The sequence below is a fragment of the Athene noctua genome, chromosome 5 (genome assembly GCF_965140245.1).
Source record: "Athene noctua chromosome 5, bAthNoc1.hap1.1, whole genome shotgun sequence".
In the NCBI taxonomy this organism is placed as follows: domain Eukaryota; kingdom Metazoa; phylum Chordata; class Aves; order Strigiformes; family Strigidae; genus Athene; species Athene noctua.
The window spans coordinates 59,984,876-60,056,034 of record NC_134041.1 but is presented as its reverse complement, the minus strand read 5'-3'; the positions used below and the strand labels follow the sequence as shown (position 1 = coordinate 60,056,034).

The window sequence follows — 71,159 nt, the reverse complement described above, 5'->3', positions numbered from 1 at the left end:
GAGAAACTTTTCATTGACCTCTAAAGCAGAAAGGCTGCAGTGGAGCCGTTATCAGGTTTAACTTTTGTGACCCACAGCTGAAATCATTGTAGACTAGTGGCTAGAGGGAGATTAAATTCAGCATGTCCTGTAAGATGAAAGAAATATGAATTTAAGCAATGCTCTTTAAGAAGCATTAAAGAGCGTGTATAGAAACTTAAAATTCCTCTGTGTTAAGTAACTTGGTATTTCTTTGCCATTCCTCATAGATTTATAAAGGACTACACCATTATTTTCGGCCTTTTACTGCTAAGGGCCAGGAGGTTACAAGTTTTGCTCTAGTAATTACCTATCAGTCTAACAAAGTAACCTTAATTAGTGGGATTTTTTCATACCGTATATAGGAATGGGGCATGGTGTGAACACATGTTATTATGATTTAACACCTTGCTCAGATCTCATGTATATCCTTTGTCTTCCACCGTCACCACTGTAATTAGGCAGCAGAGGTGCAATATATTCAGATTTTTGTCAATACCTGTCCAAAGCTCTAAATGCACATGTGACGGAAATGAAGGCTAATATTGAAAGAAAAGTTATAATGACCATTGGAGACAACTGAGCTCATTGTAGTGAGCTCACTCTAGTGCACATGCTTCATTCATGTGATCACTTTAGCTTCACCAAAATGGTTTATTGCTTAGAAAGAGTGAAGGTTTTCTCTTTCATTTTAGTGCAAATCTGTTTTTATCTTAGCTAGACCTGACTTTTGAATAGGATAGGTCCTGAAGTGCTTCAGACAACACTAGTATCTCATAGTCTGTGGACTTCCAATTCAATTTGCACTGATTAATCAACTTCACTATGCATAAATCCCAAGCATGCAATTCCATGCATCTCTGTACCATGTTCCCTCCCTCTCTCTGTACCTCCAGTGCACCAGGACTTGAGAAAACACCTTCTTACTGAACACTAGGGAGAATGTTTTCTGTCTTTCCCTGCCCTTGCACACCCGGATCACATACACCCAGTTATTTTGTGTAAAGGTCACAGGAAAAAAACAAATTAATCTGTGCAACTAAGTATTGCTAGAAATACTCGCTAGATAAAAGATTGGTTGGCTCACACTTTCCTAAACTGTTCTAGTTCCTTGTCATTTGTTTCCTGTCTAGCAATGAGATCTCAGTCCCCAAAGGGTTTCTCCTCCTGATCCCAAGAGCAAAATTTATTCAGAGGGATTAAAAACCATGCTGTATGATATAGGTAACTAATCACAACTAATCACATAACTCAGACATTGACTATAAAATGATTTCAGCAAAATCTTTTCACCAAAAAATAAAACCAACACAAAAGCTCTTAGGAAGGAAATGGGATTTTTTGTTTGTTTGTTTGCCAAGAAAGAGTCAGAAAACAGAAAAAGGCAAATTTCACTGAATTAGTTATTTATTGTAAGTAACATGATGTGACCTGCTTTCTTCATCAAACATATATTATTCAGCAGATATCACAAGCAGTACCCTTATTATATGAGTGACCTGCTTTTATTATCATTTGCACTTTACCTTCAATGTATTATTTGGAACTATCAACAACACTTCACAATTGCTGCAACAGTAAATCACTTATTTCTAAGGGTCTCTATTGCAATTTTTGTTGTGATAAAACAAAACTTGTGCCCGGTGAAATTTGTGAGCTACCAGTTTGTAAAAGAACTTTTCTTATGTCTTACTTTTTTTCACAACCTCATGGGAAAGCTTCCTCCAAGCCACCTTAGGATATAGTTCATTAAAGCTGTGTACACGATGAAGAGCCATCTGGGAGGGAAGGAATGCTAGTATAATACATAGTAGGAGAATGGATGCAGAATACTCAGGATGTGTATGGTGGGGGAGGGCTGAAGAGGATGAAAGTGGCATATGGGAATGCAATCTCAGTACTGGAAAAATATAAATTATTACAAAAGCATACATTAGGCTTTAAATTAAGTTGAACAATTCCTCCCATTAAAGTCCATGGGACTTCTTGAAAGTAAAGTAGTAATTAATATGAACTAGAGTACATCCTTTGCAAATAAGCCAAGAAATCACATAAAGTAGGTAGTTAAATTAGACATCTAGATTCAAGTGAATTGTTTAACTTTTCTTCATAATTAGGGGAAAAAATAAGCACTGCAAGAGCAATTCATCCTACAGAAAGATCTAAAACAATCAGATGAATTGCACTTTATTCTTGATTGTGATAGCTATGTAGGAGTCCAGACAAATAGCTCAGATGAAGATGTCTGTATTTCAGGCAGCTAAAACTAGGTTAGAGTTTTACCCCATGTCTGTGCATGTTCCATCAAACTTGGGGGACAAATAAGTAACAGAGGAAATAAACAAATATTTTTATTAATAAAAGACACAACCTCATACAGCACTCCGTAGTTTTCATTTTTGTAATATGTTATGCTGCTCAGTAGCTGACTGAAAAGTGAAAACTCTTGACGCTGTGAACTATCCTTTAATGTAATTCAAAATTATAATTGTTAACAAAGTTTCAGGATCTATTAAGTGCTTCTTTAATTATGTCTTTCAGTTATAATACATAACATCAAAGTATTAAAAGCCATCTATCCCAGAGGTACATGTCATCCTTTACTAAATGCATGAGTCAATGTTCTGTAAATATCTACTTTACACATTTTTGTCTAATGAAAACACAGTGAGAATCTCACATTAGGTTAATGTGTCAATATATCCAAGTTACATCATCAGGATAGTTTAACAAAATAAATTTATCAACATATATAGCTCATGTTTAAAACAGAGATAAGAAAAGAAATACTGGAATTTACAAATCTAAGGCAATAAACCATCTCTGAAGATAGATATGCAAGATAACTTCATTTTTTCTACAGGTTCCTGTGAAAGTGGCAATGTATTTATTTTCCCCAGTAGGTTTTCTTGCCAGAAAGGAAGATATATGTCTAAAAAACTGCACAGGAGGAAAGGCTTTCACAACTTCACTCCTTTACAAGTCATCTGTATGTAACAGGGCTTCAAAAATATTTTCATTTTTATATACATTTCCATAGTATGCACCAATACAATATCTCAATACTGTGCACAAACTAATGTATGCCTAGGCATGGCTCAATTCTTACTCTGATTTCTACCAGTGCAACATTGACTTTAATGTGCTCATTTCAGATTTTCACTAAAGGAATTGAAATTGGAGGCAGACTTCTCTTTGAGCAGCACTCAGCATTATGTAGTTCAGCAGAATTTACTCAGTTTCTATTAGCACTTATTCAAAGTTGGCCACAAGTGTCAAATGAAGCTCCCATTTATAGAAATCAAGGTACTTAATTAAAATCTTACCAATAAAAAAGGGATTTTCCATTGTGTAATTGGAAGTCCAGATACTTAATCCTACTTAAAAATAACAAGTACTCACACTTTTAAATAAAGAAGTGCTCTTTTTATTTCACTTTCAATAGTGTGTGAACAGTAAGCTCCCTATGGTTTCAGCCACTGAATTCTTATAATTTAAATGGTTTTGAACTTCTGGTAAATGTTCATATTTGTTTCTTACTTGGAAATTTATTATGTCGTTCTATACCGTGAAGTCCCCCGGAGCCTTGTCAGGATAGAGAAGTTTCCTTTAGACTTCAAGTTTTCATCAGGATGTGTTTTTTTACCTAGCGTTGAGGAATATCTAATATGCAAAGCCCCTTGAGCCAGCAGTTCAGGGTCACATCCAAAGGGTCTGATACTGCTTTTCTACAGGACCATCCAAGGCAAGCGAAGAGTTAGAGGATGTGTAACGATGATTTAGAGTCTGTGTAACAGCAGCTGTCTAGCATTATGGAGATCTGATCCTCTCCTCTGCAGATTTCAGGGTTTTACACCAGGAGTCTACATCTCATGACCTAATTTGACAGATGGGGAAACCAAGGTGTGGAGGATGGGCTAAGATGGATATCAGGTGATCCAGCAGGACAGTAGCAGGTCTCTGTGAAGCACCCAGTGCTACTTCCAGTAGGTCAGGTTACCTGAAAAATAAATTATCAGGGCCTCAGACTCCACAGCTCCCTTTCAGGAAGCAGACAAAACACTGAAAAATCAATCCTGAATGTGGAGGACACATATTTTGAATCAACACATCTTTCTGACCAGCAGGAGCTCCAAATGCAGAAAGACCAGCACAATGCTGCGCTATAACAATTACACCATTCATTTCCAAACTTACATCCATGAACGTGCTCACTGAGTTTCTTGAGGCACTATAACAACTTATGAAATGATCGGGAAAGTATTTATTTAGACATTGTTTAAACAGGACCATCTGGGAATTCTTTTTAATATAAGTAGAAACAAATAGAGAAGTTATCCATTTGCACAGATACTGTGCAGGGTCTGGTGTGTGCTTACATCTTCAAATTAAATTGTCTTTTTGCTTGTTCTGCATACTAGGCAAGCTGTGAATCATCATCTTCGAATAATTTCATCTACCATTTGAGATCATTGTGCTGTGCTGGATTACTGTGGACAAAGTATTTTTAATCATTGCTGAAGTGCGGGTAGAGCAGCAAAAGGCATCTCAGAAGTCTTGTAACAGTTGCCTTCTTGCATCTGAAGGCAAAACAAAACTGTGAGTTTCCTCTTTGTAGAGAACCTCCTCCTCTCCAGAAATCACCATAGGTTTTGGCAGAATTACATGCCATTTGGCAGACTTTGTGAGGGCTCAAGAATTGCCAGGCCTTCATTTGCCGGGGGAGAAAAACGATCCAGAGCTTAAAGGAGTCAATTGAGAGTGTTCCCATGGATTCAATGAGCTTTAGAGCAAGCCTAGGTCAGAGATGATACACCTTAACAAAACTTTTCTAAGCAACAAGCATGACTTCATACCTGCTACACCAAATAGAAGACAGTTTGTTTACATTTAGTAGATTCAAAAGACTGTCAGGGACCACTGAGGTGTCCTGACCTTTCTCTCTCTAGGCTGTTTTTCAGGATCATCAGGACATTTCATTTCACCTGACATGGGAACAAGAACACACAGCTGAGTGCAGTTGTAGGGACTTCACATACTTGTGCAGCCCTCGATTTCACCTGCTGTCTTTCTGGACGAAAGCTGCAGCTGCTGGGGTCCACTGAAGAATGCTGGGAACCAGGCTGTGCTGCACAGGGACTCAGGCAGTGGATGCTCTCTGGATCTTTCTGGGTTGGGCACATATGACTATGTATGGCGTGTGGTCTCAATGACTCACATAAGCTCTTCCAGACCCATTTATTTTTCTACAGATACACAGACCCAGTCAAAACGGACACTGGGATACCTCTGCCCTAGTGAAGCCTGTTACCTATGTGAGCAGCAATGATGTGCTATACACCATCCTCCAAAGCCTGGTCAACATCACAGGTTAACCAACAGTATGATGTGTCTCTCAGAGAAACAAGCTTTTAGAAATACAACTTAAGGACTTTGGAGATGTCCAGTCCTTTTTAACACCGAGATATTTGTTCAGTTTTTCATTTTTCTCATGACTAAAGCAGTTAATATATTGCAGCTCAAAACACTGTTCATCCTCTATAATTCTTTTGCTGAGTTCAGCATACTGCAATAAGCTAGAGATTTAACTAAAACAAAAACTCTGAGAGTCTTTGTCAACTATCCAGAATATAGGCACCTAAATACAGCGCCTGTTCTCAGGTTTCTTTGAAATGGATGGGGAGTCATCCACAGAGATCACTGAACTTCTGTAAGGTTTCAAGTCTTGTAAAGATGCTTAACTTTCCTGAAATTAGGCGTCATTCAACCCAGGAATCACAGTTAAAATCACTCTCACTTCCTATCCATAAGCCAAACTGTGTGCAGTATTCTTAGTCTGGAAACTTAATCCAAGAAGAGTCTGTTTACAACAGACATAACACAAACCATAACCACCACTTAGTCGATAGGATCAAAACTGCAAATATAAGAATATCTGTTGTGTTATTATTCTAATTATTATCCATTTTCTTTAGTTTTCTCTTGAGATTTGAGACTTGTTTGTTGCCACAGACATATCTATTATTAATCTTTAGGTAGTTAGTAGAATAATTTGCAACATTCATTAACGAGTATCACCTTATGGATTACTAAAAAGCATCTATGCTTTTGCTAATGAGCCCCAGTAGTGCAATACTTTACATATTTTATAGCCAGACAATTATGTGATGCCTTGCTTTTATAGTCAATCTGAAAATAAATTGTTTCGGACATACAGATAGATAGCTAACACGAGAGTAGTTAGCACTGGGAAATCTTGCCTCCTGAGCTGTTGAGTTATAACTGTGAAGAGACGACACATTTCCAAAGCATTCTTTTATTATTTCTAAAATCCTTCAGCCCACAAAAAATGTCTGTTATTCACACTTAGGATAAATCATAATAAATGCAAAGGAAAAGGAGCCAGGGAATTTCAGAACTAAACTGTTTCTCTGTGAAATGTTTTTTTTTACTTTGATTTTAAGCAGTTCCCATCTAAAAACAATAGAGATATTTAAAACTTGCCCATTTCAGGTGATAATAAAATCTGTGTTACATCAGTAAGTAGCTGGTGAAATCATTCATCTCAGAAAATGGCAGCATTTATTATTAAGTGAACTGGTTACAAGAACTGGTTACCTCCATGAAGTCAAGACATTCACCAATTTACTTAAGTGAAGAATTCACCCATTTTGCTTCACATTCACACAGGAATTTTTTTTTTTTTTTTCAATTCTAAGTTGTTCTTGAGAAACAGCATGTTGTTCTTTTACTTCCTCTGTTATTCCAGGTTTCTCATTTCTCCCTTTTGTCTTTAAAAATATCAGTAAAGCAAATCCATCACAAGTGGTGGCAGTTCAGGCGTCTGGCACTGGCCTGCCTGTATGTCTCAGTACAGCTCTGGAGGGACCACCTTGAGGCATATGGGAATAATTCACTCTCAGTGCCCATTAAATCTTTAGCCTCCCCTTTGAGACTGCAACAAGGGTGCCAATTAACGTCAATTGTGGTGGTTTATGTGACTGGGACACCTGCCCACGAAGAGCTGAGCAGGGATCACCAGCTGAGACAGTGCAACACTTGTCTGTGATGCTCCAGTATGCAAATAATTTCACAGGTGATAAAGCAGCATTGAGTCATCACAAATTTCATTCATTACCAACCTGAGTGGGACAGGAGCTGGAGTTGACCAGAGGGGAAGGCTCTGTAGCACAGCTCGGTTCTGCTCTTGTGTTTTCCTCTTTCCATGACCTCTCTCTTGCAGCAGGGCTGACATTCTCTTATTTTCTTGTTTGTAAACTGACAAGAATCAGTGCTTCATTGATAACTGTTGTGTACACACCTTTGCAGTCCGGCAGGTATAGATCAAGCCTGTGAAAAAGAAGGAAAAAACTTCTATTCTGTGTAAAACCAGATAAAAAACAAGTTCTGCCACAAGTGAAACATCTGGCTTTTTGCCTCAAGCTTGTTAGGCTTTCATGATGACAAGGTCAAATTATTTAGACTGAAACATCCTTAAAAAATACTTACTGCCCACCACCACTCCATACAGCAAGGAGTAGGTGATGCCCTTCCCATCACCATAGATTAGCCTTTCTATACACTGCAGAATTACATGTTTAACAAAAAAACACAAAAAAACAGCTCAGCAAGGCCAGCCGAGTTCCACAACAAGTCCCCAAAACCCTGCAGTAATTCCACAGCAGGCTGGTAGTTTACATCATCCGCAGTGCCTAGAGGAACAACATGCTGAGCCTTTGCTGCTCGGCCTGCTGGAAGATCCTGCTGATGGAGAGGTACTTGAGTGGGGCAGAAGCACACTTATAGTTGCAGTGTAAGAGAGGAAGGTAGAAATAATTTTAATTTTTTAATTAAGATAGTATAATGTTTAAAAGATGCACAAGGCATTTACAGAGTTCTGATAGTTCTTGGTCCAGAAACTAGTTTGTCCACCCAGGCTTCATCTATTCTGGGAGGAAAACTAAAAGGAAAAATTAATAGGATTTCCTAGGACCTGACCATAGGGGGCTATATTGGTAGACTGAGTCCAAGCACTAAAACTATAGATCATATTAACAAATTAATCACGGTGTATTTTAAGGGCAGTAGTATATTTAAACTGGATTTTGACAAGTATGTAATGGTGTGGGGTTGTTTCCCTCAGGACACATTTGTGATAGTTGTGAAAGGGGTGACTGTGTCTGTAAGACAAAGCCTCAATATTTGTAATGTCATCTATGTGTCTCTCAGTGCACCAGGTTCCCCAGCTGCGGACACCAAATCCAACAGCAGAATTCTACCAGACAGGGCTGAAATCTGTCTTCAGAGCACGGGCTCCTCTCCTCAACTTGGTCTCCACTTGCTTGCATACTAGCCATGAGAAAGGCAGGGTAGGATCACAGTGGTTAGATGAAAAACTCTGAGACCAAATCTTACCTTTCATTACACGAATGAAACTGGGACTACCCAAGAGAAGGAGAGAAAATCTGAGTTAATGTGTGCATCCCACAGTATCCTCAGACTGTGGGTCAAACCCAGAGATGGTATTATCAGCAAGATCAGCATTTCCATGGAGTGTGAGGGATGGAGTTTTCCCACTGGTACCATTGTGTTACTCTCCATCATGTACAAATGCCAAGAGGAAACAGAAGTCAGTTTGCAGGCACAAAAGCCAGTTCTAAACAGTTCTAAAACACTGCTTAGAATATTGCACAACCCCCTTTCCTGCCCAGTATTTATTTTTACCTGTTAGCAAAGCCTATAAAAAATCCTTTGGTATTTCTTATAGAAGATAGGTACCAGTTCCAATGTCATAGTCTCATTCTGACCTCAGAAAATGAATCTATCTTAGAAAAATTTCTCCTACCTTTATAACTACCCTCAACTTTCTGTCCTTAGACATAGCATAGCAGTGCCATAGCCCAAAACTATGTGGATTTCAGCAGTGGAAAAAATGGTCTTATAACTGCACAAATTAAGAAGGTGCCTTGAGATCAATTTGACCAGAAGCCGTAAGTCAGTACGCAAATCTAGTATTGTGTAAAGAAGGCATGTATTCACTAGTCTGCACAGTGTTTCCAAATACGTCCACTTTTGAATTACCTATGTCTGAAGTATTTTTTACAAAGTTCTCACCATTTAATTTTTTTTCTATGAAAATATTCCCTTTTTCCATGAAAAAGATATCTTTTTTGATTGGTAGTAGGATATTTTTTTCTTCACCTTTCCTAGCTTTTTCTTTTTTCAGTGTTCCCATAGCCTTTTTTTTTTTTTCCACTTATTTGAAAAAGAAATCGGCAAAGAAAAACAAAAAGAGTAAGGAATTAACTATTTAATTAAAAACATAAAATGTCTGTGGGAAATCTCACTTAAGCTTTCAGAAAAGCAGAACATTTTAACCAACTCTGGTATCAATAGATAATACATGTTTATGTATACATGCATGTGTTTACATAACATTTGAGGTGACAACTTCTTTGGAAAGCAAATTCACAAATGAAATGCAACTCATAGATATTTCTCTTTAAATCTCAATTCTTTATGGAACAAATGGCATTTCTGATGCAAGTTATTTAAGTAGTGTTACTTCTGTACCTCCCTAAAAGTGGGTTAGAAATATTCCAGGAGTTATCAATTATTGTAATTCACCATTCTTCAAAGGTTTCTTAGATTATCAAAAAGAGAGTGGAGCATTAATCAGAAAACATCTCCTGTAAACTCTCATCCTCCACAGCTCCCGGTTGTCTCACTAACCATACCCTGTGGTGACTGGGAATAACTGCCCACATCTTACCCTTGTGTTTCAAAAATCCATTTTTTGGGAGTGGGCAGCTAATTTCAAGAGTAAATATGGCAAAACAAACTAGTTGTTTTATGAGTGGAGGGACTAATGAACCTTGGGCTTCCCTCAGCCAGGCTTGAGCACCCTGTACTGCCTACAGACAATGCTTAGGCTTCCCCTTTCTGCCTCATACGTTTATATATTTCCCCTCTCTTTTTCCCAGATGTAATCTCTTACTGATTTTCACTGGAATAATATTTGGCCTCGTTTCTTGATTTTCAGTGGAGCCTCTGTTAAAATTAATTGGTCCCCCAGGACTAACAACATTTGTAGATATCGCCAATAACCTGTTACATACAGAAGCGGATTCTGCCTACCCGGGGGAATAATTAGGGAGAAAATTCAGCACAGAAAACTTCATAGAGGGTTTTTTTTACCTTTTTCCTTGCTGACGTGGGCTTTATTAGGAGATGGGCTTATAGTCCCAACGTACTGATGAACTGATTCGTATGACTGAACGGGTCTCACCACATATTTGAACTCACTGCCAACAAGTTCAGTGAGATCTTATATTGTGCCACAGTATGAGATGGACAATTTTCTCCTTTTCTTCAAGTATGTCCAGCTATTCCTCAGTTATATTCTGTTTTTAAACTGGCCCTGTCACCTTGGAATCTGAATCACCCATCTGCCAGTAAGCTATGGAAACTGCAGAGTGGTAATGCCACCCTGCAATTAGTTGTACAATATAATTATTGTATTTTCCAGGATTTTTGAGTCATGTCTTTCCAACATTCTGCAGTGAGGATTATAGAGGTGTTTCAGGCTTAGGTGTCCATGGGAATGAGATTCCTTTTGTGAGAAGCTCCTGAAAACATTAAAGACTGTTCAGAACAAAATAAAATTACAGTGAGATATTATTATGATGGATTTGAGAACTGATGCTGGATTGCACACATATAGGCACATAATTGTACACACTGGAATAAAAAAGAATAAAAATAAACTTCTGGATAGTAAACTTTAATTGTAAGTATGTCAAGGCAACGTCTTTTTCTTCTTACAAATCTAGATGTCATTTAGCCCCTGAAAAAGCATGGAATAAATATTGAAAATCAGACACTTTAATTACATCTTCTAGCCCTTCAGATTTTTCCCATGCATACTGCAAAGTTAAGGTTTGAGCCCATCCACTGTGCAGGTGCAGCCCTTCTTTGACAAGCAGCAGAATTTCCCTGGGATCAGAAAACGCAGGCAACATGGAGAAGTTTTCATCTGAGCTTCCATTTTCTTGCCCCTTTGATGTCAGACTCACAGTGAATGAAAATGGCCATCCAAACATTCATGTCTACTTGATAGGGATGTTCCATTCCCACCCCAGCAGCCAAACGTTATATGGATTCCAACAGGGCTGTGCGAGGGGTAGCGGAGTGGTATGCTCATGTTTATTCCATACCCGAGCGAGGTGTGATCGTCTGAGTGCTGAACGCTGCACATTTACTGATGCATAACCAGAGTTTTTCTCATTTAGCCAATTGCCCTGCACTCTGGCTGTGGGTGTGTAATTTGCATAATCATTGCCCAGGTACAGAGCAGTGTGTGCATCCCCCTGCTCTGGCAATCGGCCACCACTCACCCAATCAGGGATTTGCATAATCCCTCTGCAGCTCTTTCCCAGCATCTTCACTTTGGATATGCAAATCCCTCCATTCTTGTTGGCTGTCGCAATCCCTCTGTGCCAATTGGTTTCTAGGCTGCTTCATTTTTCAGATGTTTTCTAGCAATAAAGACATTTCTTTTGCTCCTGATGTCCTTTTCTATGAAAAGAAGAGAGAAACCACACAGAAGTCTCCACACAGATTGGTCTCTTCCATTCCATTTTGATATTCCCTGTCCCATCGTCCCCCCCAGGCCAAGGTTCCCAGTCAATCCATCCTGGTTGTGGTTCCACCAGGAGATACGTGTCCTGATTTCCACTTGAGCTTTGCAAGATGGCAGGCACAGCAAGGCCAGGTCCTTTGGGAAGGAGAAAGGGAAAAGAGAGCTATCGGAGGGAACACAGAAGAAAGCTAAGAATGGATAGATCACCTCCAGAGATACAAGTCCCAATTACTTTACTTAATCTACACAATTTCCACTGCTGTTTCTGCCCTTTTTGATATTGGACCATTGAGACTGATGTGTTTTCAGGTCAATGCAATATATAAATGCAGCTACCATGAGCTGCACAATACCATGTCCCTCATGTGTCCCTATGAAATTTAGCTGTAAAATCCTGACTTCAGCATGGTCTGTGACCAGTAAGAAACACATTGCATGAAAACAGTAAATGAGTGTGGTTGATTTTCCCTTCAAAACATTTTAAATGAGTATATTTAATGAGTGCATTTAATGTGTTATACCAATGCGCAAGAAAATCACATAATGAGTGCACGATGAATTATCAATCTAAGAAATCAGGTTGATAACCAATACCAACATTATCGTAATGTTGAGGTCATGGTTTCAATCTGGAAAACATATTTCAAACCTCAGGATAATTACTTTGTTTTGAAAAAAACAAATGGTATTAACTTCAACTGCTAATGGAATAAAAGGTGTTCCCAGTCTGACTTCTGAGGTCATAGGCTATTTGTGATATACAACACCTTTTCCAAGACCTTTCAAGGAAATAACCTTAGGAATGATGTATGCCACAGCCTAGCAGTCTAAGAAGAGTCTTTTGCTGACCAGTCAAACAATCATGCGCTCAGATTCTCCACATTTCATGATGTCACAGAATACCATAATCCATAAATCTTTGGTAAATACCTACTTATCTCTAAAGCACCTATACATATTGTTGACAACGTTTTTGTAGAACTGTAAATTCTTACTAGTTACAGGTATTTTAATGTTTCTGCAGCTCAGATATTTACTGATCTGCCTGAGGAAGAAATATGCTTAAGGCAAAATTTTTACTTTATTGCTGTCTGTAATAGGCAGATATTTTTCTTGCAAGGGATTTCCTGCAATAAATACCATTGTCATTCTTACGACTGAAGTTGTTGCCTTGAAACACCTTGTTCTGAAATACTGCCTTTCCAAGCCATTATTATATAATTACTACAGTTTTTGACCTAGTTACACAAAACATACAGGATCCTGGTCTTGTCTTTTCAATATTCCTAAGGAAAGGACAAAGAACAAATATTTATTTTTCAGGTGAAAAATGGTTAACTTAGAACTACCAGGAGACAGCTAGATAATCCCTTTGAGTCGTGACTAAGGCTGTGTGTATTTTGTTGCCCCAGTGAACACCCGTGTTAGCAACGGATTGCAAAAAACATGGTAGAAAAGATCCAATTGCCAGTACCAGTACCAGTTTATTGGTAATTACCAATTACTAGTAAACCCACCAGATCACAAAGGAATTGCTTGAAGTGATATCGGGGTGTCACAGACTGATGAGACAGTGACTGTTGTGTGTTACCATTCTCTCAACACACCTGTTGTGTGTTACACCAGCATGCTGCCCGTGAGCTCCTGTGTAGCACACAGTGCTGAAGGGGCAGAACTGCCCACCAGAATAGATCTTTCCTGTTGGATTTGTGGAAACACAAATGAACCAAGAGGAAAAGGCAGGTTCAGTGGGGATAGTCTAACCCGAAACAGTAGCCACATTCAGCCACTTTCATGTATGCCCAGAGCAGTACATACAGTCCATGTATGGATGCCAAGGATAAACCATTCTGGTCCCCATCTTGTCTTCACAGAGTTATCCAAACTCCAGTACTTAAAATACCTTCTTCATAGAGGACTATGGTCGACATCAACACCAAGAGGCCTGAAATAATCTCCCTCAGTCAAACACAAGCATACAGCTGAAAAGTTACTTTAATTTGTCCTTGCAAAATACCAAGAACTTGTTGTGAAGACAAGCAAGTGTGGCAGATGAAGCCCGATCTTTGACTGTTATTTTCTTTCCCCATTTCTTATTTGCCACAATACCAGTCACAATTTTAATACAATATTTGAGAATATTATATTTTTATTTTGCAAAATGCAAAAAATGCTTTATTAGTGTTCCAGATCTCATTGCAGCCATCTAGTTTAATTTGTTTTCAGAAAAATTTGTCTTTTTTTTTTTTTTACCCTTTAAAATATAATCTTACTTTACATGCAATGAAATGTTTGCTTTCTTATTGGAGTACTGTAGCTTCTTGTTTGCAAGTACTAGAACCCATGCTCTTTATACTGCAGTTGTTATTAATAAATGTCTCGATAACTGACAAGTCCCTACTTCGTGCCTCTTCATTTTACCCTTGGGAGATAGTTAAGCTTTATTGTTTGATTTGTATATGTTGATGTTCTGATAGTACTGGCCGCTTCTATTTCAGCTGAAGTGGAAATACATTCCTTGTTGGCTCCTTATTAAGTATTTTAGGCAATTTTTATGTCCACTCAATCTCTTATTTTCTAACTACTTAAATACTGATTTAATTTTTTGTCATTCTCTAATCTCTTCCTAGTGTAGGAAGAAAAATAACTCCCTTATTTATGCCTGTTCTCCCTTAACTTGCCCAATACTTCCAAAAATGTCTGTATAATTACCGTGCTGTTAAACCACCTATCCAGAATTCCTTAGAAATTTACTTCTTATCTCCCTTGGAAGTAAATCACAGTTTAATCACCTGCCAAAGCTGGTATTAAGTGTCCAATTAAAAAACAAACCTTTGCAGTTTATCACTTTATGCGGTAAGAAACAGGTGTGTTTTTAGGTGAGTTCTGGGCCAATTTCTATTAAATTATCTGGTAGGACTCCCACTGGCATCAGAAAGTGTGGAATGAGGCAGATGGTGGAGGATTTGTTTGGGGTAAGGACCTGAGGGATGTCTTCTGAGTCTAGGTAACTCCCCCAAGGCTCATTGAAGGCTGCAGGTCCAAAATTCCTACGGATCTGGCCCTATTATGTTCCACAGCCATACAGCTGTGATTTTGCACGTTAAGCAGAACTGAACAGAAACGTCATTAGGAAAAGCTGCTGGAATACCTGGGGAATCACTGAGGGGCACAACCTATCCAAATGCCTTATTCATTGGCCCAGGCTTCCTCGCCCTGTTTTGAGATGATGCTGTTACTGCAGCACCCAGAGATGATGTTACCGCCATTGTCTGACTGATGAATTTGGCATGAAGTTTGTCCTGGTTGCACAATTATGGTTGTCCCGTTATTCATGAGTACAAAGGTAGCACAATTCTGTGCAAATTACACCAAGAATTTGTTCCAAGAAAGCGTTCAGCCCATGTTGTTGGGGTTTATGCTGGAAAGCTGCTGATGTCTCCCATTGCTCTACAGGAAATTTCAGTGACTGTACAAGAGAGCAAAGGGAGATCAATGCAATAGCAAAGTTTCAGCTCAAGCCATAGTATACCTGGAGTGCTGTGCCAGGCAAAAAGGGATAGCAGTTACATTTGCCTTACCCTTTCCTACCCATGCTTTAAATCTGATCCCTACCTGGCACAGCAGAGCTGAACCAGTTCTTTTCCTGGGAATCTCTGTATCTGGGGAGGTAACTAGCTGGATTTGCTCTTTATTGAACTGTAATTCACCATGTTGCATCACCATGCAGAGAGATTTTTTACCTTATGCTTGTGCTGTTTTATTTGTATGTCAGTGGTGAATTCACATACAAAGCTATGTGCAGTACCTAGTAAGTGCAGCATCTCCTGTAAGTCCTTCCCGACCACAGACACCAGTCCAGCCAGCTTCAACATCACGTCTCAAATGTTCTAAGTGAGACTAACAGTTAAACCAATCTCCAGATACTCTCTTCCTGCACACTGTACTTCTATGGTGCTGAATAATGCACTGCACACTGTCTTGTGTTCAGATATCTTCATTCTTTAATCTTCTATGCAATCTTTACACATGATGTATGATAAAAGGTAGGTTTTCCACAACCATAAATGGTGTCATCCCATAAACAGGCAATTTTGCCATAAGATAGTGCAAAAGATATTCGTACTCACTTAGTAAATGTCCTAAAGTTATGTCAAAGCACAGAAGACTGTGACTGAATGGAAACTGAAATTCCTCTGATTCTCTCTACTATTACAATGCACAAAGCCCTTTACAGTGGATGTTGTTGCAAATGGATATGTCTGGGTCAGATCTTGAAGACCCTGCCTAAGGAAAACTCCTGATGAACTCAAGCCCTGGGTGAGAAGGGAAGTCAGACCCTCAAAGACTGTTCAAATAAATCAGGGTTGATTATCAGTGAGTGATGAAATAGCCGGTTTTGCACAATGATATGTACACATTTGGCTGTTTGAGATTTTTGTAGTTACATTCATTTCAGTCATCTTGTTAAATGAAAAACAGATGCCACCATCAAGTGTTAAAGCTCACAAAGATGGATTTTCACATTTCTTTTAGTGAGTGTTTTTATCAATAATACACATGAAAAGTTCCTGGGAAGTTTTATTACATTAATTTATCCACCATAAATCAGCACAGAATACAAAACTCATTTAAATTACCACCTTAGGGCCAACATAGGAATGATGAAGTGTTATGTTCCAACCCTTACCATGGATTTGGTGACAATCCTCTTTTTAAACATTGGTGAAGTGATCACGAGGGAGTTAGGAGTGATGGACTTTGTGACGGTTTTGTTCTGCTCCGCCAGAGAAGACAGGAAAGAAAAATCAGACCTGGTGCAAAAGCAGCTCACTGGTGAGGGTGTGTTATCAGTCCCTGCCAGAGCCAGGGCCGAGGAGGGGAGCTGTGACCGCTACACGGTGTTTGCTCAGCCTTAGTGCAGCTCACGCTTTTGCCTGGGAAAGATATCAGTCTCCTATCTGGCGTGTCACCCTCTGGAGGAGCCATCATGCAAAAGGGATTTGAACTGCAGGGGGCAAAGCAGAAGGACAGATGCAACCCAAGGGTGAGCGTGTGTCACCGCGCGTGTCGCTGGTCCTCCCCACCACAGTGCACCTCCAGGCAGGCTGGGACCTGCCGCAGCCCCTGGCTACAAAGGTAGGACTCTTCTGGTTCATGCAGTAGTAGCCGGTGCTTTTAGCTCTAAAGCACTGACAACCCTGGTTCAGTCCCTGCTCTGCTAGCCAAGTTAGCAGCAGCCACAGATGCTTTCCTAATCCAACCACAGCTTGCGTCCCGCATCTCAGCTCTGCTTTACAGGAATCCCATTTGGCTGTATAATTGCTGCCATCCTCAGACAATTGTATAATTTCCTCTTGTGAATTAATAATAATAATACTAAATAACATTAACTATAGTTGGGGTTTTTACCATTATTAGTTGCATGCTCAATCAGTCTTTTGGCCTTTGTATGGAGATGGCCAAGCAGAAAATTATTGTTTATTTGAATACTGTCATACGTCTCCTAAAGCAGATATTGAGACCACCAGTTTGTTCCAGAGAGGACGTGTTCAATAACTATCAGATGGTCATGACTAACTGGTTTATGGAGTCAAGTTAGTTGTCTAGAAGTGAAAGGATTTATTTTTTTGTTTGCTTTTTTTAATCTCAACACCAATCCTCAGAGCCAGAGTTACACTATTTTTGTCTCTCCATCAAGCTGTGGTTATACTGATTCATCAAGATGGTTTGAAATTCTTTTCCTGGGTCCTCTGAGACCAGAGGCTTCTTTGTTCTTTAATATTTTCCTCTCCTCAGTATATTTTAGGACAGTTCTCTAACCCTGTCTTGTTAAACCTAATTGGACAGGACCTTAATCGAGGTGACTACATCAAATGTCATGTTTTCCTCTTCTCTGACCAGTAATGTATCCACTTCCAGGAGCTATTCTTTTGGTGAAACTGTTTCTTAGGAAGTATAAATGTTTGGAAAACAAATTAGCTCCAAATGTGACTAGCCACTCACCCATAAGTCATGATTTGCCTATTTTCCCATGCTTTGTTTCTTGTACCAGTCAAAGAAAAGCTAAAAACAAAATAGATTAAATGTTTTCGCAACATAGCATCAAAGGCTATAATTTTGTCCATTCACATAATTTAAACAAGATCAGACTAAGTGAATACTTGGAAGGGACCCATTCTAAACTCACAGGAAACCTAAGTATTTCAGGAACCTATGGTGTCTGTGCAAGATGGGCAGTTAGTGCTGAAGCGATGCCACAGTGTGGTTTTCAGACAAAATTGTGAAAAATTAATCAGTTTGAATAGATCCAGTCAAAATGAGGGAACATTTTATATGCCAGATTTATGGTTTTGGTTAGAAGAAGTGAGATTTATTGACTACAACATATCTTTTCAAAGCACTTTTAAGTGGGGACGTGGTGCTTTCCAATCACTAAATGTTGTTCATGTATGGGTCAGGATTTTTTTTTCCACTGGCTCTTCTTTTGACTGAAATGCAAAGCTAGTTTCTTGATCCCATGATACTTTTCAAAGTATTAAGTACACAGCTGAAGAAATATGCACCATGAACTAATTAGCCAGTGAAAACAAGCCTATTTTTCTGCTTGTGAACTGTCTCAACAGAATGTGACTTCTACAAATACAGAAGCTTACAAATCCTAACACTTTGCTCATTTACTGTGCTAACAAGGAAAGACAAGAATCCTTTGATTTAAAAGAAGAATAAGTCTGGAGCTGAGGGCTTCCCCAAACCTTTCTGATGATGCTCAAAGCCCCCAGTGACACTCTGTCCACCTCCTGTGCCGGGGACAGTACCAAAGACAGCAAGTCTTCTCCACGGCCGCTCAAGACCGATGAGTCTTAGTAGGCCACAGGGCTGTGTTTAATTAGTGTGAGAGCAAGACAGAGAGACAACTGCAAGCTCCTTCTCATGTCCAACAGGCTCATCAAATCAAATATGTTACATCCGTTGCACTGGAGTCCTGGTGAGCTACTACGTCATCCAGAAGGAAAAATATTCACATTTGGATCATCCAGATGTAAACCCAGGAGCTTATTAGTGAAACTGTGTTTGAAGACGCTGAATCACATTCAGTTACGTATTCTAACAGTTGCCCAATTGCATATCATACAGCTTCAGTCTTGAGGTACTCCACTTAAATGCTTTTGCACTGCTTGTGAAAGCATCAGTTGCTTTGTAAAGGCTAAATAAATACAAAATTGCGTTTCAGTAATGTATTTTTCTCCAAAACAATTCTGAAAAACACTCACAGATAAACCCATTGCCATTAAAACTGTGTATAAAACATGAGTTTTTATTCAGGGTGAAATCCTGGCCCCAAAGAAATCAATGGGAGTTTTGCCATTGACTTCAGTGGGGCCAAGATTTCTCCCTTGATGCACATGATATATTTTTCCTGACATTTAGTATGATGAAACAGCCCTGGTTCTGATTAGCCCAGGGTATAAATAGTATCAGTCAACTGGAGCAAAATTCAAATCAAACCTCAGGCATCTTTGCTGATGCCGCTTTGTTTCAGAGTGCTGTGTACGAGCGAAGAGACCCAAATGGCTATTTGGAGTCAAGGACCTCATCTGAATCACTTTCTGCGGATTTGAATTTAACCATAAATCAGTGCACGAGGAGCAAAGGGTTAGTAATCATGGAGGCATCTATTCATATGTCTAGTGACATACATTTTTCCAGCGTGAATTCTTCATTAAAAGAACCCTTGATGTCTCACAGCTTGTTACCAAATTGGGCCTTGACTCTTAATATAATTTAGATGTGTTTAAAATGTTTCTCAAAAAAGCTGCCTCCACATTTATGAAAACTATATACAATAATATTAGGAAGAAATCTGCTGCTTGTTTTGACAAGTTTTATTTTTTAATATCTTATGAATGAGCATATGAATATATTTTAACCTGTTGCTTTATGTTTGAATCGGTGGTACTGCAGGAAGAGAGTAACACAGCTTGTCTTCTGACACCGTTCAACAAATTGCTTGCACATTGAGCATCAGAGAAAAACATTTCTAATCTTTCCCTAAAAAATTGATTCCTTTTTTTACACAAAAGGAGAAAAAAATAGGATGGTGTCATCAGAAAGCAAAACTAACGGAGAGGCAGTGGCAGAGATGGATAGATGTTAAATCTAAAGGGAATCGTTGCAATCGTGTCATTTACTTTACAGAGTTAATCCATATTTTCTAGGGCCTAATTGCGTGGTTTCCCTGGCCCACGCAATGCCATCCGTAGAGCATCTTCCGGATGGCTCCAGCATGGATGGGAGCGTGCCAGCCGGAGGGAGAGCGTCCCCCTGGCAGTGGGAGGCAGTGGCACTGCCCCTCCACGCTGCTTGCCTCTCCCCAGCTCCCCCTTATCACCGCCCCTTCATTATCTGCCTCTGCAACACGTGTGGGGCTGTGATATTTCATGAGACATGATAGAGAATAAGGACCTGTTATTTGCCTGCTATTCAGGCAAAACTCCCACTGGCATCTATGAGCCCTTAAATAGTACAGTATGTTGCAAGTGGAATTGTTTATTGTGTTCAGTCAGAGCCGGCTACAGCCAGCTCTCACTACTGACTCAACTACACGAAAACTCACCCTCCTGTCATCCCACACTGCAATGTTCACTGGGCCCAGTTCTGTTTCCACTTAAGTGCTGGAATAAATGGAGTCAAGACAGCTCCACCATCTCCTTCTTCTGAATCCCGGCACTCTTGAAAAGCAACGAGAGCGCCTGGAAGATGGAGGCTGCAGGTCAGGCGCTGCACTGGTGCAACAGGCAGTGTGATTTACACAGCCCCGTCAGCAAGGGGTGACCCGAGCGCCTGGGATCTGCTTTTACTGCAGCTCGCCCTTCTGAAAACCAGCACATCCAAACCATGGAGTAGCTTGAAGCAAATATTGGCAGCAGGATTTGGTCTCTAGTGGGCCAAACAGATAAGACTGTCCCCTACTCTCCTGCTTTGTGCTCCAGGAGCATCCTGGCACAGCCCTTCACTGTAGATTTATCCCCAGACATCTACAAACATCTAACTGGAATTAGGACTTACAGGTATTGTTGCAATTTACTTGGCTTTTTAAATTCTCCTTGCAGCCTTATTCACACATACCACTTGGGAATGCTGCATGCATCGGGTTGTATTCTTGTTTTAGCAGTGTTAAAATTCATCTGCTATCTCTTCCTTGCTAAGTGCAGGTAGATACACACTCTTGAGTGAATAGGATATGCTCCACTTGTGAAGTGTAGAAGCAGGTCAATAGACAACTTTCAAAAGGAACTATTTAGGATAATTAAGCAGCACATACACACCAGCAAGAGTTTATTTTGTATTGGAAGGCATGTGGTTAGGGAAACAATAGCAGTTTTTTCCCTGGAGAATGTTAATTAAATTGAACACCCTGGAAAACTGAACTATTCTTACCACAAATCTATAAATCAAACTGTTCTGTTTGCTTAATATAATGCTTTGCTATTCTAGTCACACTGAAGTGGGCCAGCCACACAATGCCAAGATATTTCCATGATGAGCACATTAGAAACACTGATTGACTATAGATCTTACGGATGTAAGGCCAAACCCGTATCTCATTTACTCCAGAATAACTAAGATCAAAATCTGGCCCACGCTGTTCAGATTAGTACATAAATAACATGAAAGGTTTGAGAGCTCTCTAGCAGATGCATTATGTACTTGTTATTTGTACTGTAGTCCCTGGCAGCTCCAGTAACGGACCAGGACTTTGCTGTGCTAGCTGCTATACAAACACAGAGCAAAAGGAAGTCTTTCTGGTTTGCCAAACTAGCTTGAAAATACCTGTGAGCAAATATTCATCTCCACTACTTACCTTACTTTAATGAGAGAGCAACACTCTCTGCCAGAGGGTACCAGGCATTAGCAGCATCATCGACTTAGTCCCCTCTTCTCAGACACCTAAGGGGCTCTTTTCATTAAGAGGGATTCTAACTCTGAAGCTCATATTCCCAGGTTTTATACTCTGGCACCAAATTTTCAACTGACATAAACCAAATTTCCCAACCAGACTGAGGCTGGCAGTTGGGGATTTGGCCAGCTCAGTAGCAGTCCCTGAAAGCATCACCCCCAGCAGGGCTCAGCGTCGTGGTGGGACTTCAGCTCGGATCTGTATCACAGGCCACCTTAAAACACATGGGAGCCAGCGCCATGTTCTTTTCCTTGCAATACTCTGGGTTGATCCAGAACTTGGTAAAATATTTTCATGTTTTCTTGAGCGCACTGTGACTCAGGTTCCTATGGAAAACACTTCCTTTCCCATTTACACATAGTTGTTACTCATTGGAAGAAAGGTCATTTTAGTTCCAGCCTGCCAACTTGCTATCTATATCTCACTTAGATGCTAAATAGAGATTAAGTAGAGAAAAGATCAGAAATTTCAGGTTCTGAAAGGAGCTTTGCATGCGCTGAAGAAATTAGTTTAGTATCAGGCTGTGTTCTGCAAAAGCAGTGCACAAGAGTGAGCGTGTGTCCCTGAGACAGTGGCAAGTTTTAGGAATGGTCACATACAGATCACTAGTTGTACAAATCAGCGGTGGATCAGTGACTCTGGAAGAGATTCTCCTTAAATGGAAATGGTCCAAGAGATGCGTAATTGTAACGATCTCTGCGGTATACTGAAGCTTCTCTGGGCCATGTATGGATCACAGAGTCTGTATCAGTCAGGAGCACAAAAATAAAGCAACCTAGACTCAAATAGCCATAGGAATGTGGAATCAGGAGGACACACTTGTACCCTGAGCACCTTAAACTCACCAGTGGCATGTCTGCTGTGCCATTAGCTGAAAGGGTTCTCACTACATGGTCACCTGCATGGCACCCCAGCACTGAATGTAAAGGCTTCTGGCACCAGTCGTGACTCATTTATCACAACGTGTAAGGCCTGCTCATTGAAAAATTAAGACAAAAAAAAAAAAAGGCAACTTCTTCCACTAGTGTCAGCATGACAGCTAAAAGCTCTGAACAAATTTCTGCATCCTTTTCCAAGCAAAGCTCACTCACTGCCTTTCAATCCTACCTCACCCGTGGGCCAGAAGTGGAAAGGTTTCCAGCATTTGACCTGATGGCTCCATTCGGAAGAGAAATCTTGTCTTGAATTAATAACTCTGTGGTGGCAGTGGATAGGCAGGTGTTTTGTGACACCCTAAGAAAAGGCGTCAGTGTGGAACAAGGGCTATAAATATGTGCACAGCTCTTTCACAGTTTACTGATGTTCATTTGTAAGGTAAGATGTAAAACCTTCATTTTAGAGCATGTAGATTTACTGGTCCTTAATGTACAGCCCAAATATGCTACATACACCCACTGGAATGGTTTTGCTGCTACTTGATTGAAGTTATTTCTTGTAAAAAAAAGACAGTTCTTCAGCATTAAAATAGTGTCATGAGATGCACATAGATTGAACTTTCCAAAACGTGTTATTTAGTTTTTTTTAAGGAAGTTATTTTTAATTCTGTCATGTATTAATCTCCTCAAAAGATTCACAGAATTATATTATATTATATTATATTATATTATATTATGGGAAACATCTAATATAAATCACAGTTATTCAGCCAGCCATCAATCACATTGCAGGAAAAAAATGAACACTTTCATTCTTTGACCCCTCCAACACTGTATTGTTCCTACTGAGTTGATCATTTTTGCTGATTTGTTATATGTAGCAAACACAGAAGCAATGAAACCCATTTGTGTAATTTATTCATTGATTTGAACTCAAACCCAAGTGTGTTCTAGGTAGCTCTTGTCTGTGTGCACGGGTGTGAGAGAGAGAGAGAGACTAGTTCATCAGCAACAAAAAAGTCTTAAACTTACCTGCTTGAAATATTTATGAATAATGGAAAATGCCCTGAATCTCCTTGTGTGTGACCCAGCAGCCATTTCAGAAATGGTTTACTGCTGAGGAAGGGCCACTGCTCTCAGCCCTATAGTTGTGGTAAGATCACAAGATCATTTTTTAGGGAGGTCTCCTGATAATCCTTTCACTTTAAAAAAAAAAAAAAAAAATCAAGGAAGGATGGAAAGCTGCAATAAAATAAACTCAAAGTCTTTATGTGTCCTGCTTAGTGCTGAAAAAATACATCATGCTGGTAGTTCCATGCGTCCCATCTGACTGCCACTTTCTATAAAACAGTTTTAATTTGGGGGAGTCATGGTTTCTACCCTGAGCTCTTCAAAACACCATGTTCCAGGTGACCTGTTAAAAATCTGTTTTCCTTTAAACTAGCCAAGGGCCTATCTCTTCTTTCAGACGCAAAGCAACCTTGTGAAGGAATTGTTTTTAAACAGTTGGTTTCAGCCTGTTTAAGTTTCTTTTTTACACCTCCAGCCACTGTGGGTGTTTGGTCCGGGATCCAAGGGTTGTACAAAACCTTCCACCCAAACAGTCCCGCCTGCGAGAGCAGGACAGCAGCTCCTTCCACACTTTATTATGAATGAAGGAGGGAGGTTTATGTGAGCCAAGTTTCTGGAGGGGCGAAGGCCTGCATGTACCTCCCAAACTTTCCAATCACACAGCTGCTTTCTGGCTGGGAAATGCAAAGGCAGAGCTGCTGAACGGTGCTCCCTGCTCTGCAGAGCCCCTCTGGTCCGTCCTTCCAACAGTCTGTGCCAAACCTTGTGTGATCCAAATGAAGGAAGGGAAGGAAAAAATCCAAGAAACCTGGTAGAACAAATTAAACCACGGACAGTATATTACACTCAGCAAATGGAGTAACAGTCTGACTGCACAGAGATAGAGTTCCCCCAGAAACTCTTCTGTCTTGACGAGCTGAACATTAACAAGCTGACCAGGTCTGAGATAAGTCAAAGACTTTTTCTCCATTCTGCAGCTTTTTTGTTGGTTTTTTTTTTTTTTTTTTTTTCTCCCCTGGCTGAGTGCTGGTGGCAACAGATTAACAGGTCACCGGACTGGGTCTGAGAATTGCTGCCAATTACCTCGTCTCTGCTTGTTGCACTACAGTCTAATGGCATCATTTAACATGCGCTTCTCTCCCAACACCCCAGCTGGTGACACCCAATAAAAAGTGTGATTGATAGATAAGTCTGCCTGCGTACACCCAGGGGGGGACCGGGGCTCATCATTTCAGGGGCAAGTGCTTTTTCCCCTTCCTTTCAGCTTCTTCCCCACCCAGACAGCGTATCCAGGAGCCTGTAAAGACTCTTTGCTGCGGGGCGGGCCGAGCCCTGGGGCTATCCAGCCTGCTCAGCCTGCTGGCCGGGGAGAGGGGGACAAGCGGGGCCGAACCCGCCCGGGGAAACCGGCCCCGACCCGGCGCCTCCCTCCCGCACCGGCTGCCAGCCGCGGAGTTTGAGCCTCTGCTCTTCCCCCTCAGACAGCAATTACGGGGAGAAACATCTGAATCAACACAGCATCATTTACTTAAAGAACTGACAGCCCTTCCACTTGAACTGGTTTAAATTAGTCGACGCCACATTCTTTTCCTCCTGTGTGTTTTGTTTTCTGCCTTTTTTTCTTTCTTTCTTTTAAATAGGAATATATAATTGCAGTAATTCACCCAGCTGAATGCCAAACGGCCCGGTGGGGGAGCGGGGAGAGAGGAAAGAGCCGAGGACAGGGCTGGTGGGGCAGAGCGAGGGCGGTGCGCATCCGCGGACGAGCCGGAGCCGAGCGCTCCCCACCTTCCGCGGGAGGCTGCGGAGGGCTCCGCAGGTGCGGAGGGTGCCGGCCTCCACCGGGACGCGTCCCCCGTGTGAAGGCTGGCCGCGGGAGGGCCGGCGGGGGGGCGGTGGGGTCCCGGCCCGGTTGCGGCCAGGATGGGCAGTGTTTCCTAGCCCCGGCTTCCTCACAGGGACTTACCTTCCGGACATGTGCAGATGGAAAAGCGGGGACATTAAAATCAAATTATATACATATATAAAGACAGAGCCCTTCGCTGGCAGCAGGAATGATTAAACGGAGCAGCTCGGGAAACCTCCTGTATGAATATTTCATGTGAAATGATGCGATACCCCCCCCTCCTCCCCCGAAGGTACAAGAGCCCTCCTTAATTAAACGGGTGTAAACGTTGCCTTTTACTCCTTTTTCATTTAAGTCACTGGGACGAGCGGGGAGACTGCCCGAGTTTTGCCCTTATACCCGAAAAAGAAGAATCGCCCCCGTCCCACTGGAGGGGGCACCGGCCGGGCCGCGGGTCCCACAGTTCTGGCCGCACCCGCGGGGCCGGGCGCGGGGACAGGGAGCCCGGGGGGACGCGGGGGCCTGGGGCCGGGCCGGGCGAAGCTCCCGGGAGGGCAGAGGAGGGCAGGGACCAGCTCTACCCCGGTATCTACCGGCCCCGCGTCCTGCCGCCGCGCATCTCCATCCTTTCCCCGCAGTCCCCTCAGCAAGGTGGGGGGACGAGGGAGGGCTGGTGGCCGGAGTCCCTCCCCCGTTTGCTGCCGCCCATCCCGGGGCAAGCCCCTGCCCATATTTTACCCCCGTGCCCAGGGTGGAAAAGGCACCGGAATGGCTCCTCCCGGCAAAGCTGCCCCCAAGCTGAGCTCCTGCCCACCGACGGCCGAAGCCGGGGAGGGTCATTCCGGGGGGGCTGCGTCCCTCTCCCGGCAGCTGCGGGGCGGTTGGCGGGTCCCTGGCGGGGCACCCGGGGCTGGACCGCCGGGAAACTTTGATGTGCAGCTGCGGCGGTTTCCATGGCAATGCGTGGGGTGGCAGCAGGAGGGTGGGCCCCGCCACGGAGGACAGGGCTGCCCAGCCCGGGCACCCCTCTCCTTCCCGTCTGCCCTCCCGACCCCAGGATCGGGCCCCTGGGTAGGATTGGAAAGAGTCCCCCCCGCCGTGGGACTGCCCTGCCAGTGCTGCTCGCCCTGACCCCCTGAGCGCCGCCGGTGCTCGGCGCTGCACAGGCGGAACCGCTCCTGCCGCCCGGCCCGGACTCTCCGCTTTGCCGGGCGGGGGTCTTGGGGGCTCGCCTTCGCTTGCCGGGTCAAATAGACAGAACAGACCGACCCCAACTTCTGAGGACTTTGCCACAATGGTGGAATGAAAGCGGATTTCCGAAAGCCCTTGACTCTCCCAAAGGCAAATCGGCGTGAATTTCCCAGCCGGTCCGACCCTGAACTCACGACCCTTCCCCACACTCCGACAATGTCCCTGCGACACTTTCATTCAATCCCACACTGCGATCTTGGCTTCTTCTTCCACACATGACATTTTTTTTCCTTCCTTCCTTCCTTCCTTCCTTCCTTCCTTCCTTCCTTCCTTCCTTCCTTCCTTCCTTCCTTCCTTCCTTCCTTTTCTTTATTTTTAATCTTTTTCTTTTTCTTTCTTCTTTTTGTCTATTGTTCTTCTCTTTCTTTTTCCTTCTTTATTCCTTTCTGTCCTTCTTCCTTTCTTTCTCTTTCTTTCTCTCTTTCGTTTTTTTTCTCCATTTTTCACTTCTCTCTTTCCCATTCTTTCTTCATTTATGTTTCTCTTTCTCCCTCCCTTTCCTCCTTACAGATCTTAGTCCGTACTTTACCGAGGATCTGGTTTCTTATTATTTTTCATTCTCCGGGAATTAAAATAAAATAACGTTATTCTTATGAAAAGACCTTTTCGCGTTTTGTTTGAAGAGTCGTTACTCTTCCAAATCCCGTCTTCTTTTTTCCTCCATTTTTCACGACTCTGAGCCGTGATACTTGGCAGCCCACGAGGAAGCAGGTACGGTTCGGGTTTACAGACCCCTTCAAAAAGGCAACGTTTGTCGGGACAAGGAGGTTGGCACAGGAGATACTCTCTGAAAGAGGCTGTATCATCATATTTGGATCCTAAACATCCCATCAAGGCAAACGTCGTCTCCTCTCGACATGCATATGCCAAATAAAATAGCAGTGATCGAGTGGATTATAAATGAGATCACAGAAGAGTTTATCTGGGAAAATCTCACTCTCACAACCCACAAGAATTCACTTTCTTCCCTGCCTCTGATACCAACTTGCTGATCTAAAGATAAAATAACAGCCGTGGCTGTATTCTCCGGCCTGATGGAGAAAGTCGGGACTTGGCGTTTTCTGTGAGCACAGCAAAACCACAAAAAGGTTGTTCAAATACTGATAGAGCCATGAGTGAAACCCACAGAAACACGGGGATTCAGCAACTTCTTACTACGCAGAGGCTTGGATCAGCTGCTGCTTCCAGACGTTCGGGACTTGACAGATGAGTTTCCACATCTTATCTGAGTTTGTTTGGGGCCAGGTCACCAACACTCATTCAGTCAACACTTTCACTCGGGGACTGAAATTGTTTTGAATTCCTCCTGGTTTTGTGGTTGTTGGGTTTTGTTTTTTACTTTTTAAATAAAAACCACAATTATATAGGGAAAAAAAAAAAAAAAAAAAAAAAAAAAAAAAGCAAGCGCCAGTGAAGCCGAGCATCGCCGCTCTCTTGGGCTGTAGCTTTCCTGCCTGGAAATCGCTGAGACTTTCCAGAGCTCCGTGTGTCAGGCGGGGGAGAGCGGAGCTGGGAAAGAGGGGCCACCAGTGTATCCTCTCCTTTTCAGGGTAAGACCTCCACTTGTATAAAGGTTATTTAAGACCAGAAAAGAGGCTGGCTAAGATCGTAGTTTCCTGGTGGGGTTGTGGAGCGGCTTTCTGCTCCCCTTCAAGCCCCCCGAGAATATTTTCAGGCAATGCAGGAGGGAGGGAGATCCTCCGCTCCCACTTTATAGCCAGGTTGTAAACGCCTCGCGGAGGTTCACTCACACTCCGACGGCTAATTAAGAAAACATTAAGAGTCCAGCTTAAACCAACAAAAGCCAGGCAGCTCCGAGCCGGGTGACTACTTGCCACCCGGCGATTGCGAGCCCCGCTCCCCGCTCGGAGCCGCCGTCTCTCCATCCCCGCCTGCAGCCGGGACCGGCCGAGTGCCCTCCCCTCCTCTTAGGGACCTGCTGCTTCTCCTCTCCTTCCCTTCCAGGGGCAATCGGCACCCGGTGTCCAAATCCTTCCCCGCTCTGCCCCTCAGCCCCCTCCCGGCTCAAACTCAGCCGGGACTCGACTTTTTTTGAAGCACCCACCCCAGGATGGCAAAGGAAACCGGCACCCCGCGGGAGGGTGTCACCGGAGCGGTGTGGAGAGCATCGCGGAGGGGGGGGGGGTGTCCCCGCCTCTGCCCGGCCGCTCCCCCCCGACCCGAGCGGAGGACCAGGCGTTTCTACCTGTCCGGGTTAACGGGCCGAGTTTCTTCCCATCTCCCAGGGATGGTGCAACCACGAGCGAGAGGACCGTGCGCCTCCTTGGCTTCCCCCAGCTCCTACCTCTGCCTGCTCCTCATTATTTAACAGTCCCAGGGAAAAAAATCGCTCAGTTTTTCTGTCTGTCCAGCCTTAGGGAAGGAAGAAAGATTAATACAGGGGAGGCGACGTGTAGAGCATTGGTGGAAAAGCGTGGACTTTGTTTTAAGACATCAAAAAAGAAAGACAGAAAAGGATGGACACTACCTTCCAATACACTTTAGTTAGCTGGTGACAAAAACTCCGGGCATGCACTGAATGCATAATTACCCCCAACTGAAAATTCCCTATCTAATTTGATATTTGGTGCTCAGCAGAAGCTAGCCTTCGTAAATAATATACAAAGTAAGAAACCTAATCCAGCAGGCTAGAATGTTTAATTCATCATTATGCGAGCTAATTGGAAGGTGATTATATGGTAATTGCTCATTAGTGGTGTATATTTATCGCTGTACCTTATGTCAAGGCCATGGGAATTGTGTAGAGTCTGTTCTCTCATTTCAGGGATCAGTTTCAGCAGCAGGAGCAAAGCGGGCGAGATCAAGTTCCTCCTGACGTCAGGTCCAGCCGTGGGCGATGGAGAGCGGGTCTATAAATGCTCGCCCAGAGCCCCCGCAGCATCCAGGGCTCCAGCCGGGCCGTGCGGGGGAGCGGGGGCTCCCGAGGCAGCAGGGCCGAGCGGCCCCGCGACGGGGAGAGGAGAAGGAGGAGGAGGAGGAGGAGGAAGAAGAAGAAAAGGAGGAGAAGGAGTTAGGCAGAGCCCGCGTTGCCCGCTCCCGGGCTGGGGAAGCCACCTGCGAGGCGGGCTGAACCCCGGGGGGACCCAGGGAAATGGGGCGGCTACGGGTGTCCCGTTCCCCCCACCCCTACGGGGAAAAGGAAACCGAGGGGGCAACCAGCGGGGTTCACTCACAGCCGGCGGGTCGCCGTCCCTGCAACAGGCGCTAATTGCAAAAGGCCAATTAAAAGCGAGCGAGGGAAGGTGATTAATGGCCCTTTCGCTTTCAAGCGTGGACCGCGGTCTGGGCTTCCCCGGCCGAGAGTGTCCCCCCAGGAGAAGGGATGGGAGGAGAGAGGTTAGGGCTCGGGGTCAGGAGGTCCTCTAAACTCCCGCGTCCCCCCCGCAGCGGGACCCTTTGGAGGAGTAAATCAGTTGCTGTATTAGCTCCGAGCAGTTACAGCCGCAGATGGACACGGGAGCAGAGGCTGGGACAACCCTGGTTATCCAGGAATCCGCTCTTTGCCTGTTTCCTACGAGGCAGGCAGATAGACTGGGCGTTAATTAGGGGGGGGGGGCGTTAATTTCCGCCGAGCCCTCATAAGTAACAGTGCTATCCATCAAAGGGAGGGGTGGGGGGTGTTTAAATAAACAGCGTTTCCAAACACAACAAAGCGAGGGCTCCAAAGGCCTCTGGCCTCACGGCAAAGGGAGGGGTGCGTGGGTACGACGGCGTGGGGGGGGGGCAAATCACACGCCGTGGCGGTCGGTGGGAAGCGGCCACGGAGGAGCCGGGAGCCGCCGGCTTTGTCCGAAGGGAAGGGGTTAAAAATCCAAGGCCGGAGGGGCCAGATCCTGGACGCGGAGCCGAGCCGGGAAGACTCGGCGCGGAGCGGGCAGAGCTGCGGCGAGGTCAGGATCCGGCCCCCCCCGCCTCTGGCCTCGCCGTCGGTGGGGACCGGGGCGGGCCAGGGAGGGGGCGGCACCGGGGGGAGCCCCCCGGCCCCGCTGCTTGGTGGTGACACGCCTGAGGGGGGCCGGGGAGGGCCGGGGGGGGGCGGGTTGCGCCGCCGTTGGTCGGTAAGACAGAGTAAAGGGATGGAGAAGGGAGACGGCGCAAAACCAGCCGCTCCGGTTTGCAGTCACCTGCCAGCGCCCGTGCGCGGGGCAGCGCGCACCGCTCCGCGCCCGCGGGCCGCCGCCGAGCAGCGCTGCCGGCGGGCAGGGCCGGGGGGCGGCCCCGGACGGGTAGCGGCGGGGTGTGGGGGTCTCCGCTCGGTGCGCAGGCCCCTGCCCAGCCCGTGGGTCCGCCTGGCCAAACCCCCAGCGAGGCGCGGAGAGCAGCGGACTTTCCGCGGGGCCCGTCCGCCCTCCGCGCGGGCGGGGAGGGGGGAGACGCGGGGGGGGGGGGGGGGGGGGCAGCAGTCCTCCGTCAGCTGGCCTCGCGATTTCCTTCGAAAGAGCGGTAAAAATCCACCCGGGTCTGCAATTCGCCACCCGAAATACACCCTCCCTCCCCCACCCTCTCAGTTATTTAATATAAAATGTATTTTTAAACACCCGCTCGGATAGCATCTCGCCAATATTTATATTTCCACGTTGCCTGGCATCCACTGTCCCACATTAGACTCTGCCTCTCTCTCTCCCTCTCTCTAATCCTGCCACTTTAAATAGATGAATTAATAAAGCAAATGAGGGTCTAATAAGCTGACTGTCCTGCCTATTGAGGCAGGGGGAGAGAGACTAGAAAGTGCGCCAAATTTGTTTGCAGTGGATCAAGGCTAGCCGCCTTTGCTTCACTTTCTTTATCTTAATTCCGACTTGAAAAGATATAATTATCTAGTTTGAACAGAGCTGCTATCAAATCCTTCTCTAGGCAAGGCAGGGGAGAGCTGGAGTGGATTGCAGTGTTCTGAGCCGCTTGGTGCAGCCGGAGATAGGGAGTAATGAAGTTGTGGAGTCCTGAGATACAAAGGGCATTAACCTCATTAGCATGAAACCTTTTCTTCTAACCATTGTGGGACCCTTTCAGACTCCTAATCCCCCCTATTTTCAAAGCTTGGTTTGTAATAAAGCTTTTAGGGTTTTTTTTCAAAGCTAATGGCATTCTCTGAAGATTTTATTGCTGTTACGCTACATAGGACGCTTAATTTTTTTCCCTTTCTCCCTCTTTTCCCTCACGTTGTTTTTTTGTTTGTTTTTTTTTTTTAAAAAAAAAAAAAAAAAGGAGGAAAAAAAAAGTATATGGTTCCTGCAGAAATAAGCCTTTTATCAAGATGGGAAACAATTTCTAGAAAGGCCCAAGTCTGCTGTTCAGCCGCGATCCGTTTAATGTTTGCCCATTTGCATGGGTTTGAAGTGGAGCGCAAGCCAACTTGGGCGAGTTAAGGTGAAATCTGCGCCCTGCTTGGTTTCAAGATCTGCACCATCAGCTGTTCGAGGAGGGGGGAAACGCAACGAGAAGTTTACCTTGGGAATAGCTCTACTAAATAATTAGCCTAGGTTTAAGTGAAGGGACTGCATTGCGACATGCGTCCTAACCCTGCCTGGGCCTCTCTCATATTTGTAGCACTACTGAATGGAAAGTCACCGAGATTGTATAAGGAGCAATGTTAAATAAAAATAAAATCGGATTTTTTTAAAAAAAAAAAAATTTACATAGTACCCGATAGAGCCAACACGTGCACAGAATGTCTAATCTTAACTTTTCAAGGCAGGATGTTTAACAAAGCTCGTATTTTCGCGATGCATTGTAACTTCGCCTTATCACAGTGTAAAGGGTAGTCAGATTGTCCTAAATTATGTCCAACTAGCCCCCCTGGATCCACGGATTAAGAGATTAAAGGAGACCACTGGGCAATGCCTCCTCTTTCCCCTTCATATTCCTGGTATGATAATTGCCTAAACTGATTTGCACTTTCACAAAAGCTTGCAGGATTCTTTGTAGCTTGAACAGAGCAGACGAGGTTTCTCTATCAATGGAAATAAAACTGATTAATGCAGTCTATCAGGCTAAGGAGCAAATGAAGCATGCAAAAACAACTGTGTACCCCCAGAAAACCAGCTAGTTTCCTCAAGGACCCAAAGCAACTTTTTTTTTTTTTTTTTTTTTTTTTTTTTTCCCCTCCACGTCTTTAATATCAGAGTTTTACCGTGTGCCCAGGATCGCTCCCTTGGAGCGGCGGGGAGAGCAGGAGCTGGGGCGCAGTCTCTGCCTCCCAGGACCTGCTCCTCACCGCAACGACCTGGCGAGGGAATTTTAAAGACGGGGAAAAAATGGAAAAAAAAAAAAATAATCCTGTCCCGCTAAATAAAATACATATCTTTGCCAAGACAAGCCTCTCTCAGCGGAGCGGGGCTGCTGCGGAGCAGTTTTACCCTCCCATTTCGAGCCGGTTCGCACTTCAGTTTCTAACCAGGGAAGGGGTTGGGTTTGTTGTTAGTTGCCCTTTTTTTTTTTTTTTTTTTAAGGTATTTATTTACAGCAAGTGGGTCTCTGCGGCTTATTTTTAGAGGTCTATATACCAGCCAGTGAATTCATTAAGAAAACGCGCCTATGGCCGCAGGAATGCGCGGCGCGGCCGCGGGAGCGCAGGCTCCGACCGCAGGGGTTCAGCAGCTAAAAACAAGGGGCTGGGGGGGGAGGGGGGGGGGGAGGAAACCTACAGGTTTCCGAGAAATTTGGGGGGTAGGGGAAAATATATTACTTAAAAATTTAGGGCATATTGATAAATCTTTATTGACAAAATATTGACAATGACATACTTCTTGGAAGTATATAGTGTGTTAGAATTCTAACAAATTAAACACAAAACACAAAAATATTTACATTCTGGTATAGGAGACATGAAGGAAACATTTGTCACTTTTTTTTAGTAGCTCTATGATCTCGGAATATTTTAAGGTCAGTGCTTGAAAATTGCCCCAATGAAAATGGCCATTAGAAAAAAAAAAAAATAGAAAAAAAAATCAATCCGCGATTTTAAGTCCCTTTTCTCTAGATCCTCCCATCTTGGGAGGTGTACCCACCGCCAAACCTGGTCGCTGGGTTTGCACCTTATTAATCTTAAAAAATAATCAGTATCCGGTTTTGTAATGCGGATACAATTGCCGGGGGGGGGCGGGGAGGGGGGGATAATTTGATTTAATTTTTTTTTTTTTTGGCAGCAACAGTTATAACCAGCCCCAACCTCCCCCCCTCCCCCCCCCCCCTTTCCCTCCCGTCCCTCCCCTGCCCCACCGTGTTTGTCCATCCGGAAGGAACACTATGCTTTGTTACTGCTACTTCATTTAGCTTTCACAAACACTTTGACGCCAGAAGTTATCATAAAATGTTTACAGACTGCACATTTCTCGTAAAATAAAATTAAAAAGCACACAGAACCTGTCTTAAAGGGAAAAAAAATCACAATTCATTTCTGTCTTTAGGAACCGGGGTAATTTTTTTCTGTTTTTTTCTCTTTTTTTTTCCCTTTTTTTTTTTTTTTTTTTTTTTTTTTTGCCCAGACGGCTTTACACATGCAATTCAAGTTTCTGAAACAGGTGTGGGTTTTGGCTGCTTATGGACATTTCTCTTTCAAAGACGGAAAAAACTGTGAAGTGCAAAATGTCCTGTAAGCTGATAATTTTTCTGGTTTGGTTGGGGAGGGGGGGGGGTGTTGTTTCTTTTTTTTTTTCTTTCTAGAATATTTTTCGATTTTTTTTTTTTACATTTTTTTGACGTTATGCTTTTAAAAGTGGACTGCGAGAAACGGAATACCTGTCAATCACCTCGTCCCGGTGTTTTGGCTTTGATTGACAGATGCCCCCTTGCCAGAGCGGTGCCGGCAGTGCCACAGTTCGGGCCCCTCGCGGTCTCGCCCTCGCTCGTTCCCAGTTGCCCTCCCAGGCGGGAATCGCGATTTTGGTGGAGATCCCCCTTCGTGTCCCTTCCCCGCACCGCTACGCCGGGGTGGGGGGGGCGTGGGGGGGGTGAGCCTCTAACACTTTCTGTTGGTGGGGTGCCTGGCTTTGAAAAGTCCCAAAGTGCCAGTTTTTAATCGTCCGACGTGACGTCGATTTCCTCTGGACTGGCTTGTTTGGTGGCGATTCTCCACCGGTTAATGTGATGAGTCCCTTTTTTCTTCTGCTGTGAGTCTGAACCTTCCTCTTCCAACTTTTGCCGCTTGAACTTTGTCCGTCTGTTCTGAAACCATACTTTCACCTGCGGAGGAAAGGCACCGGGCGTTAGTCCGACGCCTGCCCGGACGCCGGGGCTGTCCGCCGCCCGCTGCCCTGCCAGGGGCTCTGCCTGCCCCGTGCCCTGCCGGCACCTCCTGCCAGGGGCTCTGCCTGCACCTCCTGCCCCGTGTCCTGCCTGCACCTCCTGCCCCGTGCCCTGCCGGCACCTCCTGCCCCGTGTCCTGCCAAAACCACGTCCTGCCGCCCCGTGCCCTGCCTGCGCCGCTGCCCAGCCGGGAGTGGGGCGAGGGGAGCCGCGGCCCGTGTGCCGCCTAAACCTCCCCGGGAAAGTCGCAGTCACGCTGACCCACGCCCACCAGGCCCCTCCAGAGGACCCACGCGTGCAGGAGCGGGCAACCGCACTGCGGAGTGTGCGCGGCTGCGCTCCCCCGCCGCCGCGGAGCGGGCAGCGCCGCAGGCGGGAAGGAGGCACCGCGGGCGCACCTGGCGTAGGGGCGCGGACCTTCCGCTCACGAGTATGGCCCCGCGAAATGCCCGCGAGTGGCGTCTGGCACCCCACGCGGGGGAAACAAAGCGAGGCTGCGCGGCGGTGGGTGGTCAGCACGCCGGTCCCGCCGTCGGGGCAGCCGCCGGGGCGGCTCTTGTTACCCGCGCCCGCCGGGGTGTTCCGCGGCCGCCGACAGCGGGAAACTGAGCCGGGGCGGCGGCGGAGAGAGGGGGACACGCACACCCACCCACCCCCCCCGATCGGCACCCTCGGGCTCGGCCCGGCCCGGCCGGGGGGCAAAGCGGAGCGAGGGCCTCGTCCCTCCTATCGGGGCGGCGGGAGGAGAGCTATTCCTCTTGGAAAAGAGGATAAAATTAAAGAAAAAGCCCCGAAAAGAAAAACGCCTGGCGCTCCCCGCAGCGTCTCCCTGGGACGCGCCGTCCAGGAGCGATCGTAGTGAGGCGAAACCTGTAAGTGCCGTCGTAAATATCCCTCTGAATTTGTTCTGCGCCGAATAAATCTGACTTAACCATCCGGCAGCTGACTTCAGTGCTTTAATTACAGATAGTATTGATCTGGGAGCTATCTCCAGGGCTGGCCACACTCCTTGTAGCGGCCAAAGGTAAACATTTTTTTTTTTTTTTTAAAGCAGTTTAAACTCTGGTTCTGTCTGAAAGTGCCTGATAAAGGCCCCAGCAAGGGGGGAAAAGGGAACTGGAGCATTTTAATAAGCTGGTTTAACCCGCTTCGCTGCCTCTTCAGAACAGAGACCTGCCTGGCCGGACACACATCTCTGCCGCATTTTCATATTCTCCAAAAGTCCCCCATTAAAAAGCTGAGCGGGGAACAAGGGGTGAGTTTAATTTGCTTTTAGTTTGCTAATTGAAGGGGAGGACGGTTCATTTCTGCACGCTGATCTCCCAAAAGGGAGCTCATTTGTAGGGGACTGGGGGTTTGACATCCGGACAAAAGACCCCAACCAGCTTCGGAATCAAGCAGCACAAAGACCACCTTAAATACAGCTTTCCAGTGGAAATAAGCCTGTGACCGGTCCCTTGTTCGGAGAACCTCATAAAAGTGGCGATCCCTTTTTATTGTTTTGTTAGGGAGACATTTTAAAACAAAAGCTCCAACCTCTTTATTGCTTCCCCCACGAAAAGGAGTTAAAAAAAAAAAAAAAAAAAAAAAAAAAAAAGTGTTACAACTTAATCCGCCCAGAGAACGCTGTGTTTACTGGGAACTTTGAACTAGGCTGCGGCTGGGTATTTTGGCTTTTTTTTTTTTTTTTTTTTTTTTTAAAGTACAGTGCCACATACTGTAGCAGAGACAATCCCCATCTGGAGCCCTCTCTCCACGAGTCTTCTGGAAGGGCACAAAACAAAAGCCCGACACAACAACAACAACAACCACCACCAGTCCCCCAAACCCCAGCCTTTCTTCCGGCGAGGAGAAAACCGCGTGAAAAACGCCCTCGCAGCGGGCCCACCAGCCGTGGGTCCCCGCCGTCGGGGGGGACCCCGCGCCCAGCCCCGCTCCCCGCCGCCCCGCGAGTGTCCGGCCTCGACACCCGCCGCCGAGACCCTCGCCCCGGGATAACCGGAGCAGAAACGTCGCCCATCCGTCCCTTCAGATAGATGGACCGAAATAGTCTCCGGTGCGGTTCTGGCCCGCAGCCAGTCAGCGGGGGGGCGGGGAGGGGGGGGGGGTGGTATTCCTTGTAGTTAATAATTTCGCTGCTTTTATTTTTCATCTTTATGCCCTCCTGAACCGGCCCCTCGTAGCCCCGCTGCCGGAGTCCGGACAAGAAACGACTGAAAAAAATCACTCGAGAAACTGTATTTCTGCCACGAGGTCCAAAGTGGGGGTTCTCCCCTCCGCCTTTTGGGGTTTTTGGAGGCCTTTTCCCTAACATTCAACCACTATCTGAGGGTCACGCCAGTCCCACGGAGAAATAAATGACCAGGAACCGTTTTTCATTTGCCGATCGCAGATCTCGCCGCTGCCCTCCTGGCTCGGGCCGGGGCTCCGGGCGGCTCCCCCCGGGGACACCCCGACCCTGCCCGGCCCCGCCGCCGCCCGCGCCCGGCCGAGGCCCCGCCACCCCTGGCACAGGCGGTGGAAGGCTCTCACGGACGGGAGAGGGTTTTACAACACCCAGGCGAGGGGGGGGACGCCCCACTCCGCCTCACCAGCTAGGAGCCGGAGGCCTAAACACCCCCAGAATTTTCTCGTATTTTTGCCCGCATCTCCGGGCCGGCCGGGTGGGTTTTCCCAAGGAAATCCCAGTACTTTCGCTTTCCCAGCTGCCCGCTCCCTGCTTCACCCTTACCTGAGTTTCCGTGAGGCTGAGGCTGTGTGCCAGCTGTTTTCTCTCTGCTCCTACTACATAATGGTTCTTCTCAAAGGCATGTTCCAGTCTCAGTAATTGGGATGGGGAGAAAGCTGTACGGATCCGTTTGGGTTTCCTGGCCAGTGCATTGTGCAATAGGAAGCTCTCCGGGCTGGTTTCATTCCCTGGACAACAGGGTAGAACAGAGATTAGCAAAACACCATCCCCAAACGCACTCGAGAGGACTTTTTAGGGCAAGATTTTTTGTCTCCCACTATTAGCCGCAGGAGAAATCTGACTATAGTTTCTTTTTTATTATTATTTTCAGCGCCTTTTTTGTGTTAAAATTTCCTTAGATAAATATGTGGAGGGAATGAGCAGGGGAAGGAGAGGACTGGACGAAATTCAAATACTAAAACACAACCAGGAGAGCGCTACGGAAGGGAAAAAAGAAAGAAAGAAAGAAAAAAAAAGCCAAAGAATTGGCCAGAGCCCCACTGCGGTGTCTGCGGCTTCACCCCGCAGCTGCCCCCCTTCCCCTCGCCCACCGGCAGCCTCACATCTTTCCTTGTTTGTTTGTTATTTACATCCTCCCGGCTGTCGGTGAGGCCCCGGACCAGCCACCCCCCCTCGCCCTGCCCCGGTCCCGGCCCCGGTCCCGGCCGGCCGCCGCGCTCCGGGAGCCGCCAGCCCGCTCCCCGGCCTCTCCCCGCTTCCTTCGCCCAAAACTCCGGCTGGGCCCTTTCTCCGCCCCCGTTCCCCTTCGTTTTGCCGGAGCGGGGGTTCCCGCCTCCGCCGTGCTCCTGCCCGCTGCCCGCTACGGGAACCAGCGGGGAAATAAAAAACAAACTTCGGGGAGGCCACGGGGCAGCCATGGCAGGCGGCCTGCTGCGGAGCGGGGGGGCGGGGGGGGGTCTCAGCCGGGGCTTTTTGGTGGGTCTCTGCCTCGGGGTTGGCCCTGTGCCGCTTCTCCGGGTCGGTCCTTCCAAGGTGGGAAAGCCACCGTAAGTGCTTTAAAAATCGTTGCAGGAGGAGGGTGTGTTTGAAATCAGGCTGTGGCTCAACACCAGGACATTTCCGCCTTTCATCTGCCGCTCTTTACCAATCGCCTGATGACTGCGACAAATAATTTGGTGAGCGAAACCTGTAATTTTATTCTGAGAGGGTAATAATCCATTTTGTATCTCTGTCCGCCTGGCTTCGGAGACAGTGGCTCCTTTTCCAACCCGAGTGCAACGGCTCGGCTGCAGAAGGCCGGGGAACTGGATATTGCAGGTGGTTTGTTTTCGTTCGGAAATATGAAATAAAAATACCCCCAAAAAAACCCACCCAAAAAAAGCAGATGGATCCCCCCGAAGGGAAGTTGATTTTTGTGCGTGTGTGTATAACGAAAGAAGCAGGAGCTCGACCCATTACGGGAGAAATCGGCTCACCCTTCGGAGGAGAGGCTGCCGGTTGCAAAGGGTTAAACAAGGGGGATTTTATTGATTGTGCGCCATTGGATTTGGTTATTTTCCTTCAGCCGGTTATTAATCGCCTGGCAGCTGGGAGTCCTTGCCTGTCCGTGCGGAGGAATCGCCCCCTCTGCCCCGGCTCTCCTCCGCAGCTCCATCTCCCCGCGCTGCTCCGGCCCTGGGTTTATTTCTTTTTTTGTTTGGTTGGGGTTTTTTTTTCCCCCCTTCTACTGTCTCTGGGGTTCGTTTCATGTTTCCCCCGTCCCCGCTAACAAGGGGAGCGGCCGGGTTTGGGGCGGCGGCGGCTGCTCCCCGCGGCCCCGGCAGCCGGGCGGGCACCGCCGCCTTCCCGGGGGAACCGAAACCTGGCGACCCCTCCGTTCGCCCCTCGGCAGGGCGGCTTCCTTCGGGGGCTCCTCCGTAGCTTTAAACCCACCGGAACAACAACAACAAAAAAAAATCCCCCTTTTTCCCTCCCTCCCTGTTTTTAATCGGGACGGGAAAGCCGCCGAAGTCCCAGCCGGCCTTGCCTTCTCGCCTGCCCCCCTCCTGCCGGGGAAACCAAAACAAACCGGGAGAAGAAGCAACGCCAAGCCAAGCCCGAACCCCTCGGCTCTGACAGCTCCTCGAGTCTGGAGGTGGCGGGGGGGGCAGGCACAAAGGACCCTCGGCCCAGCCGAGCCGAGCCCGCGGCTCCGGGCAGCGCCCGCCCGCCGTCCCCCCGCACCCGCGCCGCGGAGACCGGCCGGGGGCTGCCGGGGGATGGAGGGGTGGATCGGAGGGAGAAGAAAAGTTGCACGTACCTTGGAACCTGTGGCCCAGATACCGGTAGCGGTGTATTAGCCAGGGGTAGAAGGTGGAGGGATCCCTTTGCTGCGAAGCGAAGAGCGGGTGCGTGGAGTGCGAAGCGGGCAGCGGGTGGGCGGCCAGGGCGTGGGGAGGGGGCACGGGATGGACCGGCACGGCCGGGTTAGGCGGGTGGGAGACGGCCTCTGCAAAGACCAAGTCCGGGTTGGAGTAGACCCCCCTGCCAGTGGAGTGGAAGCCGTTGAGAAAAGGGTTCATCGGGCTGGAATTGGCATAGCTGAGCGCCGCCGGCCGGATAGGATCCTCGGAGCGAGACGCGGGCAAGGGGCTGTCTTTGGCCACCAGCGACTCGATGGTGAAACACCGCTTGGGTGTGGGCTGAAACATGCTGCCGCGGCGAGAGTCCCCGACCAAATCTCTGCCTGGCTCTCTCTGGTGCGCGGGAGACGATCCGGGGAAGTTTGCAGCAGGGAGTGACTTGAGGAGGGATAGATACACACATAAATAGACAGGGGCTGGAGGAAAAGGAGGCAGCGGCAGCCAGCGGTACCCAAAAGGGAGACACACACACACACACACCACGCACGCACGCACACACACACACACACACACACAAAAGTTGCTGGGAGAAGTTTCCCTCCTGCAAGGAAAAGGCGGTCGCCCCCCCCCCCCCTCCCTCCCTAAGTCCAAAGACAATCCATGGATGTGATCGGCCCCTTCACAAGTTGTGCAAACGATTTGTTAGTTCATGAGCCTAATTAGTGCTGGGATCACATAAACAGCTTCCTCTGAAGCCTGGTAAATGGCTTGATGATTGGTCGCTATTACTCGCCTTGAGGTTGAAGGGGGAGACTCTTTAAAGTGCGTCAGAGGGGAGGCGAGCGCCGGGCAGCGCCATCGGGAGGGATGGAGCCGCGGCGCGGCGCGGATCGGAGTGCGGCGGGAGCGCGCCCGCCAGCGCGGGGGGAGCGCGCCGCCCCGCGCAGCCTCGCCCCCGCGCAGCGCCGCGCCCGGCCCCGCTCCGCGCCGCTCCGCCGCCGCGCTGCCCTCCCTCCTTCCCTCCTCCCTCCCTCCCTCCCCTGCCGCCGCCCGGCGACTAAGGTAGGGGGACGGCGGGGGGGGGCAGCGGGACGGGGGGGGGGAGACGGCGCAGCGGGGGTGCGCGGGGCGGAGGGCGCCGCATCTCCTCTGGGGGGGCGGGGGGGTGGGTTTAGGGCTGCTCCGCCAGCGTGACACCCCGCTCCCTGCCACCTCTCGGGTGCTCTCAGCCCGGCGAGGTTACCTTGATCAGCCCCGGGGCGTCCCGGAGAGATGCCCCGCTCGGGAAAGGTTTCGGCCCGGTGAGAGAGCGGGTCGCCCTCCTCCTCCTCCTCCGAACTTATTTATTCCCCCCTTCGCCTCTCCGCACTCTCCGCACCGCGCGGTGCGGAAAACAAAGCGGAGGGCAGTCGCATTATGCAAAGCTGAGACACGCCGGGCTCTCGCAGACGGGACAGGGGAGCAAGTCTCCGGTTCCAGCCTTGTCCGTATTTTCGCGATTACCTTTGGGTTCGGGGATGATTTTAGGGCTGAGTTCTCCTCCTCCCATTGGCTGGGGCTGCAGAATAATTATGATCACATCCTAATACTCTTGGCTGGTGCTTACTGTTTATTGGTAGTTAAGGATCTATTATCTATTCATCAGCCTCCCATTTTTGCCAATTACATTCTTCTAAAGTGAAGTACCAGCAGGTATTTTGCACATTTACAATTAATGATAAAAAATCTGGCGTACTTTAAATCTATTACGCCGCTGTGTAATTTATCTTGAAGATGCGGAATTGCTAATGTAAATTAATGTTTCTGTTGAACCAAGGGATGGGGGGAGTCTTAAAACCAGTCTAGCGTTCCTTGCCTTCGTTCCCGGACTTTGTTTTCTATTTTCTTTCCACTTTATACACAAAGAATCCGTTACTCCGCTGCATTAAAATATGCTAAAAAATCGCTGTCTAAACGGTCCTCGCTTCTTTCCAGCGAAGGGCGAGCTGAACTCTCTTCGCCTTCCCCCCTCTCCCCTAAAAGCGCCTGTTTGCAGCTAACCGATATTTTTAACACAATACCGAGACGGCGGACAAAGTATAAGTGACAAAGCAGTGTTGGGGACGCAGGGATGCCGGGGTCTGTGCGCCTTTGTTAGGGGACGGGTTTTCCTTTGTGTACCCCGCGCTGTGTGCACTTTGTGGAGGGAGAAGTTCACTTTCCGTATGAGATGTAAATCTGTTCTCCAGGCGTCGGGCGGCTGTACGTATAGACATCTATACCCACACGTGCATACGATTGCAGAGACAAAGTGAGAGAGATGTTTGTACGGCGTAACTCAAGTCCTCTGACAGATTTTGCAGCGAGGTGCCGTTCTCCCAGGTCTCACACGTTTGGGAAAATCTTTCCCGCCCGCAGACACCCGGGCAGACACGGGCGCAGGGCTGCGGCCCCGCTGGGCTGAGCTTACTGTGGAGGGGAGAGAGGGATTCGCCTCCAGCCCCACTCGTGCCCCTGGTGAATCGCTAGTATTTCCACTTTTGAAGTCCCCTCTCCCCTTTTCCGTGTAACTTTTTCCCCCCTCAACCGACGGTAACGCTTTTCTCATAGAGATCTGGGGTTACTGACATGAGCGAGGCTGGGAAAGTGCCCTAAATACGACGGGTGTTCGATGTGCTGCTTTCCACTGGGGTCTTGATTCCTGAGCACTGAAGAGGAAAAAAAGAGAAACTTCTCCTAGGAAGAGCCGTGTTCTGCATCTGCGTATTTACACTTCTCCGGGACTGCAGAATGAATCTGAATTGGAAAAACTTCAACTCTTTTTTTTTTTTTTTTTTTTTTTTTTTTTTGTTTCCAGGCATCCTGACATAATCACAGGGCTCCTTTGAAAACTGCGTCAAGTAATTTAGCAGTTGGAGAGGGTGGAATTATAACCGTGTGAAAAAAAAAAAAAAAAATACCCAAACAAAAAAAACCAACAACCAACCCTCACACGCGCAGAACGAGGATAACCTTCCAAAACGCTCCATAGATTTCCCTCGATCCTCTTTACAGTCGGGGAAATATCCTTTAGCCTAAAGCCCCTTCCCGAAGGGGGGGTCCCGTCGCTCTGGAGCCCGGCGGAGGAGGCTGCAGCTGCAGCCGGAGCTCTCCCCGGCCAAGTCCGATTTCGCCCGGATGATCCCGGCCGCAGCAACCTGGAGGTCCCCGCGCCGCTCCGAGCCCTGCTGCTCTCCGTGCCTCCATGCATACATGTACATATCTCTGTGTATATACATATATGTGTGTGTGTGTGTGTGTGTGTCTGGATACATACAGGCAGAGAAACCGCAAGTAGAGCCTGGGGAGCACCAGCTCGCTCTGGGTTTTGTCAGAGAGAAAACAGGCCGGGGACAGTCAGAACAAAAACCATAGGGGACTCGGGATGAGATTTCCCAGGATTTTCCTCTTGCCCCTAAATTTCTGTATCACTCTCCCACTCCTCGCCGCGGCCGTTTCTGGTGGGCGCCTCCCGCGCAGCCCACGGCCCGTGCGGAGCCGGTGGCAGGGGCCGCTGCGTTCCTGCCGGGGCTGTCCCGGGAGCATCTCCCGAAGCTCCTCTCCTGAACTTTTCCTACCCAGCGTCTTGACAGGCTGCTCTCGCTGTCCTCTTGGCGTCTACAAGGAGAAAATCTGGCAGGGGCTCCCTTCCCAGCAATCCCCGATCTGCTCCAAGCGCACTTAGCGGCAGCCTCTCTCGGAGGGAGGGGTGCGCTACATTCGCAGTCAAATTACATGGCTGGCCTCAAAGGCACTAGCCTCGGATTTCCAAACTAATACTCATCTTTTAAAAGCCGAGCCAAGAAGAAAATGCGAGGAAGGCCTCAGATGCGGGAGACCTCGGGGTAAGACGGTTGTTTACGGGCTAATCCAAGATGAACTTCCGTGGGGGTGTGGGGGGGGGTTGGCGGTGAGGGAAGTTTCAGCCTCCCCTTAACTTTCTTTTTTCCAGGGGGTACCCGTCTCCCCCTTCTCTCGCCGGTGCCAGGGACCCGCGCCCACAGCGGGGAGGAGAGGTGGCCCAGGCAGGTTGTGTCCGGAGGGGGGGGCTGTGTGAGTTAAAGGAGCGGGTGAAATGCCTAATTTAATCCCTTTCTGGACTTCCTAAATCCCAGTCAGTATGTCTAAGCGTGCTGCGAGCCCTCCACAAAAGCGCAATACGTGGCGGGAGAGCCGGGAGCCCGGGCCACCAAGCGCAAGCCCGGAGCCGAGCCGGGCCGGGGGCTCCGGGAGACCCCCGGCTCCTGCCCCGCTGGGGCACCCCCGGGGCCTCCGCCGAGCAGGTGGATTTCGTCGGAGGGGGTGTCGCTGCCCGGCCCGGCTCCCCCCGAGCCCCCAGAGCCCCTCGTGAGCAGGGCCTGGCTCTCCACGCAGCCAAGGCTCCCCGAGTGGGGTGCGCACACGGGGTGATTTCCACGGGCCTCACCACGGAGGAGACCAGTCCTGAAATCCTCAAGCCCTTATTTCGGCCCTGCAAAGACGGGCCAGCGCTGGTGCCACCGGGGGGGGTGTGGGGGGGGAGCGTTTCTCCGGCGAGCGGGGGCTGCGGGGAACCGGGAAACGGCCTCGCTGCCCGGGTTCCCTCCCGCCGGCCCCGGAGAACGGCAATCCGGAACCGTCGCTTTAGTTTTTTCTTTTCGACTCTAATTCCGAGCATCCTCTCCTCTCGCTCCCGAGGCCCCCCCGTTCCACCCCACCTGGCCGCGCACCCCCAGCCGCCGGCGGGGCGCTGCCTGCCTGCGCTCGGCGCTGCACAAGCCCGGCGCGGCCCTCGCCAGCCGCGGGCAGCCCCGGCTTTGTTTCGCACGTCTGTTTTCGTCTCGGGGAGGTCGGATTTGCCGTTCCCTAATGACGTTAGTAACGCGGGACACCAAGAAAAAGAGCGAATCCCCGGGTTTACACACGACGCCGTAATCTGCACCCATCCGTGCCAGACTCCGGCTCATCTGAAACGTCAACATGTGCGGAGGGAGCGGGAGAAAACACCGGAGCTGCGTGCGGGCGCGGTGAGCACCGCGGGAACGGCAGCGCGTCCCGCCGGGACGGACCGATCGGCCCCGACGCTCGTCCCCGCACTCACCTCTCCCTGCCCGGTCCCCGCCCGCTGCGCGGGGCGCGGTGGCGGCAGCCGCGGGCGCGGGTCCCGCTGCGCATCCGCGGGGCGGCAGCGCCCCCTGCCGGCCGTCGGGCAGCCCCCGCCCCCCCCTCCCCACCCCCAGGCAGCTGGGTCGGGCAGGGCCCGGCGGTGGCCCCGGGGTGCGGGCCAGCGGCCCGTGGGAGGCCTGCGCTGGCCCATCGCGGGGAAAAAAAGCCACGGGGAGTCTTTGGGACGCTTCATAGAAATATATTTATTAAGCGTATAAGGGTTTTCGGGTTTGTGTTTTCTTTTTTTGTTGTTTGGTTGTTGGGTTTTTTTTTGTTGTTGTTGTTTTTTCTGGAAGGGCGCAGAGTGTGCACGCACACAACTACACGCACCCCACGTGTGTATGCACACGCGTCCACGCACTTTAAATCCTCCCCGGTGCGATACCCGTTGGCACAGCGCTCATTCTAAGCCCCGGGGTTTAAATACCCCCCAAACAGACCAGTTTCACCTCTAAAAATTGCAGCTGCCTGGAAACCGCCGCGACGGCTTCCAAACGATGGCTCCAGCCCCTGCCGTTTATTTTCACACCTCGTTCAAAACTCTGGCTTGCTCCACGCCACGTGTGGCAACTTCTCGCCATCGTGCGTGGTGCGCTATAGGCGAGAGGCGGTTTTTAACCGCGCCTGCCTTCCCTGCCCTGCTGGCGGGTTCACCTGCCGGCTCCATCCCCAAAGGGACCGTCCTGTGGGGGCTCCTCTGGCCTGGGAAAAGCTCGGGGTGTCACCGGTACCGCACACCGGGGCGTTACAGCCCGTTTCCATCAGCCGAGTGCTGAACTCGCAGATAAAACAGGCTTTGCCCGGTACCGGCTACCCGGGGAGCCCCTGAAACTGCGGGGTTCTGACCATTCCTCCTCTGTAAAAACCTGCGTCTGCCACGAGGGCTCTCCCTGGATGAAAACTCGCCAGACTCAAAAAAATAAACTAAACCAGAGGCAGAGCTGCAGGCCAGGCAGAGGCTGCAGGTGTCCGGGCTCCGGACATCCCACGGGAAAGCGCTGGTCGTCTCGTATGGGAGCGAAAAGGTGCCCGAGCCTCCACCGACGGGGCCGAGGTTGTGTTTGCGTGGGAAGAGCGCGGGAGGGAAGCTCTTGCACCTGGTGTTTATTTTTCTTGGTGGAAGACGATGCATCCCAAACCCGAAACTCACCGTCCGCCACATAAACCCCCTCTCTCTCCACCTGGGAGGGACGTTAATTGTCCCGATCGGGGCGGAGGGGGGACACGGGTGAACCCCGGGGGTGCGCAGCATCCGCTGCCCTGCGCGGTGCGGAGCTGCCTGATCTCACCGGCTCTGGTCTCCTCGCTCTTTCCCCCGTCTTCTCGACCCCCCCCAATTAGTGTTCCCCATCAGTGCCGCTCCTGAGCAGCACAGCCGGGCTTTTCTTCTGCAGCCGGCAAGACGGCGCGGAGCTGCCGCCCTGTCCGGTTGTCCCCGCAGGTCCCACACCGGAGCCCCCGGCAGCGGCCGGGGCCGGAGCGGCCCGAGGTGGCGGAGGGACTCCCGGGAGGGGAGGTTCAAGCCCGAGAAGGGGGCTGTAGTTACAAACTTTCCTAAACTTTCCTCCGGACTGAGTGCACAGCTGTCGGTACAGGGAGGGGGGTAAAAAAAAAAAAAAAAAAAAAAAAAAAAGCAAACTAATAAATTTCTTCAAAAGCTTTATTTCTAAGGAAAAATAGAAAATCGCACTATTATTTAGCCCTAGTTCCGTTTGGCACTTTTTGTCGTTACTGCAGTACTTTTAGTTTCTCATTCAGACATTACATTTTGTTAATTATTCCTTTTTAACGTGCTCCTAGAGGGCCCGATCCTGCGGTCCCGCCGGCGCACATTTGCTTTCCATTTCACGAAGAGTTTTTCTGGGCAACAGGGAGGGTCACCGCTATTTTCTATCGGATCGAGGACTTTTTAACACAACCGGCGGTGCCATGTGCAGGATTCCCGTGCTGGCCTCCCGCAGCGGGACGCCCCTGCCTGGCCCTGCCGGGGGGAGTCCCCGGGAAACCGCAAACGCCACGGGGCGACCGGTGCCGCCTCACCTGGCAGCTTGGGTCCAGTCTGCAGGAAAGTTAGCTCTGCTGGGAGTCAGGTCCCTCTCCTCCTCCTGCTCAACGGTCGGATCGTTGGGGTTTTTTGTGTTCACTCTCGCCCATCGTTTGGGGAAATTCGAGCTTGCAAAGAGCAGAGATTTTTTTCGGGGGGATTTACTCTGCACTCCCCACCAGCCCCTCCATCCACCCCAGACATCTATCTCCGGATAATGCAGAAGGAGTTTAGAGTGAAATAGACGGAACAACTCTCAAATAATTCTCCAAGCTTCCAAAGTATAGAGATTCAGTATTATCACATTAAGTGACAATTAGGATACTAATTAATAAGTATTTAATTTTAAATCACGCATTTTTTTTTCTAGGACTTGAAGTACATAATTGCTTGCAGTGGCATCTTGGAATAGAAACATTAGTATCCCGCTCTGACACACATAACCCCGCGGAATGCCTTCCCTAGCTGATGTGCGTTCCCAAATATTCCAGCTCGCAGGGATGTGCGCGCTGTGGAAGTCATACACAGTGGAATAAAACAGAGCTCCTAAAGCAAAAGCAGCGGTTTCCGTGGATGTTTCAGGCCCCCGAGGCCCGAGGTGGCTTTTTCTACACGCTTAATGTGTGTCAAACAGATACGTGGGGGCTTTTGCTTAAACTGTGTATGTGATTCCGTCGGGCTATCGCTCCGTTACGTTGTGTTGGATGCTCCCATCCAACAACTGCGTTCAGCCTTAGAGTAGTTCCGAACTGAAGGCGCTTTTACAGGCTAATTATTATTTTTTTTTCTTTCCTGGAAGGGGAAAAAAAAAAAAAAAAAAAAAAAAAAAAAGGAAAAGCTCGTTTCGGAGTCTTAGAAAACTTCAGCTGGGTGCAGCGCGGAAAGGAGGGGATACCTGGGGCAGGGGTGCCGGCCTTTCCCCGGCTCACTCCGGGGGCCGTTCCTCTCGGGGGGCCGCAGCTCGCCCGCCCCTCGTCCGGCTCTTTTCGCCGCGGGAACAGCACGGAAGGTCAGGCCGCTGCAGGGAGTCACCGCAGACGTGCGGCGCCCGCCTCCGCGCACCCTGCTCCGCGGGCGCGCACCGGGCTGCGAGCGGACACGGACCGCGGTGCTCGGCGGAGTCGTTGGCAGCCGCCAGCCCCTCTCTCCGGAGCACCGAGGCCCGGCAGCCGGTGCCGGGGAGCAGGGCTGCGGGCAGCCAGCGGGACGGCGGCCCCGGGCCCCGGCCGCGCCTGCCCGGGCCGGGCTTTGCCCCCGTGGCCGGTGCGCTCGGCCGGGCTCGGTGCGGGGCTGCCGGCGGCGGGCAGGGCGCCTCGGGGGCTGCCGCGGGTCCTGCTCGCTCCCCTCTGCGGCCGTTCAGGCGGGGGAGTAGCAGCCGGGAATGGACAGTGACCCCCCCTCTCCCCTCTCCTGCCAGGGCCGGGCCGTTTGGTGCTGCGATCCAGCGAGAGTCTGAACTCGAGGGGTAATTTCGTCCATATGGGGCAAGCGAGCGCGCACACGGCGGTTCTCTCCCGAAATCGCCCACCTCCAGTTGCTTTTCGCTTTCCACAGACAGTTACAGGGGGAAGAAAAAAAAAATAATTAAAAGATGACAGGGTAAAGAAAGTGTGGTTTGGTTTTTTGGGGTGTTTTGTTTGGGTTTGGTTTTTTTTTTTAGTCGCAGGTGGGGAAGGGCGCCGGAACTCCGGGCGGAGCGGATGAGCCGCACCGCGCTCCGCGCCCCGACGAGGGCTGCGGCCAGGGGCCGCGGGGCTCCCGGGGAGGGACTGCTCCCCACAGCCGAAGTCAAGGGCTCGGTAAGGCAGAGCAGGAGCCTGGACCTCCTTGTAAGAAGGACTGCGTGAGGCTGCGAGGAGTCTGCTCCGCACGCAGCGCCGCAGCGGAGCCTCGCTGCTGAAAATCTGCTCCGCAGCCTCTCCGCGCCCCTGCGCAGAGCAGCCAAGCCCCGGGTAGCGCTGCCCGCAGCTCCCTACATGGGTAGAGCAAAAAACGGGCAGAGGAGGCACCGTGGCAGCTAGGCAGGCAGGCAGGGAGGCAAGCAGGGAGGCAGGCAGGCAGGCAGGCAAGCAGGCAGGGATGCAGGCAGGCAGGGAGGCAGGCAGCGAGGCAGGGAGGCAGGCAGGGAAGCAGGCAGGGATGCAGGCAGGCAGGCAGGGCGGCAGGGAGGCAGCGCGCCTCGGGCCGCCGAGGGGGAGACCGGCAACAGGGAGAAGGGCCGCCCGGTCTCCCCGTCCCACCTCCCCGGGAGGTGAGCGCGGGAGGGCATGTCTCCCCTTTTGCTGTTATTTCTGGAGAAGAGAGATGGGGGAGGAAGAGGAGAAGCGTGCGGAGGGTTTGGGGAAGGCTACAGCCGGGCCGCGGTGTGACATGGCGGAGAGGAGCGGAGCCGCTGCGCGGGCAGCAAAGCGGCGTGACCCCCCGGGGGGACCCCCGCAGTCGATATATTTTTTTTTTTTAAATTTTTATTTTTTATTTTTCTTAACGTATCAGTGAAACTAACAGATTTATTTGCAGTTCGCTCTTTCCAGCCCAGCGAACAAGTCCACGCACCAACAGGCGAGGATGTTTTACGGAGATGGCAGATGGTACCTCGCCTAGTTCCCCGCTCGTATCACGACGGGACCGAACTGCTCCACGAAGTGATCTTCCAGATTTTGGGCGGTTCCTTACAAACGAGCAAACTCGATGTGTTCATTTGTTTGTTTATTTGTTTGTTTGCAAGTGTTGTGCCGTTTGCCCGCTTGCGCTTTCACTGCGCGCTGCTGCAGGGAACTCCGCTCCCGGCGACCGCCACAGTGACGCTGAGTTGAGGAAATACTACAGGTGTTACTGCGGTGTTTGGGAATTAATTCTTCTTCCTTCTCCCCCCTCCTCCTTCCCGGAGTTATTTCCTAGCCTACCCAGATAGCTGGGAAAGGGTCCCACATACCCCGGAGCTGTAAAGTGAGCGCTGAAATACTTGATCTCACTGATCTTTGGAGAATTAAATCTGGCCTCATTTTACAGGAGGAAGCGAAGTCAATCTCGGAGGTTTTGCGAAGAAAGGCTGTTATTTCCTAGCGGATAGGCGTTTTAGTTGTTAAATATTAGTTTTTAATTACATATTGTTCTTTTTAAAAATAATATTTATACGTCGGTGCGTGCAGGTACTCAACTGAATTTTCCAGCCATCGTCTAACCGTTCTTTACACGACTGATGGAAAATAGCCCATTGTACAAGCGCCCGGCTGTGCTTCTTTAGCAGACGGCGCTTGACGTGTTCACCATTGTCCTCCGTGCCCCTCACCGAGGCCACCGGGCCCCGCCGGGCCCGGGGCTTCACACGGTGAGCCCGGCTCTGAACGCGCCCCGCTCCGCGGTGGGGCTGCGCGGGGTGTGTGTGCGCGGGGGGCGTCTGGCACGAAACTCAGCCGAGGAGCACGCGTGGGAGCAGGAGAGGCAAAGCCACCGAGCGAAGGAACTCGGGAAGGAGGACTAGTGATGGTGAATAAACCCTTCGGTCCTAAACGTAGCCGCCAGCCCCACGGGGATGGGCGAGCTGCCCCACGAGGCCCCCGCGGCCAACCGCACCTCCCGTCCCCCCGCCACAGGGATCTGGTGGCAGGGTCGCTGCAGGCGCCTCCGGCCCTTGAGGGGCTTCGTGGGCGGCCGGGCTCGGAGCTCAGCTTGGGGGGGGTGGGGGGGGCGCGTCCCAGCCGTGATTTACTGCACATGTGGAGGGGGGGGTGTCCCCCTCGGCTCGGCCCCGAAGGTGCTCCGTGCGAGGGGCTGATCCGCCCCCCCCCAGCACCCTCAGCTCTGCTCCTTATATAGAAACACCACTGCCGCTTTCTTTTCGGCCGAGTCCGTTTGCAAAAATTTCAAACGGAGGCTTTGCCACCCCTCCTCCCCTCCTCCCCCCCCCAGCAGTCTTCCCCCGTCTGAGGAGGCCATTCTGCAAAATGGAGCCTTCTTCCCCTCAGCCCGCCGCCCCCAAACCTCCCCATCTCCCCTCTCCGCACCCCACCATCTTTCCACCCTTTTCCTCTGGCAGTGGGATTTGTACCCACTCCGGCCTCAGCATCTCCTGGGACTGGGCCACTGCTCCCCCATGAAGCCCCCAGAGCCACGGAGGGGGAGCCAGGGTCCCTTGCAGCGGGTCACACTCTGCTTTACAGAGAGGCACAGGGACCTCCAGCAAGACAGGTAAACCCGCTTTAAAACCAGTGCTACAGACACTGTACACTGGAGTCGTCTGGTTTGGAAGTCAAGTTTGTGGGTTTGGAGGGGGCGAGAGACTTATTTTGGCATGTAAATATTTCTGCTCTCCATAAACTGGCAGAGTGGACTAAAATGAACACATGTGGTTCAGCATCTGTTTAACTAGATGCATCTCACAGAGAAATATTGGCTTTTCACCTCCAGGTCCTAAATGGGAAATAAAAGAGGTTGGTGTCCTCTATTCTGTTTGCAATTGCCTATCCCAGGATTAAAGAGATCTCCATTTTACTGGCTGTCTTTCATTTAACTGTTTGGAGACCAGAGATGGAAAATATTTGCCGAGAAGAAAAGAATAGCTGCATGGGATCATTTGCAATTCAGTGTGAAAATATTCTACCAAACCCATTTCTATCCCAGTACAGTTGAAAAAATAGCACATAGCCGTCAACAGCCCATTCCGCTCTGCTGGACAGCACGGAAAGTTTTAGGCAACTAAATTCCTAATGGGAGACAGCAGCAAACAGCACAATCCTGTCTTTGACTGAACTATGTGGCAGCTTTAATTGCTAGAAATGTTAGTAATGGCTAAAATACTAGAGTTTTGGTAAATTAAGGACTTCCCATGAATGGTAAATGGTATAGCCTATACGGACAGAAACCAAGAGAAGCATTAGCTTCAAGTGGCACATTTGGAAGCGCAGAGGAATGACCACTTGGAAGGGAGTCAGGATAAAAGCAGAGCCGTCCAGCACCGCACGCAGGGTGTGTGCTTGAGAGAAGCACATCCACAAACAGCTGCTTTTCAAATTGACGCTGACAAAGAAATGAGCATCATTTATGTTTAAATACCTTTTCGTTGTCGCCGCCACAGTGGGCAGAACATTTCATATAAAAATATGCTTCGTCAAGCATGAGCGGAGCTGACCACCCTCGACTGGTCCCCAGAGCCTTGGTTTAGTTTTTGTGGAGAGCTCTGCTCCTGAGGCTGGGAGCAAATCCCTTAGGCCCGAGTTCCCTGGCCTGCTCCTGGCTGTGCTCGCCCTGGGATGCCGCAGTTGGACAGTGCCCACTTGTGGCTGACCTTGTTTGAAGCAGAAGATGCAAAAAGGCCCTGCAGGGAGAGGTCAGCCAGAAGGCTCTTGGAAAATGCAGTGCTTGGCTTGTCCAAAGCTGATTCTTACTTGCTTTGGACACCCCAAAATGGAGAGCGAGGGAGGAAGAAGGGAATTACAGGCATCTGCGTATCCACTCTGCATTAGATCTGCATGTGAAGGATCCCGCAGGAGCCCCAGTGCTCATGAATCCCATCGCCGTACTGTTCACTGGAGTCATGTACAGCTCAATAGCACTTTGATACTCTGGCATCTAAAAGCCTTCCTGGAGCAGCGGTTGGTTATAGATTATTCGTTTGCCTTGCAATAACATTTAGCAGATCTTGTCAAGGATTAGGACTCCATTATGACAGGCTCCTCTTAAGTGCACAGATGACAGTCCCTGGCACGGGGGTCTAAGAGGGCAAAGTAAGTGTCTGTGTCTTGAACAAAGCAAGAAGGGAACGTGACAAAAGTACAGTAAGCAACAGGTGAGAAACGGTGAAGCTGAGGACAAAAGCACACTCCTCACTCCACCGTACTGATTATGAACTGTTTTCTGCTCTGGCTAAAGTCAGTGGTTAAAATGTCTCTTGATTCTCAGAGCACAAGATGAAACCTTATTGCATGATGATTTAAGGTTCACATTTAGCTCTCAAACAGTGTTTCTCATCCTGATTTTCTCTACAGTCTGATACGTTATTTGGTACAGAGACAGAACCATCAGGGATGCCAAAAAGCAAATCACAGGACAAGCTGTAGAAACAGGACGTGCAGCCATGGGAAGGTGTCTTGCGTACACAATTTAAGACTTATGTTGCAACACTTACTCTCTGAGCTACTGCATCACTATGAACAATGCTTCGTTAATAGAAAATCTCCCTTCATACTTAGAACAATTAAATAGTTATCAAGTCATCAAAAAATGGCCATGTGAGCTCAGAGGAGGGAGCTTACTACCAAATTCCCTTTCTGAAAATGATGCTGTATAACCCATACTTGTAGTCAAAATGAAGGAAGAAAACTGAGGCCTCAGAAGGAATCGATCACATCAGATTTATTTAGTTTTGTATTTTTCCTAATTTTCCCAACTTTTTCAATAGACCCTGAATCCTCACCTGTTATCCTTAAAACTGAAGAGTCTCAGACAAGAAGGAACTATAGCTCCAGCCACAGCCTCCTACTTCACCTTAATCAAAACTTGCCAGTAGCCAGGGAAGCTCACTGAAATGAATGGGAAAGGTAAAATGCTTGCAGGTACATATCCACTCAGACCTAGCCTTCCTCTTCAGCTGCATCAGACTGGAGACTGCACCTTAACCAACGATGAACTCCACCTTCAGCTTCAAGCACGTTTCTTGCTGTCAGACATGTTCTAGAGAAGATGCAGACTGTCATTGTTTCTGAGCAAACTATTCCCTTAAGGCTGTCTGTCGAGCAACTTTCCTGAGCTATAAACATGTTCTGCAATTTAGATCAGAAACATTAGCAACTACCAAACAAAAACATAAAACACACGCAGGGCAGCCAAAATAGAATAAATAACCGGTTGGGCCTCTGCTATGCAAATACTTTCAGTTAGGTAAAGCAGTGCTACATTACCTTCAAAAAGTTCATTAAAAGGTCCCCCGGAGCTGTGTTTTTTACCCACAGCAGTCAGTTTTCAGGTCACTCACCATGCAACCTGCCAGAGATTGTTGGGCGCCAGCTGTATTACTTGGCATTACTGTTTGCATTACTGTTGTGCCAGGCAAGCAGACTCTGCAGCAGGAGACAGAAACACAAAACAAAAGGATGGTCCCTGCCCCAGAGCACTTCCAGTCTTAATCTAAGAGACGCAAAAAAAAAAAAAAAAAAAAAAAGGGGGGGAAAAGAAAACAGCAGGTGGAGACAGGGAAGGGAAAAGAAAGGATGAGACAGGACTGATTAGTGTGATACTGAGCGGCCTCAACACAACAGCTGTTATCTGGCATCAAATTCTTCACATAAGTGATGGCTGGATGGGGCCTATAGGGAACTTGCCAGCACATTTTACCACATGAGCCATACGTTCTGTGTCACAACTGCCAAAAGCGCTTTGGGGTTGTAAGGATGGTTTGTGGTTGTGGCTTGGCAAAAAGTATAAGGAGGCAAGAGTGTGTGTCTTTCAAGTGTACTGATATGCCAAGAATAAAGAAAAAAAATTAGCAAGGCTCTCAAGCCCAGTCCCTGTGACACTATCATGAAAAGAAATGTTTATTTATAACAAGAGAGCAAATTTGTGAATCACAGAACCTAACTGGCAGCCTCAAGTGATTTGGAAGAATCAGTCTGAAAGTCTTTCCCCTCCTCCCCAATCTATTCAAGCTGCAATTGCAGGCTAAGTCACTCTGCGTTGATTAGCAGCCCACACAGAGCTCTGCAAGCCTGATTTTTGAAGCTGGGAGCAGCATTTGGGAGCTCCTGGTTCCTGCAAGGAACTGCCAGATGTTCACAAGAGGTTGTCACACGGTCCGGGGTAGGAGCTGAACTGCCCCTTTTTTTTTTTTTTTTTTTTTTTTGCTTACTTGTATCTGGCACAATGCGCACCTCAGTTTGGAAACCTTGACCCATATTAGGTTACACTTCTAGTTAAAAAATCGTTCATGTCAGTTTGAAAACCACATCCTTCAAAACATAATGTACTTTAACATTCTTTCGCTCCCCTCCGCCCCATGGCCTCTAATTTAGTAGGGTTTTAAGAGCATCATGTGCTTGAACTCTGAGCTGCTCCCAGGCATCTAAAAAAGTAATTGGAGTATTTAGGCCTTAAATGGATTCTCTTTTCAATCTAAATAGTATCACACATCAGAGATGTCAGTATGAGTGGTTGAAGAGAGATTAGAAATTCTCCTAAACAGTCTGGTAATTAAATCATCTACCCATCCACATATTTGGTTGAAGAAGCTCTGACTGCCCTAGGCCCCATCTCCTCTGTGCTCCCACCACCTCAGAGTATGTGATATTAAAAAACAGTCCTGCCTGAAGACACTGGGTGTCAGTCCTACTATCAGCTGTTCGTTTGGGATTTCTCAGGACCTCTCCCTGAAGGAATACTGTTTTCTCAGTGGAGACCCCTGAGCCCAGACCCAGGCAGTTATTTCGGTGCCCAACTCTAGCCAGTAGTTGATGGAATTAGACACTAAAAAACCTTCAGAATTTATGCCTTCATCTTTTTATTCCTCACATACAGTATCTAGTGCCTATCATCCATTGCAAATAGGAACATGGTACCTAATGGCTAAATTCTGCTCTAAGTTCAGACCTGAAAGCTGTCATTATAATTAAGCCATATTAGTTACTTACCTTTTATTTTCTTTTTCTAAGCTCACAAGTTTTTATCTTCTCTTAAAAGAGGCATGAAAACCAGGAGGAATGGCCCTGCCTCACAAGGGGCAATGGCTGGTGCCACTGCACAAAGTGGCTGAGGATGCACTTGCACTCTGCCCCTCAAGTGTCCCCCCTCCGCTGGACAGGTTATCACTGGAAGGACATTACAGCAAGCATCAGACTGCTCAGCAGCATGGTGACATCCTGCACATACACTTTCTGGAAAGTCTAAGTTGCCAATATTTACATAGCAATGATATAATAAATAAAATCACTCCTTTATCTTTTCGCTTACCTCATTCTAGACCAGGATATTGAGTTCAAAACAGTACACACCTAAAGTAGACTTCATCGATTATGAGTGGCCCAGATGATCACTCTTCAATGTCCTTAACTATATCAGCTTAATTTTCTTTCTTTACTGTAAGATGACACATGGATGTTCTCACTTTCTGTTAGTGGAATAAATTTGGACAGATGTATGCAGGCTCATTCCTGATACAGAAACAGAGATAGGTCTTTTTCCTACTCCTTTCTTTCTAAAAATATCAAAAATATGAAGAGGTCAAGAACTTAGAAGGCAGTGCAAAAGTTTTCCTGTACTATCATTGTACTTAGTAATGTGGAAATGGTAACAGCAGGTTTTTTGCTAGCTGCACCCTTCTTATTACAGTAATTGCTACAATAACTCAGAAATATAGCATCTCAAATACACACGCCTGGCTATAACAACAGATAATAAGATTTTAAAGACACCACTACTGAATCTAATCATACCAACTAACTCTTAGCAAACATTTTGTCTTAAAAACCTGACAGGGTTCCTCTACTTCGTCATTATGTCTGTGCAGTCCCCCTTCTGAGCATGACAGAATGAAACGTTAATCCTAAACAATGACATCTCCTGGGTGGATTTTACATTCTGCAAGATCAGTTTCTTTACGCCTGAGAAGGAGTTTGGTGACTCACACCATCCCAGTAACCAGAGGTAACTATGCAGTATATACAGTGACACCATCAGGTTCCCCAAGGGCACTTGTTCCACACCCTCTGCCACGAGTCACAAAGCAGCCATGTGCTGCTGACCAGATTTCAGATATTTCATATAAAATACTGAGACTCACAGTTAGCATGTTTTAGTCACCTGGGCTTGGGGCATGCACATCATCGAGGGAGAAAATTCCTGTACCTTAAGTGCAATTTAAAAACTAATGTTCTTTTAAACACTCCTCTCCCTTGTTCTGAGGTAACAGCACCAAAGCAGTCATGTCCAATGACTCCGAGGGTCAACTGAAGGGGCATGATGAACCACCTCACTTCCAAGTGTCTGCAGCCTCTACATTTGCTGTTTTATTTGGATTTTCTGAAAATGATCTTCAATGAATTGAATTACTTTCAGTTGTAAATCTAAGATGGAAAAATGCAATATTAGGCGTATCTGGCTCACCATCCCTCAAGTAATATCCATATGCACATTCCTTCCCCTTGCCAATCTCTGTTTGCTCATGATTCTGCTAGATTTTAAGCAAAGGACCTTGCATATGGTAGCAGCACTCCACTGGTCACAATTCAAGGCAGCTGCAGTTTTCTAAATGAAATACAATGTGGAAGTCCTTAAAACAAACAGAGACACTTGGACTTTTAAGTACAGAAGTGTTTGAGATTCACTAAATATACACAACAGCTCATTCTTTGTGCTTCCGAAGCTCGCTGGAGGAAGCAGGGCTTGTCATTTACTATAGTAATTATAATGATTCATTATTATGATTATTAATTATAATCATATAATCACAGTAATGATTAATAATTATAGTCATTACGATTTCCATTAGAAGAGATCCTAGAGGCCCCAGTCAGAATAGTGGGCCTCATTGTGCTTCATATGGTAAGGGCAGATGATTAGGGGCACCCTAATAACGTGGGGACTGTGGTCAAGGACCCAGCTCCTTCGGATCCGAGCACTGTGTTTGCTTCACACAATAGGCACACTGTGGTAGGGCACCATGTGGGTGTGAATGGGGATGTGCAGCGTTCTCAGGAGTGGGGTGTCAAAAGGCAGATGATACTCCAGGGAATGGCAACCAGACAGTGACCGGGGAAACACAAAGCAACCGTTGCAGCTTAGAGAAGGGACCTGTGGCTGCAGTGTTGGCAAAAATAGTCTGCTCCTCTGCATCTCCTGGCCCTCCACTTTGTGATTACCTTGTGCTTGGGTGAGATGGGGTACTGTGACTAGCACTGCCTAACTTCAGTGGTTTCCAACTCATCAGGCTATTTTTGCCTAGTCAGCTCATGCAGATGTACTTCTCTAGGTGTTCCTGTCTTGACTTGTGAGGGACTTACTCCCTTCTCCCCCCTCTTCCCCACCACTGCCTCCCCATCATCCACATGATTTAAACTTGGGACTTTGAGATGTAACAATACCACCCATGCTTGTGTAAATGTTTATTACATCACATTATACCACAACTTCTGCCAAACAAGGGAAAAACAGTTTGTCTTGTATGCCTAGGCACTGTCTGCAGTAATTGCTGAGCCTGTGACCTTGCGCAGCACACTTTGTTCACTCCTGGAGTTTGCTCTCTGTAGCAGTTTAACACAGTGCATGCTAATGCAGTAGTCTAATATTGCATGCTCAGAAGCCTTCTGAAGCCCAGGTACTACCAAAATCACTGGGCCTAATCATAAGGGTAAAGATAAGTGTGTGTAAGCCTTTGCAAGATTAAGCCCTTGGCCTTTTGTTCTGCCTAAATGTAAATTGCTGCTTTCTTGCAACTTCCTTGTACGTGTTTGGCTTTGAAGATGCCAAAGGTAGGGATCTCTGCATCTAGTGCTGCAGTTTCTCTGTTCTTCTCCAGTCTGCTCTTAAACTGAAATTTCTCAGTTCTTCTAGTGTAGTCCCAGGGTGCTTGGTTAGTCAGGAAAAGCTATTGGGATTATTTTATTTAGAGACTACAGGACAGATTCAACTAATGTGTTGTGAGCCAGTCTAACTTAATGAACTTTAAAAGTGTCTATACTAGCTCAAGTGACAGAAACAAAGAACAAAGTCCTTTTGTAAAGTGGGTGAAAATCCATTGCTTCAAAAACCGGGGGATAAAAAGATGATGATGCTTTATACATCTCCCCCCAGCTCCCCCAGACAGGGGGAAGCACAAATGATAATAGGCTTACTTTGTTATTATCAAACATTGAAAAGCCAGTGTCCTATTGCACAGGCAGATCTTCTGCAAACGTCATTAGGAGAATTAATGAAAGTACATTTGGCATGTGCTCGATGACACAATGCAAAAGAGAAAAACAGGAGCAGCCCTGGAGGGGTGTTGGTTCTTTCAGTAACGCAAGAAAAGGGACTGGCTGGCGCTCAGGTACAGATGTCCTTGTTTCTGTGGAACAGTGATGCTGTTTCATTGCCCAGTGCGATGCGATTCTTCAGGGGATTATTTTGTTATTAGAAAGTTTTACATCCCTAGGTATTCTCAACTAAAACTTCCATGGAAAGAAAATCCGAAGCTGGAAAGTGAAGTTTGGAAATGACAAAGTTAAAGCTTTCTTATGATCCAGTCCCTGATTACGTGATCACATATGTATGTTTAACAGGGAGAGAGGCGGAGCTGGATGCTCCAAGTGAGTGAGTTATGGTGGAGCCTTGTCTGATTCACTACAAAGGTTGGATGGTATGCACTCTATGAGACATGTGGCCTCACAGCAAACAATGAGCATAAAAATAAAAATTGAACAGCTGCCTCATTTGCTAAGCACGTCCATCTTGTACATTGAGCAAGTCTGGGTTCCTGCGGGGGGAAAAAAAAAAAGCGTCTGATCGTATTAGCTATATATATACACTGCATGCGGATACATCAATATCGGATGCTTTATAAGGCTGGGATATGTCCTGGACTCCAGACAGATATAAGAATAAAAGACATCTTAGAGAATATTGCATTTTTTGCAACATGTGTTGGCTCAAAGGAATTGTAAAGGAAGTAAATTAAATACTACTAAGAATGTATATATTTATAGCACTTTTCATACAAGGATCCCAAAACACCTCTCAAAAAATTAAGCTTCACAAGATTGCTGTGATCTAAGTAACAAGCGTCGTTTCTTTCTAATGTGTGAAGTGAATCGGAAAAAGACCAGATAATTTAACCAGACCATCAAGAACAAGAATGTCTGAATTTTAGGTTCACATTTTAACTCTAAGACAAACTGTCTTCTATGAAAACATCCAGGGAAGCTATTGATTTTCATGCTTCCTTGCCCTTCTCCAGCAATCCAGCACAGTGCTCAGGCATATGGTTAATTTAAGGCCATTGATTGTTGGCCTGTGTTTCTGAAAAACCTTTTGGCATGAAGTACATACAGTTTTGAGCAAAAAAGTAGGTTTATAAGAGCATTGGTCATTTTACCAACCGTGCCTAGAATTTCCTGGACGTTATGAATGTTCAGCTGAATCCCCAGTGTCAGATTGCATTAAAAGACTGTCCTCAAAAAGGAACATTCCAAATTTCCATGATCTTTGCCAGTTTCCAATGATTTGACGTTTATTTGAGCTATTGTGCAAAGTTTTCTGTTGAGTCAGATCATTCAGGACTAGCTGCTGGGACCACAGAGTGTCAGCAGAACATAATTCATTTGTGGCTAATGGCAGCACAGTTTATCGGATAGGTAATGCTTCTTCATGCCGAGATATGCCACTGGGAAATTTGGTGGGGGTTTTTTGGTTTTTTGGGTTTTTTTTTCTGCTGAAACAGGAAATAAGCATTCTGTGGCCCCTTTGGTTGTTCATTGGATCTCTTTAGGAGGAGAAATTTCTGCAGCATCTTCCTGGGTTGTGAAGGGGAAGGGAGAAGCAGCATATTGATTCTAAAGAATGCCCCAGCACCCTGTTTTCTGTATTGCCCGTGCTACCGTGAGTCTTTGTTGGCTTTTTGGCTGATTTAGCTTTCTCTTTCTGCTTCCTACATGTACACACACACCCGCTCGACCTCTGCCTGTTTAGTCTATTCCTAAGGGAATCCCTCAGACCGCACAAAGTGCTCATACCAAGCTGTTTTCCTTCATAATAGAAGAAATACCCACTGAGATTATGCCTCGTTTTTGTGGCATGAACTACAGTTGAATAAAACTTCACGGCTGCACAGTGAGACCAGGTCTCTGAGCCCATGTATGCTTTATGTGAAAACAGCTTGCCCATAAAGGTAAAGCAATACTTTTTTTTTTTTTTTTTGGTGAACTGTTCTCGAAAGTAAGTATACATGGAGCTCTAATTGGCTTTTATCTCTGTAGATGGGACATCTTGGCTTCAAGATAGAGCTTGCGTTGGCTTAATTGCTTAGATCCTAAGGTATGCAAGGCAAAGACCCTCTGTGCTTGTGTAGTACCTGGCAGTGCTGGAACCAGACTGAAGTTCCTCAGCAAGACCTCAATGCAAATAATGAATGCAGCTACATAAGAGGACATTGAGTGACTCATTCTAAACCACAAGATGTTTGGACTTCAAATAAAGAAAGATATGCGGGATATAATCTGCTGTTGAGTTTTAACACAATTCCTGTTAACTCTGAGCTCGACACAGCCAGAACAATAGCAGGCTATAGATTTTGTTTCCGTTCCTGACATTTACTAAGCACTGCAAGACTAAAACATTTTGAAGGTTATATCCAATGTCCTGCGGAACGAATGACAAATGTCAACTCTTACACTCTTGCAAGATCTGAGCAGGAATAAGACAACTCTATAGACTGAGGCAAGTTTATTATTACAAATACCTTATTAAATCTAAATGGTAATGGCATTCCAATTAGCTCATTGTTAGGAATCTTTCATGTTTGACTTTCATTTAGACTGATTACGGGAATAACGCAGACCCTGTATAAGTAATTGGCACAAAATAAAAGCGTTTGAGCTGCAAAAACCCTCCTAGAGGCTGCGCTCTTTAAAAAGAAAAAATAAATAAAAGCTTCCTATCTTTCCCAGCTCATGAGCTCTCTCTGTTCACCATAATAATGAGACAACCCATTGAGTCTCCTGTGGGCCTTGTGGTATCGGAGCTCCCTTTTTACCTACCCCTCTCTTCTCAGGAGCTGTAGGGGGGCTCCTTCCCTTTTACTCTCCACCATCCTATTCTCTGCTCCCTTCGTCGCAAGCCTCGGCACTGTTTTATTGATCCTGCTCAACTGTGGATTCTTTCACACCCAGATCACAGGCTAGCCTCCGTCTCTCCCACACCCTCCTCCTCCTCCTCCTAACAGCCCTGTGGTCTCTCCAGACGAGCAGCTGGGAACATGCCTTTCTGTGTCCTGGCTCCCTGCTCCTTGCAGAGAAAAGGTGTTTTCTTTTGTGGCAGAGCCTCCATGAGCCTGACAGAGGCTATCAGTGACTCCTCACAGTGGGCTCCTGCTTGCCTCCTTCAGAGGGGAAGAGGAGAAGGAGAAAAGGACTTTTTCAAGACTTTGCTGCAACCTGGGACAGAGATTTTCCTTCCCTTCCCTGGCAGAAGGAGGTCCAGAGAAAGAGCACCCACCATGGAGTCCCTTTCTCCATGGGGAGGGCCAGAACACAGCCCTTGGAGAGCTCAACCAGGCTGGTGAGTCCTGGATTCCCACCATGAGTTAAGTTCCAGTTGAGCAATGGTGCACCCAGTCCTGGGTACCTGGCTTACAACTGGGCGTGGGCTGATGGGGAAAGATCCTGCTGAGAAAGACATGGTTTCATGGAAAAGTGTCCAAAACTGTTGCCTGGAGTCTCAGCTCGTTAGGTTAAGAGAAGGAGCAGCACAAGAGATATGGTGAGAAGAGAGGAGGCCACAAGCATTAATCTCTGCCAGGCCTCCCTCCTCTTTATCTGACTAATCTGGTGCCAGCCCTTTCCTGCTTTTGCTTTTCTGCACGGAGGCCACAGCAGAATGTGAAATCTAACTTTTTTTTTTTTTTTTTTCTCTTCATTCTGATGACCTCGATCACACCCTGCTCTGCACCAGGGCCAGACATAAGCCTACAACTTCTGCCCCTTCCCACGCCACTGTGGGTGGGAAGAAAACCCATCAGGTGGACTGTGGGGACTCAAGACATACTCCAGCCATTTCCCCACCGCTGGGATCGAGCTGGGAGCAGCACTCTGGATCACAGCTTCCTGGCAGCGTAGACACAGCATGTGTTAGCCGTATGACGGTACGCCAGGAAAGGTCTCTCTGGTGTGGGGAAGAGAAGGGCCAGCAGTTCCTACTTGGGAACTATTTGGCTTCTGCAGGGCTCTGGATGGTGAGCTAGGAGCTACACGTAAGCAGCAGCAGCAGCAGGGTTTTGGGGAAAAGCTGGGGCAGTAGATGGTAACAGCAGGCAGCTATAAAATAGCAGGTGCTGAAAGCTGGGACCAAACTGCCTGAAAGCTGGGCCAGGATCTGTCCTGCTGCTCTCAGAGGAGCAGCTGGTACCCATGGCACAAAGGTGTTGGACTAATTGGGCAGTGGAGCAGGGCCCAGAAAGGTTTTGAAATCACCATCCTTGGAGGTTCTCAAGACTCAGATGAAGAAACCTGGTCTGAACTCAGTGTTGACCCTGCTTTGAGCAGGAGCTTAGACTGGAGCTTATACTGGAGATTTCTGGAGGTCCCTTTTGGTCGTAATTGTATGGCTGAATATGGGTTGGGAACAGTTACTTTGTTCTCTCCATTTGGTGAAAGTGTCTTTTATTGTTGACAGCATTGATGGAAAAAATCTCTTCCATTACTGGAACTGTGCACTGTTCAGAGAAACCTGCCTGTGCTGGAGGTGATCTCCGTGCTCATCAGACAACCAGCCTGCAAACCTGTAGACCAACTTGGTAATGCTTTGCATCTGATCTCCTACAGTGTCTCTGTAGGGTTGGGGACCATCAGCCTGCTTTACTCTCACCTGTTAAAGACCGGTGGGTCACTCTCCCGATGAAATTAGAGAAAGATTTCTATGGATTTCCATAGGTGGGTCAGGGCTTCAAAGTCTCTCTGAGGCTTAGTGGACCCTTCATATTGACTGGATCATGATCTGGTATGAAAATCAGTAGTGTTTCACAACAGTTGACCTATTATAACCTGGTATTACAATCTTGTTAGGAACTAGTTGCCTTTAAAAAAAAGCAAATAATGAGGTAATGGCTCAAAAAGCTGTGACAGGTGAAATCATGACAAGTCATGGCCACATGCCTAACGAAAGCACACAGCTAAGCACATACTTAATTACTTTTCTGGGCTGAATATGAGTGCTTTCTTGAACTGAGATTGAAAATTGCTCCATAGCTGAAACATATAAACAGACCTGCACTCGACAGACTGTTTTGTGTGAATGAGAAATATTCCCATGGATGGCTAAGTTTTAAATTAACTCTGATTTTTATGGGACTCTTTGAACCAGAAACCACGATAGAACTTTTAATACTAATCTGGCAGTAATTTAGGCATTGCTGTATTGACAGGCATATTTATTCTGTCTTTGTATTCGTAAATGGTTTATATTTACTTGTCACATTAAAATAACCAAGAATCCACTTCTGCGTGTTTCAGCCGTTCTGATGAGGTATGTACGGATAAGAGCCTTGCTATCTGTCTGCAGTAATAAAGATGAAAAATCTGCTGACATTCCAAACAAGCTGTAAACTAGGCTGTTTAACAAAGTTCTTTTTAATGCTTAAAATCACTGTGTTGTCATTGTAAATTAGGAACTTCAGGTGAAACCTTGGATGCGTTGAAGTCATCTGCAACAATGAATCTGGAGGCGGTAACTGCCTTAATAGCTACAAAATTCTTCAGAATAACCCTACTTACACTTCTGTCTATAAGGTTAACCAGAAAGGAAATTACACAGAGTAAATTTTCTCTGTTTAAAACCCATAAGCCTTACAAATTATATTTACATTTAATTAAAACTAGACACATTAGCCACTTTTTCGGCACCTTTTTTTTTTTTTTCCAGATTCTGCACTGGTTCAGAATTTCTCTGCAAGATGTTTAATGATAACCTTTTTATCAATAATAAGATAGTTAGACAGGGTTGCCTTTAACCCCAAGTCTTGATTTGTAATTTTAATAAGTTTCCAAACATATTATTAAGAAGGGGGGGGGGGGGGGGAAGAAAAAAGAAAAAAGGAGAGAGAACAAAGAATTGAGGTGCATTAATAATACTCAGGAGTGATATTGTTTCACTCTCGGAGTTGGATGAATTCCCTGTGTAGCCCTTGAAATTTACCCTTCTTATCTGTTTCAGAATTAAATCATCTCCTTATCTCAACTGTATATCCATACTGTACTCTTTATCACAGAATATATGCTTTGTCAACATCCTAAAAGTTATAGCCAGAATGATTAGTGATTTTGGTATCTGGGTTTTGACATGAGGCTCCTCAGAGAGAGCCTTATTTGGGTTGTGATTTCTTTGTTTATCCCATGACTTCTGCTAAGAAACATATTTAATTGTGAGAAAAAAAAAAATAACTGGAGGCTGCTGAACATTAGATTCCCAAAGCTGACATGAATTTCAAGCACTGGTCAGCTACCAAGACAACTCCGTCCTCTGCATACACCAGTGTCGACCCATGGTCTCTGAGGGAGCTCCAGGGAAGGACACGTGAAACAAATCGCAAGGAGACCTTTTAGATTGGGAACAAAACCTTGTTCACGGGTGAAAGCAGATCATCAGGACAATGCTGTCCCTAAGCCCTGCATCGCTAAATTAGCACCATCTGAAAAAAATTAAACCTTTTTAGCATCAAGGTAATAAAGCATGGAGGACATGGATGTATTGCTCATAACAAGCAAGTTCAAATGAGAAAGATGAGATAATCAGGCCAGGGGGAGGTGAAAGAGGGAATTCTGAGGATTATAGTTATTTGGAAATCCAGTGGAGGGAGGATCCCTATGGCTGAAAAACATTTCCACACCTAGAATTTGTGGAGGATGAGGTTTTGGTGGTGACTAGCTCTTTGATGTCTTTTCCTTTCCCCGCCTTTATCTAAGCTTCACTTGAGCCTCAACCAGCAGCTTGCTCCCAGGTGAGGTTAATTCCTAGATGCTGCGAGGAGCTATCAGCCAACTTCTTAAAACACTGTTTAATTAGCAGTGATATTACATTTTCAGAATGGAAGCATGTACACAAAGGGCTGGTGTTATGAATTGCAGTAACAGAGGATAATCTTCAGAGAGACAACAACAAGATATATTAATGCAGTGCCCAGACATGCCCATGTATTGTGCTTAAAGCTGTCCAAGTGATGAGTGTGTATGTGGGATATTTGACTAAAAGCTCACATAGCACAAACCAAAATAAAGCAAATAGAAGAAGGAAGAGAGAGGTGAAGAGGAAGGAAAAACTAAGACGTAATTCTCCAAGCCGCTATGTCACCTGCAAATTCAGCCATCAATAGTCTTCCACGGGAAAGGCGGTTGCACTGGGCAAGAATTAGAATTAGGAGGTTTCCCTGTGTGTGGTGTGATGCAATAGCACAAAGAAATACACATTATAGTTGTCTTACAGGTCAAGAGCTTGTACTGGTAGCGTGTACATACTGAACAATATATAGTTCCTAAATGAAAGTAATTTACCATAAAGTCAAATTTAACACACCCCACCCTTTTTTTTTTTTTTTTTTTTTTTGTAGCTCCAGTGCTACTTTGGAAAGGCCTAATTAGCTGAACACTATGAAAAGTATTGTTTTCTCCTGCACTAATGGACCTCCTTTTTTAATATTGGGTTTAGAGAAACATGTCCAGTAACAATCCCAGTTCTCTATCCCTCAACTTCCACCTGACAAAACTAGACTAGTTCAGAGCAAAGAACCAGTAAAAACAAACCTGAACAGTCTGTGTATGAAAAACATACCTGAATGGTTTGAGCAGCTTCAGGCCCTGATGCTGAAGTTTTCCTGTGGCAAAAGGAACTGAAGGGCACGATGGCATCATCAAATCTTTCTTTGCATTAATTACAGAAAGGACAGAGTTTTTTGAAGATTTGACCATTAAGTCAAATAAGGATATTTGAATAAGTTAGGAAGTCTCTAGTTGTTAGTAAACTAGGCACAAATTAAGATACTATCAACCAGGAACACCAACACATTTGGTAAGAAGTATTTTAACAAAAGAGAATTTCAACAATAAAATATCCCGATGAATATTTTTCAGGTTTCTGCCCTTTTCTCAGAAGAGCAAACATTGCATTATCACGTTTTAGAAATACTGCTTTGTTCCCAAAATGCCCTGAAAAAATTCACACATTTTCCTCTCCTCATTTACAGCTTGAAGGTCCATCTATGTTTTCCACAGCAAATTATGAAACTGGCACTATCCTTATCCTCCTTCCTTCTGGAAGGGTGGCTTTGCTCAAGATCTTCAAAGGGGAGTAAACCACTTGAGTTTATTTAAGAATCCATTTCAACTGACTCATGAAGAGTTCAGCTGAAGAAGAGGTGGCACATGCTAGATATAGGTGATGGAGAAGTTCCCATGGGATTGTCCCAGGGTTGATGTTAGTGGTGAGAAAAATGCATTGGATGAGTCCCAGCTTGTAAGGAATATCCAGATCCACAAAGGTACCTAATGGTATCGGTCCCAGATCCTTGGAGCAGTACAGGTATATAATGCCCATTGGTTGCAGAGGGGTTAAGCACTTTAACACCCTTCTCTATGGATCTGAGAACTGAGCAGGTATCTCTGACTCCAACCTCTGTAAAACAAAATGAGTGACTTTAGGACAACCTAGAAGAGAGGAAGAAGGAATGGTATGGAGTTACCAGTACAAATAACCAAGTGGAGCACCAGGCTTGCCAAGGTCCTGCTGTACGGCTTACTGAAGTCAAGGAAAAGATCCTTCATTATTTCAGTAGATCAGCCCTGGTGCTTCACTCCTCAGCTGAGCGGGCTGGAACACTGCCTGTCTCCTGCCTCTTCCCAGGGTGAGCGAAAAGCAGTCCAGAGACGTTAAGGCAAATTCATCCTTTGATTTAAACAAGGTTTGGCCAGAGCCCAGGCTGGCCCAAAGTGAGCCTCTGGTTATATCAACAGTTGTAAGTAACCTAGCCTGTGTCAAAGCGCAAACGACATCTCCGTCTGCCATGTGCAAGCCCTGCAACAGTAAAGATGTCATTAGATACTCCACATCTGAGGCAGACCTCTCCTGCCAAGCTCAGGCCCTGAAGAATTTGGCATCACTTATAAAGATTAATCTATTAGTATTTATTATCATTACAGTTTAATATTATTCTCTGAATTACAAGCAGGGGAGTTGAGGTTGTGGGTAACCTGTGGGCCAATTAAATTTCAGGAGGAACAAACTTCTGGACTTCTAGAGCTATTTCTCTTTGCTTTGCACAGAGTATTCCTGTCTGGCTGAACGATATGTGGAGCGAGGGTGACAGCCTGTGGCAAAAGAGAAGAATTTCAATATCTTAATCCTTTTGATTTCCGCTTGCTTTTGATCTTTTTCTCCACTTCCTGCTTCTCAAGCCAGACAAAGGTGGTAACGTTGCTGTTGCTACCATCACCCCGGGTTTGAAGGATGGGAAGCTGCCATCCTTTCTCCCTCTTTTTCTCCCTCCTCTTCCTTACTGTTTGTATTGGGTCTGGCTGAACTGGAATCGGTTTTCCCCTATAGCAGCCCTCACGGTGCTGTGGTTTATGCTGGGAGCTGCAGGGTGTTGATAGCACCCTGGTGTTGTGGCTGCTGCTGAGCAGTGCTTACACAGCACCAAGGCTCTTTCTGATATTTCCCCCAGTGGGACGGGGTGGGCAAGATCTTGGGAGGGGACACAGCTAGGACAGCTGACCCAAACCGACCAAAGGGATATTCCATACCATATGACGTCTGCTCAGTATAAAGCTGGGAGAAAGGAGGAAGGGGGTGGGGTCACCCTTGGTCCTCCGAGGCAACTACTACGCGTATTGGAGCCCTGCTTCCAGAGAAGGCCCGACATCGCCTCTTCATGGGAAGTAGAGAATAAATCTGTTTGCTTTTGCTTCCGCGCGCGGACTTTTGCTTTGCTTTGCTTATATTAAAACTGCTTTTGTTTCACCCACAAGGGTTAGTTTATCTTCTTTCCCCTCTTTACCCTGTTGAGAAAACAAAGGGAAGGGGGGGGGGAAGTGATAGAGCGACTTGGTGGATACCTGGCATTTAGCCAGAGTCAAACCATCACAGTCTATTCTGGCGCCCAACGTGGGGCAAAACAACGGCAGTTTTATATTAAATGTGCTGTAGCTATAGTAGTTATTAAGCAACAAGCTCTTGTGCTGGTCACGGGCTTGTTTATTGCGCTGCTTATCTTTATTTTGTTAAGCTCGGGAACATGCTGCAAGGAATCGGGAACATCATGAGTGGTTTTATTTTGCAGGCTCCCGAGGTACTTAGTCATCCTTATGTTAGTGCATTGATACTCTTTATTAATGCTGTTCGCCTGTTGTGGGTTGTGTGGAGCTCGGTATGCTCTTGGTGTAAGAGAACGCAAATTTTGAGTGAATCGGTGCCAAAATGTGCTCTGAGGCGGCCTGTTCCTGGGTGGCAGGGAGAGTGGAAGGAGTTGGGCAGATTCCTAGGACGGTTATCACCTCCTGTAGCCTGGGATCTCACCCCTGAACAGGCAAGCAACCCCACAAAATTGACACATCACCTGATAGAGGGGTGCCTTGCCTATCCCAATGAGAATCAACAACTTCTAGCACTTTACTGGGGCCTGGCCTGTGCTTATCGAGCTGCAGTTCAGCACTCTCAAAGGGCTGTGGTTGACATGGGAACTCAAACAATAACAACAACAGAGATTGCCCCAGTAGTAAAAAAGAAACAATGGACAAGGAGAACAACAGGCCCATACCCTCGATTAATAAGGGAGGAGAAAGAGGAGGAAGAAGCTGGTCCTTCAGCAAAGGTATCAGAAGAGGGAATAACAGAACTGAAACAGGAGGCAGAAACTACCCGGTCCCTGACGTCATCAGAACTGCGAGATCTGCGGAAAGACTACTGCCGCCAGCCGGGTGAGCGGATCGCTGCCTGGCTGCTGCGATGCTGGGATAATGGGGCAGATGCTCAACAGCTAGAAGGTAAGGAAGCCCAACAGCTGGGTTCCCTTGCTAGAAATCGAGGAATTGAAAGGGGAATTGGAAAGGAGACAGCAATTTGCAGTCTGTGGAGACGGCTCCTTTCAAGTGTTAAAGCAAGGTATCCTTTTAAGGAAGATCTTATGGACCACACCCCAGGGAAGTGGGCTACTGCAGATGAAGGTGTCCAGTACCTGAGAGAATTAGCAGTGATGGAAGTCATCTATGGTGATCCAGATAATGATGAAGCCCCTAAAAATCCAGAGGATGTCCCATGCACACGGGCCATGTGGAGGAAGGTGATTAAAGGTGCGCCATCCTCGTATTCTGCCGGCTTGGCCGCAATGTACTACCCAGAAATGGATGCAGGAGAAGGACTAAGATGTACGCCAACTGTGGAGGCAGTCTCTTCCTGGCTTCAGAACTTTGAAGAGAGTCTTGGTACCTCCTCATCTCTACGGGCGAGTGCCCTGGATGTTAGGAGCTCCCCAAGAAATCATTTCTCTTCTGTCCCAGTCAGGGGGAAAGGAAAGCCAAGGCGCATGACACGTGGCGAACTCTGGTTCTTCCTGCGCGACCAGGGGGAGGACATGAGGAAGTGGGATGGTCAACCCACCTTTAAGTTGGAAGCACGTGTACATGAATTGCGAGGAAAGACCCCTGCCAACAAGAAGACATCTAAGAAGGTTGCTAATGTAGCTGGTGTAAAACCACAAGGAAGTAACCAGCGATCTCCCAGATACAGAAAGACTGAGATCACCTCCCTTGATCCTGAAGAAGGAACCTCCGGCCTGGCACGGCAAGAGTCAGACAGTGAGTACTCCGACCAAGAACAGGAATAGAGGGCCCCTGCCTCCAGCCAGGAGGAGGAAAGGGATGATCGGGTGTATTGGACAGTGTGGATTCGATGGCCTGGCACATCAAATCCACAGAAGTACCAGGCTTTAATTGACACCGGGGCACAATGTACACTAATGCCGTCAAGTTATAGAGGGGCAGAACCTATCTGGATCTCAGGAGTGACAGGGGGCTGTCAAGAACTATCAGTATTGGAGGCCGAGGTTAGCTTGACTGGGGACAAGTGGGAAAAACATCCCATTGTAACTGGCCCAGAAGCCCCTTGCATCTTGGGCATTGACTATCTCAAGAGGGGATACTTCAAAGACCCAAAAGGATACCGATGGGCTTTTGGTGTGGCCAGTGTGAATACAGAAAAGGTAAAACAGTTGTCTAATCTGCCTGGCCTCTCAGAAGATCCTTTTGTTGTGGGACTGTTGCAAGTTGAAGAACAACAGG

The 71,159-nt window shown here is 47.3% G+C and overlaps 1 protein-coding gene and 1 long non-coding RNA gene across 3 annotated transcripts; one reads left to right on the top strand and one right to left on the bottom strand.

Annotated features, from left to right (window-relative positions):
• Positions 1–34,171: 34,171 nt before the first annotated feature.
• Positions 34,172–40,571, bottom strand: EMX2 (empty spiracles homeobox 2). 2 transcript variants are annotated; one of them, XM_074908472.1, is made up of 3 exons: positions 39,917–40,571; positions 37,660–37,844; positions 34,172–34,865 (listed from the first exon to the last, which is right to left on the bottom strand). In XM_074908472.1, the coding sequence occupies exons 1-3, from the start codon at positions 40,305–40,307 to the stop codon at positions 34,698–34,700; spliced, it is 744 nt and encodes a 247-aa protein (XP_074764573.1). In that variant the 5' UTR covers positions 40,308–40,571; the 3' UTR covers positions 34,172–34,697. The 2 variants fall into 2 exon arrangements, with proteins under 2 accessions (XP_074764573.1, XP_074764574.1); XM_074908473.1 differs by lacking the exon at positions 37,660–37,844.
• A 3,141-nt stretch (positions 40,572–43,712) lies between these two features.
• On the top strand, positions 43,713–63,624 carry LOC141961518 (uncharacterized). The gene is made up of 3 exons (XR_012633770.1): positions 43,713–43,822; positions 62,794–62,983; positions 63,514–63,624. It is a non-coding gene; the product is annotated as an uncharacterized LOC141961518 (long non-coding RNA).
• Positions 63,625–71,159: the final 7,535 nt, after the last annotated feature.

Bases quoted from the DNA above. Each gene is read 5' to 3' on its own strand.
- EMX2 (XM_074908472.1), bottom strand. From the start codon at position 40,307: ATGTTTCAGCCCACACCCAAGCGGTGTTTCACCATCGAGTCGCTGGTG. The intron at 37,845-39,916 runs GTACGTGCAACT...CCTGTTGTCCAG, and splicing joins TCTGGGCCACAGGTTCCAAG to GGAATGAAACCAGCCCGGAG. The intron at 34,866-37,659 runs GTAAGGGTGAAG...TTTCCTCCGCAG, and splicing joins TCAGCCTCACGGAAACTCAG to GTGAAAGTATGGTTTCAGAA.